Source organism: Lissotriton helveticus, chromosome 5_1 (genome assembly GCF_964261635.1).
Source record: "Lissotriton helveticus chromosome 5_1, aLisHel1.1, whole genome shotgun sequence".
NCBI classification, from domain to species: domain Eukaryota; kingdom Metazoa; phylum Chordata; class Amphibia; order Caudata; family Salamandridae; genus Lissotriton; species Lissotriton helveticus.
In genome coordinates, this window is record NC_136065.1 from 1,874,256,397 (window position 1) to 1,874,328,485 (window position 72,089).

Consider the following 72,089-nt stretch of genomic DNA (forward strand, 5'->3'; position numbering starts at 1 on the left):
CCGCCCCCCTTTCCTCTGTCATTCCAGAGACCAATACCCTTCCGAGGAGAACCGGAAGAGACCCCAGCCTACCCCGGAAGTCCAACCCTTCGGGAATTGAAATCAGGACGCCGCGAACCAGAAGACGGAAGAACTGCGGGAGGAGAGACGGAGTTGCAGTAGTTCCAGACTGACGGCGGAAGAGATCGTAAAGCGGAGACTGAAGGCGGAGAAGAAGAGTGGAGCGAAGAGTGGTGGTGTCCCACGGAGGTGGCTGGGGAGCGGCCGTAGCTCAGGAGAGCTACGGCGGAGTCGATGAGTACATGCACCCAGGGGAAGCACTGTAGCAAGGCACCAGAAGGGGGTGGGGAGCACGTTATATGTATATAAACCGGACACCCGTAGAGAACCTCACCGGACACTGTATTTATTGTAAAGCACTTCCCAGCCCCACTCCCATTCCTGTTGTTCCCATCCTGCACATGCCCTAATACCCGAGCACTGTTACCATGTCAGGAGAATCGTCTATCTCTTTCTTTTTTCAGACTTCCCTTCTCATTCTATCATCCCCCTTACCCGATCTCGGACCCTCACGTTCCACTTTCTTACATCCATCACCTTCCCGGGCTTTGGTGAACGGTACTCAGCTTGGACCGTCTGACATGACTAACGACTCCTTTCTTTGCCTCCCACACGCCCTCCACGGACTGCCCGGAGTCGTTGCACCAGAAAGGAGACGTGGCCACACCGAACCCCAGAAGGACCAAAGACGGACGAAGAAGACCCGAAGTGTGGACAGTTTTGTTGCTCTGCTCGAACTGTCTCTGTGAACCTCAATAAACATTGATAACAGTTCCAACCTGAATAGGCCTCCATGCCTGTTTTTCCGGCCTGCACTCCCCCCACGTTCACAGGCCGGTGTCAGAAGTGGGATCTGCCGGAAGCATGGAGGCCGCACTCAAACAGATGGCAGACACCCAGGAACAACTGGGACGAGTTATGGAACGGTTCCTTAAAACGGCGGAGGAGGATCGGGGACAATTACAAGACGTAATCAAGGGCCAAGGGGAATTGCATGAACAGGCTCTTTGTAAACTCTCGGACGCCATGGGACAACATAGACCTGTTCCCTCCCTCCCCTCAGTGGTATTGTAAAAATACGTACCCGGAGAGGACCCAGACAATTTTTTCACCAACTTCGAGCGAATGGCCCAAGCCGCCTCCTGGCCAACGGAACGTTGGGGGTCAGTATAAGTGTGGGCGTAAAATCCCTTCCGCTCGCGGATTTTGCGGATTTTCGGCAAATTCTTAATCCGCGAACTCTCGCGAATTTGCCGAAAATTCGCAATTTAGCGCAAAGCAGATTTTTTTGCTTGGTCGCACTTGCCAAATAGAATACTATACAATTTTGGGGCACGCAGCGTTCACTTACCGTCATTCAGCGTTTGAAGAGTTGTTTTTCTCCATGTTTGCGAGTGCTGCGCCATTTTGGATCTTGCTGCGGGATCCCGCGGGAGTTTGTCGACCGCGATTACGTCATCGCGGCTTGCCACCTTGCACAGCGAGAGTTTGGCAACGCGAGTACATCGTAAAGGCCCGTGATCACGCATCGAGGGAGAAAAAACTTGCGAACACGTAGATGCGGCGGGCAGCGACAATCTCGCAATTGCGAGATTGCAAAATTTGCAATTTCGCACAAGAAATCCACCAGCAGGCAGTATAAACCTTAAAAATTATGATTTTTATCAGAATAACTCCTCAGGTTGACATTTGCCTGCACTTTTTTTTTTGCAGGGAGTCCATTTTGGGGGGGGGGGAGAAAGGAAGTGCCCCACAGTCTCCAACTTCCTGTTCCTGTCCAGCAGGCTCCTCCCAGTGCTTTCTTCATGTGCTGGTCACTTTGATTTGGATCTTGATCTGGAAGGATTACTTTTTGTGGATACTGCTGGATATTTGGATTTGAGGCCTTTTTGACTTTCTTTGGATCACTTTTGGATTAGAAATTTCACAAGTAAGTTTGTTTGGGGCATTACAGTTGCTGCAACTATAATTTTGGAACTTTTTCAGAACATTAAATAAAATATATTGTGGGTAGCCACAGTATCCAGTAGGACCTGGGTTAGTTATGGGTGCATGATGCAACTGTTTTGTTGAATTTCAACATGATTTAGGGCATGGATGGCATTGGATTGTGGTGATTTTTGTGTGTTTTGAATTTCAACATCATTTAGGGCATGGATGGCATTGGATTGTGGTTATTTTTGTGTGTTTTTCGATTTTTTTGGGGTGTTGTTGGGGCCTTTTGCCCAGGGGTACTCACTCAGTGGTGCATGGGTCTAGTCTTTCTGTGTGGTCTCTTTAATGTAAACATCATGGAGGGCATGGATGGCATTGGATTGTGGTGATTTTTGTGTGTTTTTCGATTTTTGGGGTGTTGATGGGGCATGGCCATGTGGGTGGGGGCCATTTTGAGGCCTGGTCTAGGGCCAGGTGGTGGGGGTGAGGGGGCCATCTTGAATCCAGGCAGTGTGCTTTGTGTCATAGGCTTGCATCCAATGTGCCTTGCTTTCATCCATTATGCCCAGGGGTACCCAGTGGTGCATGGGCCTAGTCTTTCTGTGTGGTCTCTTTAATGTAAACATCATTTAGGGCATGGATGGCATTGGATTGTGGTGATTTTTGTGTGTTTTTCGATTTTTTGGGCTGTTGGTGCCTTTTGCCCAGGGGTACTCACTCAGTGGTGCATGGGCCTAGGCTTTCTGTGAGGTGTCTTGAATATAAACATCATGGAGGGCATGGATGGCATTGGATTGTGGTGATTTTTGTGCGTTTTTCGAATTTTGGGGGTGTTGATGGGGCATGGCCATGTGGGTGGGGGCCATTTTGAGGCCTGGTCCAGGGCCATGTGGTGGGGTGAAGGGGCCATTTTGAATCCAGGCAGTGTGCTTTGTGTCATAGGCTTGCATCCAATGTGCCTTGCTTTCATCCATTATGCCCAGGGGTACCCAGTGGTGCATGGGCCTAGTCTTTCTGTGTGGTCTCTTTAATGTAAACATCATTTAGGGCATGGATGGCATTGGATTGTGGGGATTTTTGTGTGTTTTTCGATTTTTTTGGCTGTTGTTGGTGCCTTTTGCCCAAGGGTACTCACTCAGTGGTGCATGGGCCTAGGCTTTCTGTGAGGTGTCTTGAATATAAACATCATGGAGGGCATGGATGGCATTGGATTGTGGTGATTTATGTGAATTTTTCGGTTTTTGGGGGTGTTGATGGGGCATGGCCATGTGGGTGGGGGCTATTTTGAGGCCTGGTCCAGGGCCATGTGGTGGGGGTGAAGGGGCCATTTTGAATCCAGGCAGTGTGCTTTGTGCCATAGGCCTGCATCCAATATGCCTTGCTTTAATCCATTATGCCCAGGGGTACCCAGTGGTGCATGGGCCTAGTCTTTCTGTGTGGTCTATTTAATGTAAACATCATTTAGGGCATGGATGGCATTGGATTGTGGTGATTCTTGTGTGTTTTTCGATTTTCTTGGCTGTTGTTGGGGCCTTTTGCCCAGGGGTACTCACTCAGTGGTGCATGGGCCTAGTCTTTCTGTGGGGTGTCTTGAATGTAAACATCATGGAGGGCATGGATGGCATTGGATTGTGGTGATTTTTGTGTGTTTTTCGATTTTGGGGGTGTTGATGGGGCATGGCCATGTGGGTGGGGGCCATTTTGAGGCCTGGTCCAGGGCCATGTGGTGGGGGTGAAGGGGCCATTTTGAATCCAGGCAGTGTGCTTTGTGCCATAGGCCTGCATCCAATGTGCCTTGCTTTCATCCATTATGCCCAGGGGTACCAAGTGGTGCATGGGCCTAGTCTTTCTGTATGGTCTCTTTAATGTAAACATCATTTAGGGCATGGATGGCATTGGATTGTGGTGATTTTTGTGTGATTTTTGGGGGTGTTGATGGGGCATGGCCTAGACTTTCTGTGGGGTGTCTTGAATGTAAACATCATGGAGGGCATCGATGGCATTGGATTGTGGTGATATTTGTGTCTTTTTCGATTTTTGGGGGTGTTGATGGGGCATGGCCATGTGGGTGGGGGCCATTTTGAGGCCTGGTCCAGGGCCATGTGGTGGGGGTGAAGGGGCCATTTTGAATCCAGGCAGTGTGCTTTGTGCCATAGGCCTGCATCCAATGTGCCTTGCTTTCATCCACTATGCCCAAGGGTACCCAGTGGTGCATGGGCCTAGTCTTTCTGTGTGGTCTCTTTAATGTAAACATCATTTAGGGCATGGATGACATTGGATTGTGGTGATTTGTGTGTGTTTTTCGATTTTTTTGGCTGTTGTTGGGGCCTTTTGCCCAGGGGTAATCACTCAGTGGTGCATGGGCCTAGGCTTTCTGTGGGGTGTCTTGAATGTAAACATCATGGAGGGCATGGATGGCATTGGATTGTGGTGATTTTTGTGTGTTTTTCGATATTTGGGGGTGTTGATGGGGCATGGCCATGTGGGTGGGGGCCATTTTGAGGCCTGGTCCAGGGCCATGTGGTGGGGGTGAAGGGGCCATTTTGAATCCAGGCAGTGTGCTTTGTGCCATAGGCCTGCATCCAATGTGCCTTGCTTTCATCCATTATGCCCATGTGTACCCAGTGGTGCATGGGCCTAGTCTTTCTGTGTGGTCTCTTTAATGTAAACATCATGGAGGGCATGGATGGCATTGGATTGTGGTGATGTTTGTGTGTTTTTGATTTTTTGGGCTGTTGTTGGGGCCTTTTGCCCAGGGGTACTCACTCAGTGGTGCATGGGCCTAAGCTTTCTGTGGGGTGTCTTGAATGTAAACATCATGGAGGGCATGGATGGCATTGGATTGTGGTGATTTTTGTGTGTTTTTCGATTTTTGGGGGTGTTGATGGGGCATGGCCATGTGGGTGGGGGCCATTTTGAGGCCTGGTCCAGGGCCATGTGGTGGGGGTGAAGGGGCCATTTTGAATCCAGGCAGTGTGCTTTGTGCTATAGGCCTGCATCCAATGTGCCTTGCTTTCATCCATTATGCCCAGGGGTACCAAGTGGTGCATGGGCCTAGTCTTTCTGTATGGTCTCTTTAATGTAAACATCATTTAGGGCATGGATGGCATTGGATTGTGGTGATTTTTGTGTGTTTTCCGATTTTGTTTGGCTGTTGTTGGGGCTTTTGCCCAGGGGTACTCACTCAGTGGTGCATGGGCCTAGGCTTTCTGTGGGGTGTCTTGAATGTAAACATCATGGAGGGCATGGATGGCATTGGATTGTGGTGATTTTTGTGTGTTTTTCGATTTTTGGGGGTGTTGATGGGGCATGGCCATGTGGGTGGGGGCCATTTTGAGGCCTGGTCCAGGGCCATGTGGTGGGGGTGAAGGGGCCATTTTGACCCCAGGCAGTGTGCTTTGTGCCATAGGCCTGCATCCAATGTGCCTTGCTTTCATCCATTATGCCCAGGGGTACCCAGTGGTGCATGGGCCTAGTCTTTCTGTGTGGTCTCTTTAATGTAAACATCATTTAGGGCATGGATGGCATTGGATTGTGGTGATTTTTGTGTGTTTTCCGATTTTTTTTGGCTGTTGTTGGGGCCTTTTGCCCAGGGGTACTCACTCAGTGGTGCATGGGCCTAGGCTTTCTGTGGGGTGTCTTGAATGTAAACATTATGGAGGGCATGGATAGCATTGGATAGTGGTGATTTTTGTGTGTTTTTCGATTTTTGGGGGTGTTGATTGGGCAGGGCCATGTGGGTGGGGGCCATTTTGAGGCCTGGTCCAGGGCCATGTGGTGGGGGTGAAGGGGCCATTTTGAATCCAGGCAGGGTGCTTTGTGCCATAGGCCTGCATCCAATGTGCCTTGCTTTCATCCACTATGCCCAGGGGTACCCAGTGGTGCATGGGCCTAGTCTTTCTGTGTGGTCTCTTTAATGTAAACATCATGGAGGGCATGGATGGCATTGGATTGTGGTGATGTTTGTGTGTTTTTGATTTTTTTGGCTGTTGTTGGGGCATTTTGCCCAGGGTACTCACTCAGTGGTGCATGGGCCTAGGCTTTCTGTGGGGTGTCTTGAATGTAAACATCATGGAGGGCATGGATGGCATTGGATTGTGATTTTTGTGTGTTTTTCGATTTTTGGGGGTGTTGATGGGGCATGGCCATGTGGGTGGGGGCCATTTTGAGGCCTGGTCCAGGGCCATGTGGTGGGGGTGAAGGGGCCATTTTGAATCCAGGCAGTGTGCTTTGTGCTATAGGCCTGCATCCAATGTGCCTTGCTTTCATCCATTATGCCCAGGGGTACCAAGTGGTGCATGGGCCTAGTCTTTCTGTATGGTCTCTTTAATGTAAACATCATTTAGGGCATGGATGGCATTGGATTGTGGTGATTTTTGTGTGTTTTTCGATTTTGTTTGGCTGTTGTTGGGGCCTTTTGCCCAGGGGTACTCACTCAGTGGTGCATGGGCCTAGGCTTTCTGTGGGGTGTCTTGAATGTAAACATCATGGAGGGCATGGATGGCATTGGATTGTGGTGATTTGTGTGTGTTTTTCGATTTTTGGGGGTGTTGATGGGGCATGGCCATGTGGGTGGGGGCCATTTCGAGGCCTGGTCCAGGGCCATGTGGTGGGGGTGAAGGGGCCATTTTGACCCCAGGCAGTGTGCTTTGTGCCATAGGCCTGCATCCAATGTGCCTTGCTTTCATCCATTATGCCCAGGGGTACCCAGTGGTGCATGGGCCTAGTCTTTCTGTGTGGTCTCTTTAATGTAAACATCATTTAGGGCATGGATGGCATTGGATTGTGGTGATTTTTGTGTGTTTTCCGATTTTTTGGGCTGTTGTTGGGGCCTTTTGCCCAGGGGTACTCACTCAGTGGTGCATGGGCCTAGGCTTTCTGTGGGGTGTCTTGAATGTAAACATTATGGAGGGCATGGATAGCATTGGATAGTGGTGATTTTTGTGTGTTTTTCGATTTTTGGGGGTGTTGATTGGGCAGGGCCATGTGGGTGGGGGCCATTTTGAGGCCTGGTCCAGGGCAATGTGGTGGGGGTGAAGGGGCCATTTTGAATCCAGGCAGGGTGCTTTGTGCCATAGGCCTGCATCCAATGTGCCTTGCTTTCATCCATTATGCCCAGGGGTACCCAGTGGTGCATGGGCCTAGTCTTTCTGTGGGGTCTCTTTAATGTAAACATCATGGAGGGCATGGATGGCATTGGATTGTGGTGATTTCTGTGTGTTTTTCGATTTTTATGGCTGTTGTTGGGGCCTTTTGCCCAGGGGTACTCAATCAGTGGTGCATGGGCCTAGGCTTTCTGTGGGGCGTCTTGAATGTAAACATCATGGAGGGCATGGATGGCATTGGATTGTGGTGATTTTTGTGTGTTTTTCGATTTTTGGGGGTGTTGATGGGGCATGGCCATGTGGGTGGGAGCCATTTTGAGGCCTGGTCCAGGCAGGGCCTGGCCATGTGGGTGGGGGTCTAGGGGCAATTGTGAAGCCCGGCAGTGTGCTTTGTTGAGTCATAGGCCTGCACCCAGTCTGCCATGCTGTCATCCATTATGCCCTGGGGTACTCTGTCAGTGGTGCATTTTATTGGCCTTTCCATTTTGGGGGGTGGGTATAATAAAAATGCTTACTTGCAAACTATTAATTGAAGCGCTACATATGCAACATTTATTTAACTGATGTTCCTCTGGCTTCGTTTGCTTTTAGGTGCAGAAAGACGAATCATCAGCCTCATCGTTCCTCATCAGTACCAGGAAGAAGTCCTGCTGCGGTGTGTGCAGCACAACGTCACGTGTGGCCACAGACAACTCTGCAACTTGTGCAACTGCGGCCTGCTGTTCCGACATCTGAAGAAGATGGCCCCAAAAAAAGTTGCCCGTAGCTCCTCTAGCAAGAAAGTTGCCAGTAAGGAGAAGAAGAAGCAAGTGGCGCCACTTACCAAGGAGACTGGTGTGACGACCGCCACATCTTTTGGGGGAAAAAAAAGTACGCCTGCAGCAGCAGCGGGGTCTGCTGGGGACCAAGCTGGCAGCAGCACCTCCGCTCCATTGGGCTCAGTGCCACCACCACCACGCCAACTTAGGTCCAAGCCCTTGAGTGCTGCAGAGGCAGCCAGTATAGTTGTTCAATCACCATCGACCAGTGATGTTGGCTCATCGCAAGAAAGTAGCAGCATCCCTCAATCAACACAGGTTGTTGTAACTCATCTGACGAGTGTTCAACAACCACAGCCGCAACAACAACCACATGTGCAAGTACAAGCCCAAGTACATGTGGAAGGAGAGGCGGCGCAAGGAGAGGAGCAAGCAGAGGTGCATGGAGCGGCACAAGTGCCCACAATAGTTCTTCCTCCCGAAGTAGGGGCACATCAGGAAATCGACATTCAAGCCGAGGTATCACATGAGGAAGCCACTCCTCCTGATGATTCATTGTCTTCCAGATCCCCAGCAAGGAAAAGATCAAGGATGGTGTCTACTTCTTCTTCAAGCCCCCTTCCTTCTGATGATATGTATGAAACTTGGGAACCACCACGGCCGTCTGAGAGTGAGGCACACCATGATCTGACAAAGGTAACTAAGCGTAAAAGGAAGGTCCCCGAAAGTCTCAGAGTTATGGAGTGTGATGATGACGCTGAACAAGAAGTGGCGTATACTCCTGCTGATGAAGACTCTCACGACGACGACGCAGTCATCATACACGTCACTCCAGCCTCAGCAGGCATGCAGCAAACAGACATTTTAACCCTAGCCCGAAATGCTGCTGAGCGTGATGATGATGATGGCGACGTGGGAATGGGACCACCACAAATGCAGTTAACTAGTACACTATCACCTACAGCTTCCATATTTTCTCGCCAGAAGGGACCTCCATCCACCTCGACCTCCATTTCCTCAATTAGTGGTGCTGTAAGTGCACAACGTACAAAATTTTGGCATCACACATCCTCCAGTTCATCTGGCATTAGCAGCATTCCCAGTATCGCCTCCTCCGCCCCCCACAGACATTTGTAGTCCGCAGTTTGGGACTTCTTTAGTGTTAGCCCAACAAGGGAAAACATAGCCATTTGTAAGGTTCGAGTTAGTCGTGGTAAGCTTGGTACCAACTATGATACCGGAGGTCAGAGAGGTCATCTTGAGAGACAGCACACTGTCAAATGGCTGGCGCACCTAAGGGAGAAAAAGGATGCCCGAATTGCAAGTCAACAAATTGTATCCGTTAATGTTTCATCTGCTGATGACGAGGAGGAAGAAGCGTCAAACATTTCTTCAGTTACTCCCAGTACCCCTGTCAGCAGCACACCCCATGCAAGATATATGAGCCACACTAAGAGTGTGGGAGAGAGTGAGACACCAATGCGAAAAATTTCATCATCACTGAGCGTAACTGGGTCGCAGAAGTCATCATCATCCCGTAAAATGGTCCAGCCCACCATTAGAAGCATGTTGTTTTCAGAAGCACCATATGAACGCAACCACCCAATGGCGCGTCTGTATAACACTAAGCTGGCTAAAATGCTAGCGCTGGACCTTCTCCCTTTTTCTTTTGTGGAAGGGGTGGGTTTTCTTGAAATGGTGGCAACGCTCTGCCCTAAATGAAAGGTTCCTAGCCGGTTCTATTTTGCCAGAGTTGCGGTTCCAGCACTACATGAAGATGTGCTGGAGGTGATTGGGGCAGCTTTGCAGAAGACTGCTGTTCACACTATACATCTGACAACAGACATGTGGACCAGTTGCGCAGCCACTGATTACATGTGCATCACTGCACACTGGGTCTCTTTTTCAGGGGTTAAAGCAAAGATAAACGCAGGTGTTGACTCGGACAATGTTTATAAAGCCGCTCGGAAACATGCAACAATAGCCATGTTTTCCATGGAGAAAAGTCATACAGGAGAAAACATTTTGCATGAGTTTAACACAAAGGTCTTTGAATGGCTGTCCCGAAGAAAACGCATGATTGGTTATGTTTCCATGGATAATGGCGCCAATGTAGTTAAGGCCATGGATATGGGTAACTATTTCAGAGTGCCGTGTCTGGCGCACTGTATAAACCTGGTTGTTAAAAAATTCTTGAGTGAAGAAAGTCCAGTCTCCGAGTTACTGACCACCTGCCGAAGAATTTGCACACATTTCAACCATTCTTTTAAGGCCCGGAAGCAGCTGTGGTGCCTGCAACATGAACGTAAATTGCCAGTGAAAGCACTCATCCAGGAGGTGGCAACACGTTGGAACTCAACCTTCTACATGCTTGAGCGAATGTATGAGCAGTATGCGGTAGTCGATCAGTATTTCTTTAAACTGGGTACACCTATGATAGACATGAGGATACAGGTGGAGCAATGGGACCTAGTTAAAAGCCTGACAGACATGCTTCGTCCTTTTGAGGTCTTCACACATGCAGTCAGCAGGGAGGACTGTAATTTGGGAAAAGCTATCCGATTGTTGAGCATGCTAGAGCACCGACTGAAGGCGGTGTGTTCTAAGTTTGAAAAAGATGGAAAGGAAGAAGCATGTGAGTTGGCGGAGAAGTTATTACACCGCCTACTTGGCGATGATCGTCTTGAAATGATCAACACAGAACAGCATTACATTTGTGCTACTATTCTGGATCCACGGTACAAAAAGGCAGTGGCAGGCAGAGTATTCTTTCCTTTTGATGACGCAGATGTTACAAAGTACAAACATTGGCTAGCTGTGACAGCCACTCGGTTTGAAAGAGAACGGCAGGAAATTGAAGGAAAAGGCAGTACATCAGCATCAGCAGGCCGTCCGCAGTTGAAAAAATCCACTTCTGCATTTGTGGCTGTGGCAGAAGTGAGTGATTTTCCCTCTCAGCCGTTAAGGACACCAGCAACCGTATCATCTGCACCAGACATAACAGTAATATTGTGTGAAGAAGAGAATTGGCTAACTCAGCTTGGGTTTGCTTCTGAAATGGTCCCTGAAAAAAGTAAGCAAAGTGGAGGAACCCTGGAGAACCTTGAGTCGATGGTGCAGGCCTATCTGAATGACTCAACAGAGGTCCATCTTTCCCATGACCCATTGGCGTATTGGCATGGGAAAACAGTTGTGTGGCCAGAGATCACCAACCTGGCTATAAATTACTTGTCTTGCCCACTCGCAAGCGTGTCTTCTGAACGTGTTTTCAGTGCTGCTGGTGGCATTGTAACTTCCAAAAGGACCTGCCTCTCGCCCAAAAATGTGGAGAGGTTAACAATGATCAAGATGAATCAGCACTTCAACCCACCAGATTACAAAATACGAGAATGCACGCAGGAAAAAGACGAGGAGGACACCAACTTAGATGAGGGAAGTTCTTCTCTGTTAAGTGACCTACTCCCGTCTGAATTCGCAGAGTCTTAGGACGAGCTCTTCTTCCCTGACATCGAGCCCTGAAAATGAGTCAATGAATCACTAACTTTCTTTTTCGTCCTTATTCACTTTTATTCCTGTGTGTCTGTCTTTCTTTGTTTTGCAAAATCTATATAAAAAAAACTTTAATCACCTAATCACAAAAACAAGCCCATCAGCAGAACTGTCTTCACTTATTTGCTTATTGATTTGAAGGTGCCGCAGTCTGCATTCCTCATGTTCACCAGTTCACAAGAACATGCTCCTCTATCCTCCTCCTCCTCCAGACTCCTATTTCCCTCAAAGCAGATGGCTGGATTTCGCCCAATGAAGAAAGACTCTGCACTTGTGGGGGTGTTCTACTTCTTTGCGGGTGAGTTGAAGGGTCTGGGGCATTGCTGGGAAGGTCTAATACCGGATAAAAGTGGTTTGGACAAAATCGGAGGGGAATGTTTTTTGCGTTTTTGCTGACTTGCTTGTCTTTTAGGTGCTGTTTGGGGGGGTTCCGGGTGTTTGTGGGTGGGTTTTGGGGTCTGGGAGCACTGCTGGGTATGGATAGTTTTGATTGCAAGAGGTTTGAAGCAAATCCATGGTGGCAAAGGGGAGTTAGGGCCTAGCTGCAGAGCGCACGTGGAGTGATTTTGGAAAATTGCCTGAAAATTTCTGTCCCCATTTTTGTAGTTTTGCTTTTTGGCTGTTTGGAGGTCTTCTACTTCTTTCCGCCTGGGTTGACGGGTCTGGGGCCATTGCTGGGAAGGTCTAATACCGGATAAAAGTGATTTGGACAAAATCGGAGCAGAAAAAGATTTTGCGCTTTTGATCACTTGCCTGTCTTTGGGGTGCTGTTTGGCGGGCTTTTAGGTTGTTGCGGGTGGGTTTTGGGGTCTGGGAGCACTGCTGGCACAGTCTAATGTTGATTGCATTTGTTTTTCAGGAAATCAATGGTGGAAAAGGGGAGTTAAGGCCTAGCTGCACAGCGTATTTGGACATAATTGAAGGTAGTAGGCCCATTTTTGCTTTTTGCCTGTTTGGGGGTGTTCTGCTTTTTTTGCGGGTGGCTGCAGGGGTCTGGGGCCATTGCTGGGAATGTCTATTACTGGATAAAAGTGGTTTGGGCAAAATCGGAGGGGACATTTTTTTGCGTTTTTGCTGACTTACTTGTCTTTGAGGTGCTGTTTGGGGGGTTCCGGGTGTTTGTGGGTGGGTTTTGGGGTCTGGGAGCACTGCTGGGTATGGATAGTTTTGATTGCAAGAGGTATGAAGCAAATCCATGGTGGCAAAGGGGAGTTAGGGCCTAGCTGCAGAGCGCACGTCGAGTGATTTTGGAAATTGCCTGAAAATTTCTGTCCCCATTTTTGTAGTTTTGCTTTTTGGCTGTTTGGAGGTCTTCTACTTCTTTCCGCCTGGGTTGACTAGTCTGGGGCCATTGCTGGGAAGGTCTAAGACCGGATAAAAGTGGTTTGAAGAAAATCGGAGCAGAAAAAGATTTTGCGCTTTTGATCACTTGCCTGTCTTTGGAGTGCTGTTTGGCGGGCTTTTAGGTTGTTGCGGGTGGGTTTTGGGGTCTGGGAGCACTGCTGGCACAGTCTAATGTTGATTGCATTTGTTTTTCAGGAAATCCATGGTGGAAAAGGGGAGTTAGGGCCTAGCTGCAGAGCGCATTTGGACTGAATTCCAGGTAGGGCCAAAGTTTTTTAAGTGTGGCTTTTCCCGGGTTTTTCATTTTGGCTTGTTGGGGGGGGTTAAACTTGTTTTCGCCCAGGTTGATAGTTCTGGGTCCATTGCTGGAAAGGTCTAATACCCGAAAGAAAGTGTTTTGGAGACAATCCCTGGGGAAAAAGTTTTTGCATTTTCTGAGATTTCGCTCACTCTACCGTTTTCGGGGGGCTGTTTGTGGGGGTTCCTGGTGTTTGTGGGGGGGTTTGCGAGTCTTGGAGCAATGCTGGGTATGGATAATTTTGCTTGCTTGCAAGTGGTTTGAATACAATCCATGGTGGGTAAGGGGGGATTTGGGCCTACTTTACTTTCAAAGTACGTTTTGTCACCATTTTCTACTAGGCCTCATTTTTGGAGATCTGATTGGGGTTCTTCTACATTTTTGTGACTGGGTTTAGTAAGGGTCTGGGAGCACTGCTGGGAAGGTCTAATTTTGTTCAAAAAACAGTTTACAGTACACCTAGCTTGAGGGGAAAGATCGGCTAAATTAATTCGCCCATACTTATTTATCCTTCAAAAGGAGACTCAGACAGAGTAGGCACTTTCAAAAATATTATACTATCTATTAGGAAACTCAAAGTGTGACTTTTTGCACTACACAGCGTACATACCTTATATTTATTTGTCAGTGGTGTTCTAATATCACTTCCTGTTTTTCCATCAATAATTACAGGCCGGGTTTCAGCCTGTGCAATGGGAAAAAAAGGATGAAGTCAGGCTTCACATTAGCGAGCCGCAATTCAGCATCCGCCAGGCAGGCAGTGGACAGGGTGTCTTCTGGTCACCAACATTGAAGGACGGAGCGTCAGATGGAACGGAGGAGTCCCGCTAATAAGAGGAATGGTTGGATGCATGCAACTTACCAAATCAACAGGACAACTACAACAACATACAGATACAGTATTCCGTTCTTTTCTAATTATCTTTTAAGTAATGTTATTGCTGTGAACTTCTATGAGTGTGACTCTGCATTTCTTTGATGTCTGCTTCTAAATTCATCCCTACAGCCATTCTAAAGGTTTTCCTTCTGCTATTTTTTAAACCTAATTTAATGTAAGAAGTGTTTCTCTGAGTGCAGAGATAGGCAAGTGGAAACGCATAATTATTACTGCAGTCCTGTACTGTCGCATTCTTTCATTCACGGTTGTCGAAAGTAGTACTTACTTTTCAGTAACCATGCATGCAGTAGTGCATGCACTTCCTTTATGTCACTTACAAGATTTATGGATGGCTTTGTACCCAAAGATTTGTTTATCTTCAATTATTGTTTGTCCATGCTGTGCTTTTTTTTTCTTCTCTCAACAAAACTTTCCCAAACAACCCCATTCCCATCCATTTTCCAAACCCTAACCCTCTTCCCCCGGGCTGTGTGGTTTTGATTGATGTGTGACTAAATAACAGCAATAATTCCACACACTTTCTGGGGAGGATAAGGTCATAGCAACAGGCTGGTGAAGGAATCCGAGGATATATTCTTACTCAGCTTGACACTGAGTCACTATTGGAAAATGAAAGCAGATTTTCATGTGCGCCATCAACTTGATTGGTCATCAAGAACATCCTCCTACTAGACGTGGCAAATTATTACGCTGCTGTGTCCTTCACCTTCAGTACTATTTCTTGTAGTAGTAGCCAATGTCAAAGAAATTCAACGCAAGGACTAGTCATACTTTCAATACTTTACCATTTGTTCGGCTACATTGTGGCACTGTTCTAGTGTACTGTCACCTGCTATATTCTCTATCGTACCGTTCTAATGCTACGGTAAGGACAAACAAGGTTTCATTTTCTTTTTTTTCAGATGCTGCAACTGCCACTGTGTAACACCACAAGTACCACCGCAATGATGACATTTCATCCGCCCAGGATTGCCAACCTTAATCGCCATTTCCCGTGCAGCCAGCCCTGTGCCTAGCCCTATTTCCAAACACAAATTACAGGTAAGATAAGCGTTTGGGGGGAGGTAGTATAATGGAGTATTAGGAGAGACGAGAGACTGACGGTCCTAGGACTATTGAATTCACTTACTCTGTGACAGGCACTTAGTTTTGAAAACATTTGGGCAATTACTAGTACTTACACAACTTGAATCAAGATGCCACTTAAGTTTCAGGAAAACAAACTTACTGTTAAACCCCCACCCACCAGCCTCAAAAGCAGTAAAAAAACACGTATGCTAAGATAAAGTTTAAAGTATATTTATATATCCCTAACATAAATAATCTCCCGCAAGACCCAACCCACCCCCCCTCCCAAACCCCAACGAATGTCCATGAAAACTAAGTCCAAAAAAGTAGAAAACCCAACTCCCAATTCCCACCCCCCAGAAGTCTTTAAAAAAGGGGCAAGGGACAGTCTCCTCCTACTGCTGGCTGCTGTTGACTTTTCGGGCCAGGTCGGCGTGCTCCTTGCGGAGGGTCTCGAGCAGGGTTTTGGTGTTGAGGAGTTCCTGCTCAAGGTAGGACACCCTCAGTGAAAGGCGGTGCACGCGTGCCTTGCACCTGCTGTGGGGGCAGCTGATTTCTTTGCTGCTCGGCGGTGGCGGGTGGCTGCGGTATCCCGGCTCCGTACCGCTGGAGACCTGCTGCGCTGACTGGCTGACCCAGGGAGCGCAGAGGAGGATGCAGGTGTCGCCGTGGATGTTGTCGACGAACTCTGCGTGTACTCCTTCTCCTGGGCCACCAGCCGCCGATATTCGGCGACAGTCGCCTCCAGCCTCCGTTGCCGGGCCCTTTTAGCCAGCTCCTTCCGTGTTGGTTTGAAGGAGCATCTATATGAAGAAGGAAAGACATAGTCTGTAACCAATGCTCTTTAAGATTAACACAAAATGATTCAGCAGAAAGTTGTGTCACAGTAGAACTAGCAACTTGCAAGCGCAGTACATAACTATTGTGGCCAGTATCTATCTAACCTCCTACTTCTTCATCCTTGCTCTAACATTAGTGGGAGTGTAAGGAATCAATTCTACGAGCACTATGGACTCACTCCATTAGAGTCGACTATGACAGTACACCAGTCTTATTCTTCTTCTTCTCTCTTGTTTAGCAAAATTGGTACGTTAACTTCTGCAAGCCGGCATAATGCCAGCGCAGTCAACTTGCACCCGAGAAAAACAGACGACCACCATGATGAGTGAGACAGACTTGCGTTACTGTACCGGTCCAGTACATGCGCGTGGTGATGCTCTTACTTTTCTATTACGGGTGGCACTGAGAATACTCTGTTACAAGGGCTACTGCTTAATTAATTTAACTTTCACCCTACAGTGCCAATGAATACTAGAAAAGGAAAATGAAGAAGATAAATAATCTGATTATCTATCACTGCACATGGTATGTATTTGCTTACATATGGGATGACTTTAGGTGCTTTGCTTTTTATTAAGTGAACAGTAATACATCCACACATGAATGACCGAGTTCTACTAAACTTATTAACAGAGGTAGTGAGTGGCCATCGTAATAGCCGGATATATGCTGTGCTTGCAATACAAACTACTGCTACTATTCATGGTAGTATTCAGACAAAATTACAACTTCTTTTCCTTGCCTTTCCTACACTGGGACGGACGTGCGGATGCGGTGTTGCATGCTCTTCAAAGTAACACTTAGTTCATCCAGTGACCGTCTACTCTCTCTAGATACACATATGCTATCTAAGAGTCAGATAGTACCATGATCCAGGCATCCATCCATTGAAACTATATGTCAATCATTCTTCTTCATGCCTCTCATCTGGAAAAACCTTACGTTTTCTCACGGGAAAACAACCTTTTTCATTTTATTTGGGAAACCGCAAGCCATACATCCGTGCTTGACTTGCATTTCAATTTCTACCAAAGCATATATTGCGCACACATACAGTTTCTGTTTCACCCACCAAGGCTGTTCTCCTTCCACCCATCCTTGCTTCATCCTTCACCCAGCCATGCATCATATTCCTTCCCAGCCACCTCGGGCACCAATCAAACACGTATCATTCTTCTTTGTCAGTCATCATTACTTTTAACGTGCTCGTCCTTCCACACTTACTTACACCCTTCTTTCGCTTTTCGTTCATCCCATCCATCAAGTTCATCTCAGATCTGATTTGGATTCTCGAAAAAAATTCACCGCTGAGTTGAAGTAAATTTAGAGGAGGCTACTACCTGGTTGATAAAAAAACTTTGTTCTAAACTTGAAAGTCTGTTTAACAGTATAGTAACTTAACTGTAGAACATATATACTACACCCGTGCAGAGAGAACACTCTGCAGTCTGCAATCTCAATAAGTAAGGAATATAAGAGCTTACCACTGCCCGCCACTACCGTGGCAACCCGCACAGCAGTTTCGTCTGGCACTTGCACTGCCTCCTCACCAGAACTGTCCTCCTCCACCTCCGCGCTGGGCCCAGCACCAGATGTTCCACCTACAAAGTACATTTAAGAATGTTAGATTTCATAGACATACACCACCCACTAGTATTTTGTCTAGGAATGAAGAAATGTGAATACAGAAACCAATCTAATAATTTGTGACTGTCTACTCTAAAGTAAAATGTCCCTTTTTCCAGGGAAGGGTGTTGTCTTGCTGCACTTTTTGGCACAACTGATGAATGCTTGCTTTTTAACACGCACCATTTTTCTCATAACAGACAGAAGCTTCACTTCTAAGAACAAATCATCATCACTAGGACGGAGTGACCAACGATTCAGCACCAAAAAGAAAAATTAAAGTTCAAACCAGGTGAGGGCTCGGCTCGCTCACAATAAATGTGTGAAATCACTAAGCACTTTCCCATTTTTAATCAACCGTTTATGTTTTATGACAAGCTTGATTTTAATAAATATTTTTACTTTTAATAAAGCTTTCAAACTTAAATAGACTCTGTGGTTTTTGGTCAAGAGTGAATGAGCAAAAGGTTTAGCAATTTCCAAGCATGAGTCCGTGCCTCTGACACTTCTGGACTCTAACTCCGTACTCTTGTCCTGCGTTGGATAATCATCATTGGGGATCAATCATCGAGGAATTCGGGAGCTAAATGACTCTGCCACACTATCTAGTCAGTAAGGAGATTGGGGGTTCTTCAAAGTCTGATATCACTGAGGTATGTGGAAAGTCTACCTGCGCCTATTATAATTGATAAACAATGCACTATTTAGTGTCCATAGTTCTGTTTGTGCAGATTTGTCCCTGCAACAGTAGTAGTATGGATTGTCCTCCTATCCAAACCAAAAGTAAAGTAGTATCTTATTCTTTCTTGGTGGTCATTCACCTTTTTATTGTTGGTAATTGTCAAAGCATAAACATTTAGAAGACTTGAAAAGACATTATGGACAATCCCAGAGGACTGCACTCAGTGCATAGAGCTATTGCTGACTAGAATGGGAGTTTCGTTTAACACCTTTTGCCAAATGTGCAATCTTAGTTAGCTACACTGACAGACTAATAAGAATAATCTAGTAATACCACAGGGAGTCATAGTAGAGGCAGGATAATAATTTAGATACAGTCTACAAGAAGATGAAAGACGATTTAGAAAAAATCGAATGAGGAACGCTAGGAAAAAATAGGTACTCTATATTAAAATTAAAACTTACCGGGGCCAGCAAAGGAGCCCTCGCCTGACTGATCCTGGCCTTGAACAGCAGCAGCAGCAGCCGATAACCCCTCCTCCTCTGTCCTCTTGCCCCTGGGGGGAGCTGATGTACAACATGAAAGAAAGAAAGACCCGAAAACATGGATGATTGTTGTCAACCAAATCAAACATTTCAAAAGAACAATAACAAAATATTTTGGCGAAATAGCAAATAGACAACTATTCCACGGGATATATTGACCTATCTCATGTGGTCTACTATGATATTAGTATTGCTTGATTTGCGGACCGTCGACTTGGAAAGTTATGTAACTCTCTAAACAAACTACTAAAAAGGTTCGCCTAGGACTGGCAGGCAGCAGTCCACAGCACGCGAAGTGACAGACAAACTCCATCGTGATTGCAGATCAGCGACAACACTAAAAAGTTTCCTACTACATTAACCAGTCATTAAAATACTCAAACTATCAATCCACCACCACTATTTCTTCTTATTGCCAGGTGTACAAAGGAAGGACTGGACTTGAGTCTGTAGGGGCAGATTTACAAGCCCCTTGCAGCTCTTTTGCTCCATTGTTGCGTGACTTTTGTGACGCAGTGGCAGAACAAAAGAGGCGCCATGGTGCGGCGTATATTAACAACGTGACGCATATGGGAGATGCATCACGTTGCAAAGCCCTGCGCCATCAGGGGGCGTTCCGGCGCAAGGGAGGGCGTTCCTGCGCAGGAACGCATCCTAAAAGTGGCTGAGGGAAATCTACAAGATTTCAATCAGTCACTTTGAGGACAATGATGCGTGACTCAAACCCTGCGCCTGCTTGAAGCAGACGTACGGCTTCACGCAGCATTGGGGAGATAGGGCACCCCAGAGCATTGCTGGAGCTGCGCCATCGTTGCGACGCAACTCCAGCAATGCGCCGCCTTTACGGCACAGATGCGTAACGCTTCGGTGGCGTTTTGGGCCCATGGTGCGCCGCATTGTAAATACGGCGGACCATATATGGTGGTGGCGTGGCGCACAATTACTGGCGCATCCCTGCTACTTTGCAGTGATGCGCCGGTAATTGAAAATCTGACCCTTAGTGTCTAGCATTACGCAGTTCTTTACACTACACTCATACATAATTTCTCAGGCCAATGAAATGAACACAAAATCGAAAACAAATAAGCATAGTAGCAACGCTACTCAGAAGGAGAGCAGTGCACCTGAAATGCACAGAAGATTTTGAAATATAATTTACCTACAATGTAATCGGCAGCATTATTGCTCTTGGTAAAAAAACTAAAATTTGCAATATAATAACACACAGAGCAGGAGAAAACAGAGTAGTGATGAAATAGCTAGAAATAGCTACTACTACTCACCAAGCCCGGGGATCTCGATGCCGAGCACGTCGAGCAAGTCGCGTTTCCGGTCTAGAAGATCCGTCCAGTGGTGGGTGGCCTGGTTGTAGGTGCGCCGGACCCGAGAGTGTTGAAACATGGCCCGGCACACCTTCTCCCACCGCTTCCGGCGCTCCCGGAGCCCGTAGCCGCTAGCGATCTTGCCGCCTGCCATGATGGTCCTGGGGAGGCGGCGCTGGACATAAAACACTAGTGCGGCCACCTCCTCCGCGCTAAAAATATCCCGGGCTATGACTTGCTCCCCCCTCAAACGCCCGCATGGGAGCCGGGCACGGGGTGCGGGACCCTTCCCCTTCTCAGGCTGCTTCCCGGCTCCCTTTACCATGGTCTGGGCAGAAAGGAAGGTAAATAATAAATAAGAAATAGAATAGGGAAGAAGAAAAGAAAAGAGTTTAAAAAAGTAGTTTAAAATTAACCAAAAGTAGCAGAAAACACAAAAATATAGAGCTAGAAAAATAGAGGGATAGATAATAAGTAAAATAGATTAAAAAAAACTTCAAGCAAAGGATGGCAGAGATTGACAGAGGATACAGAAAGCATGCCCAGAACCATAGCAATGAATGAAAAACAAGATGGCCGCGCCCGTTCACGACCGCGTGGGTAAGTTCGCGCGAGATTTCCCCCGCGATCACACGCGAACTTGTACTAGCGATCCGCACACTTTGCGAGATTACACATAGCGCCCGGAAACGGAAATACGTCACGCAAACAAGATGGCCGCGCCCATGTACGACCGCTAGGGTAACTTCGCAAACGTTGCGCTACAAGCGGCTTGCGAAAACGCAAAAAATCACGTGAACTAACACGCCGCAAAAAAAACAAATCGTATATTTGCACGAATTTGCGGCTTCCGAATTCGATCTCGCGTGAATTTGCGCCCCGCGAATCGCGCGAAATTGCAGAAAAACGATTTTTGCAAAACTGAAAGCAGTCAGAAGGTGCAAAAGTTCAATCTTATCATTGTAACCATTCCCTGTAGTGCTTCCTGAAGGGCCCCTTCAGAGTTCAGTTGCCTACTTGCAACTATTCTATGACCCTGCTCTGACCCTCACAGCAGGCTCAGAGAATAGCTACAAGTATGCCACAAAGGTCCTGTTAAAAAAAATTACACTGCAACACAAAGCAATTACAGATAAGGAAGCAGGTGCCAGCCTGGAAGTTCAAATTCAGTGACACATTAATCAACCCCTAATTCATTCATGTCAGTTGAGGCAGGGCAGGTGTGCTAACGAATTTTACAAAACTGAAAGCACTTGGCAGGTGCAAAAGTTCAGGCTCATCATTAATGAGGAAGCACTTACAGCTGAGGAAGCAGGTGCCAGCTCAAATTCAGTGACACATTCATCAGCCCCAAATTAATTCATGTCAGTTGAGGCAGGGCAGGTGTGCTTTTCCACCCATAATCTACAGTGATGAACCAGAGGGTGGCATGGGTGAGCCAGAGGGTGGCAGTGGTGAAACAGAGGGTGGCAGTGGTGAAACAGAGGGTGCTGTAATGAACCAGACGTAGAAACAACATGGTCGTGACCGTTGCTACCCGACAAGTAAGTTCGCGTTTGCGAACTGGTAAGAAAACCTTGCGAAATGGCAGAAACACTTGCGAACACAAAAAAAAAATCAGCGAGAGTTCGCGGATTTTGCCGATTGCGAATCCGTAAATACGCAATTTCGCGGATTGTCAATTCGCAAAATTCGCCCATGCTATTGACCGGTGAACTCCAGTCCGCCTATCAACAGGCGAATGTACAAGGTACCACCCCTTATGAGGACATCAAACGCTGTATCCTTGAGAGGTTAGGGATCGATGATGAAACCTACAGGATAAGGTTAAGACAAGCTAAAGAAGGACCCAAAGAGACCCCTAGTGCGCTATCCTTTCGCATCAGGGACTTGATAGATCATTGGCTCCGTCCGGCCACTTCCACCAAAGAGGAGATATTGTCTAAGATCTACCTAGAGCAGTTCTTAACCTCCCTACATCCAGCTACTCAGAGATGGGTTCGGCAGCATGCCCACCTCACGCTAGACTCGGCTGTTGACATCGCGAGTGCCTTCAGCCGAGCCCAAGAAGTCCAGAAGGGAAAAGAAGATCATCCCCTTAGGCCAGGTAACCCAAGTGGCCACCGACTCCATCGTGGCCCCTTTCCCAGGAAACCAGAGCCCTACCCTTTTTGCCGACACCTATCATCGTCAGACCCCCTACTCCTGGACCTCAGTGCTACAATTGTGGGGTTTATGGGCACATAGCCAGGATGTGTCCCCAAAAGGACGAGCCCATGGAGGTGGGAACTAAGTATGTGTCAATCCCAACACCCGTCCACCACCCTACCGGTGTGAAGTAACCATCAACGGACAACAGCCCTAGCTGACACAGGATGCAGACAAAGTGTACTCCGGCCCCAAAACTCAGGCATACAGGTCGGTACCCTCACCGGTACTGTCGCAATACAATGTGTCCATGGTGACACCAAACATTACCCCACCACGAAAGTACATATCCAGCACCCCTCGGATCCAGGGACCGATTTGACGGTAGGCCTGATCCCCAGGCTACCAGAGCAGGTCATTCTGGGAAGTGACTATCCTGGCCTCCCTAATCTTCTGAAAGACTCAACCAACACCCTGTCTCGCTGGTGGACTGAGGCCCCATTTTCCCAGGACACCAATCCCCCGGAGCAGTCCTCCAAAGAACGGAAGTCCCGTAATCAAAAGAGAAAAGAGAAACAGCAATACGTCACAGCCTGTCCAGTTAGGACGGAAGACCATCCCTGGGAAACAGACTGAGAATTCTGAGCGTGCCAGAGGGAAGATCCTGTACTACAAGAGGTTTGGGGAAAAGCCCTGGATCACGAAGACCCCTTACAAGTAGGTCCATACTTCTTTAAGAGAAACGGAATGCTATATAGAAAAAGCGGACCAAACCAACAGCCCCAACTACTGATTCCAGGACCTTTCCGCGATAAAGTACTGTTCTTGGCTCACAGTCACCTGTTAGGAGGGCACTTTAGTAACGAAAAAACGGAACAGACCATAATAGACAAATTCTATTGGCCTGGGGTGTACTAACAGGTACGGACCTATTGCCGCGAATGCCCGGTATGCCAACGTAATAGCAGGTATCATCCCCCAAAGGTACCTCTCCAGCCCTTGCCAGTTATAGACGTCCCCTTTAGCCGGGTGGGCATGGATATCATTGGCCCCCTGTTACCCTCTCGGAGCGGGTGTCATTACGCTTTAGTATTGGTCGATTATGCCACCCGCTTTCCAGAGGCAGCAGCACTAAGGCACCCTACCTCCCAAAACATAGCCAAAGCCATGATCTCCATATTTGCAAGAGTGGGGTTCCCTAGAGAGATCCTAACAGATCAAGGGACCCCCTTCGTTTCAGCCCTCATACGACAGGTTTCTTCCCAACTGGGGATCAAACAGATCCGTACGTCCGCCTACCACCTGCAAACGGACGGGTTGGTAGAGCGGTACAATGCTACATTAAAGACGACCCTGAAAAAGTTGCTGGCCCTGGAGTCCAAACGGTGGGAGGAGATGTTACCTCTAGCCCTCTTTGCTATTAGGTGCAAGGTTCAGAGCAGCACAGGCTATTCCCCTTTTGAGCTCTTGTATGGGCACCCGCCCCGAACCCTACTGGATTTGGCCAAAGAAGCCTGGGAGGCAGAACCAGACCGTACCCGCACCCTCCCGGAGTATGTTGATAACCTCAAGACCCATTTAGGTCAAATAAGGGATATCGTGAGGCAGAACCTCGAGACGGCCCAAGCCGCTCAAAAGGTACAATGCGACAAGGGCCCCAAACCCAGAAGCTTCTCCGTAGGTGATCTGGTACTCCTAATGATGCCCTCTTCTGACCAAAAGCTTCTGGGTCAATGGCAAGGTCCTTATGCCATCCTCCAGAAAGTGATTCCGGTTACATATAAACTAGAATTGGATCGTAACCGAGGGACAACCCAAATATACCACATCAATCACCTCAAAAAGTGGAAGGGCCCCCGTCCCGTATGCCTAGGGAAATGCCTTCCTCCTAAATATGTCCCCTGTTTTGATACAGAGTTGACTGAGTCACAAAGACATGATCTCCAGGAAGCTCTCCTACCCCTACAACATGTCTTTTCCGACCTGCCAGGACATTCTGGCATTGTAGAGCATGCTATCCATACTGAGCCCGGAAAGACAGTGCGGCTCTGGCCCTACCGGATACCGGAAGCCCGGAGACCAGTTATAAAAAAAGAAATAGAGCAGATGCTCAACCTGGGAGCCATAGAGCCATCCTCTAGCGAATGGAATTCACCAATTGTGTTGGTTCCAAAACCCGATGGCTCAATACGCTTCTGCATAGACTTTCGCGAGGTGAATAAAATTTCTAACTTTGACACGTATCCTCTTCCCCGGGTCGACGAGATGATAGAGCGGATAGGAAAGGCCAAATACATCACCATTCGACCTGTGTAAGGGATACTGGCAGATCCCGCTGAGAGAACAAGATAAGAAAAAGACTGCTTTCTCCACCCCCGAGGGTTTGTTCCAGTTTAAGGTGTTGCCCTTTGGACTCCATGGGGCACCAGCAACATTTCAAAGGGTCATGAACTTCGTCCTCCGACCCCACGCTCAATACGCTGGGGCCTACTTAGATGATATAATCATATACAGCGATACGTGGGAAGAACATCTTTCTCATTTTTACCAGGTTGTACAGTCCTTAGGCTCATTCTACTTCACCATCAATCCGGCTAAAAGCACCCTAGCCGCCCAAACGGTAAAATATCTGGGTTTTCTCCTGGGTGAAGGTGTTATTCGCCCTCAGAATAACAAAATTGTTGCTATACAAGCCCTTCCCTTCCCAAAATCCCGAAAAGACCTCCGTGCCTTCCTAGGTCTTTTGGGATACTATTGCAGATTCATTCCCAACTTCTCCCAAAGAGCAGCGCCCCGTACAGACCTCCTGAGAACGTCAGTGAAAACAGAAGAAATCTTGAAAACCCCCACAGCCCAGTTATGGCAAGCTTTTGAGGAACTCAAGGCCTCTCTCACCTCTAAACCCGTTCTGGCCAGCCCCGACTATAACCGACCCTATGTACTCCAGACTGACACCTCGGATCAGGGCTTAGGAGCTGTTCTCTCTCAGCTTGACACCAATGGTGATGAGAGGCCTATTCTATACCTTAGTCAGAAACTGTTTCCACGAGAAAAGAACTATGCAGTGATAGAGAAGGAGACCCTTGCCATTAAATGGGCTATAGAAAGCCTTCGCTACTATCTAGAGGGTCGTGATTTTACCCTCTTCACGGACCATGTCCCTCTGGAATGGATGTCTCGCAACAAAAGACATAATGATAGGGTCCTCCGTTGGTTCTTGGCCTTACAGCCTTATAGGTTTCGGACTATCCACAGAATAGGAATCGAACAAGGGAACGTGGATTTTCTGTCCCGCTATCCCTTCTCCCCATCCCGTACAAGAAAGACAGCTAGGGGAAAGGGATGTGATCTGACCCCCTTACTGGCCTCGCAACACCGGACTCGGAAACATCCACAATAACAGAAGCCCCGCCCCCCTTTCCTCTGTCATTCCAGAGACCAATACCCTTCCGAGGAGAACCGGAAGAGACCCCAGCCTACCCCGGAAGTCTAACCCTTCGGGAATTGAAATCAGGAAGCCGCGAACCAGAAGACGGAAGAACTGCGGGAGGAGAGACGGAGTTGCAGGAGTTCCAGACTGACAGCGGAAGAGATCGTAAAGCGGAGACTGAAGGCAGAGAAGAAGAGTGGAGCGAAGAGTGGTGGTGTCCCATGGAGGTGGCTGGGGAGCGGCCGTAGCTCAAGAGAGCTACGGCGGAGTCGGTGAGTACACGCACCCAGGGGAAGCACTGTAGCAAGGCACCAGACGGGGGTGGGGAACGTTATGTGTATATAAACCAGACACCCGTAGAGAACCTCACCGGACACTGTATTTATTGTAAAGCACTTCCCAGCCCCACTTCCTTTCCTGTTGTTCCCATCCTGCACACGCCCTAATACCAGAGCACGGTTACCACGTCAGGAGAATCGTCTAACTCTTTCTTTTCTCAGACTTCCCTTCCCATTCTATCGTCCCCCTTACCCGATCTCGGACCCTCACGTTCCACTTTCTTACATCCATCACCTTCCCGGGCTTTGGTGAACGGTACTCAGCTTGGACCGTCCGACAGGACTAACGACTCCTTTCTTTGCCTCCCACACGCCCTCCACGGACTGCCCAGAGTCGTTGCACCAGAAAGGAGACGTGGCCACACCGAACCCCAGAAGGACCAAAGATGGACGAAGAAGACCCGAAGTGTGGACTGTTTTGTTGCTCTGCTCGAACTGTCTCTGTGAACCTCAATAAACATTGATAACAGTTCCAACCTGATACGGCCTCCATGCCTGTTTTCCCGGCCTGCACTCCCCCATGTTCACAGGCTGTTTTATTGCTTCAAGCAAAAACAGCAGTGCAGTACCAAAAAGATTCCCACTCTAGTACTCCTACAAGTTAGATGCCAATAACATTCCATTTGCTCAGATTCCTGTAGTGGGGGATAGAGTAATTCCAAACATGGATCATAAGTTAGGTTTAATTCTAGCAGCTCATGAAGGGATAGGTTCTGCACATGCTGGAGTGACAGCAACTGTTTCTTTATTGAAACAACGCTATTGGTGGCCTAGTTTAACAAAGCAAACTAAAGACTACGTCTTGAAATGTTTGAAATGTGACATCTGCCAGCAGATGAAAGGTTCCACCATAACACGTCTAGTGCAGACACCGTTGTTGGCCATCTGACTAACCAATAGTGTGTGTCTACCTAGACCACTGTGGCCCCTTAAAAAGAGATGGGGCTAAAAAATATATCATGGTAGCATTGGACTCCTGCTCGAGATTCCTATGGATGTGGCCCCAGCACTCGGATGCTCCTTGAACTGTTATAAAAGATTTGCAAGTCTTCATAGGGACATACGAAATTGGCACATTACATCCTGACCAGGGCCCTGCATTTAGCTCTCGGGCTTACAAGGAGGCAATAGGAAGTTTGGGTTTAGCATTGCGGTACTCATCTCCGTACCATCCTGAGGGAAATTTGGTAGTGGAGAGAAAAAAACGAGACTTAAAGCTGTCTTAACAGTCAGAGAATTAGGCACAGGCAAAAGTTGGGTAAAACACCTTTATGGAGTCCAGCGGGCTCTTAATAATATGCCAAGAAGTTCTCTGGGGGGGGGGGGGTCACTCCATATGAGGTCCTATTTGGGACAAGAATGTGGGTACCTGATCTTGATTGTGAAGGCGCAGTGGAGGATGAAAATCCTTTTGACATCCATGATCGTTTGGCTGTTTTACAGGATCTAAATGAATCCAGGACACAACTAAGTAACGCCCACCTGAAGCAGACCGCCACTGGGGAAGTCAAATCAGTCACAGAAAGACCTGTCTGGATCAAAAAAGTCGGGGATCTGGTCAGAGAGAAAATAGCAGACAAGAAAGAATTTGGGCCATCCTACAGAAAGCCTGTTCAGGTCCTAGCAATTGAAGGAACAAGAACTGTGCTTCTACCGCTTCTTTGCCGGATAAAAAGGAGAATAGAATCAAACCACACTATGTGGCCGATACTAAGCAGTAGGCCTCGTGGACTCCAATGTAGCCGATGCCCTCCTCTCGCTACTATTCAAGAAGTTCAAACTGAAAGACTCATCAGGTTCGAAGAGTCACTTATACAGAATGAAGGACTATGCAACAATGCTATGGAACTCGTTCCCCTTGAACCTGAAATTCAATGTCAAAACGAAACTCAAAATAGCACTCAAGTTGCAATTAGACCAAATACAGACCTCTACGTCAACATGCCTCGACAAGAGCAAAATACGATTTCAACAAATCCTGATGCAATTCCAACAATTGATCGAACTGCCTCTGGCTACTTCATAAACTTTGATACGTTTTCTTTGGATCCAAGTGAACCTGAAAAGATGCAAGCCCACAAATCACGCAAGCAGCATGTTAAAGACTTTTTAAACTTTCTTAGAAAGACTTACGTGGTATCACCATGGGTAGAACTATTGGTTTCTTCTGGGATTCTTTTCTTTCTTTTCTAGTTAAGCTTAGTGATAGTTTTTAACATGCTTATTAGTGGACAATACTTTCGGCAAAGCTCTGCAGCCCAGAAGGTGAATATAATTTTGTAACCTCATCGATCATCTCATTGAGAAGAAAGAGACTTGTCGTCAGTGAACATTACAGCAGTTCCTGTACTGGATGGTATAGTTTGGGACAAGGTTGATTTTGGCATATTCGGCCTGACCCAACATTTAAAAATTCCACCTTTATTCAAAATATCATTGAGTGATATCATTAACTGAAGTACATTTTCCGGCGATTGGGATTTTGAAACTGTGAATAACATGTTGTCTGATTTAGCAAAAACTGCCGCATTTTCTAATAGTGAAACATTGGAGAGCTCAGCAGATTATGAATCTATGTACTGTTATCAACATTACGGTCATCATTTTTTGCATAAATCTGCTAATCCTAGAAATGCGTTCACATACCACCTGTGGCAACATTGTCCAACACCGCCAAAAGGCATTTCAAAAACATTTGCACAGAAGTTTCCATATTTTTAAGGGTTTAATATGTCTGACCCGGCCTCATTTTATTATAAGGTTGCACCAACATCAGCACAGAAAAATATGTTGACAAACACCAAACAGGTTTACTCTGCATCCTTTATTGCCCAGTTGTCTGAACAAGGTTACGACTTATGGAAAGACACCATACACTTCAAATCGGTCTGGGGTACTAGAGAATGGCAAGTGCAGGGAACTGAAGCTTTATTTAGAGCATGCCTTGTCCCTCAAAAATAATGTTTGTGAACGAGACAGTGCAACAGACATCTTGCCGTCGCCTAGCCAAAAGCAAGGACTTAAACACACCTCGGTTGCCAACACCATCAGTAGCCAAGGGTAATGAAACATTAAAAGAAGGGGTTACATTAGATGACATCAAACAATACATATGTCAGGACATTCTACTGCACGGGGCTTGTAATGGTTGTGTGGCAAATTTGTCCTGTCATCTGAGGGGTGCACCAGCTGCCGTGATTACTCCAGCATTTGGACTACTTTCGAATGGGAGTTACTTAATGCTGAACAGCTTCCGAGCATCGCTTTTCTGGTAACCGTGAGCTCCAGGGTTACTTGTTGTATGCAAGTATTGTTTCCCCCGACACATACAGTCAGGGAGGCGCCGTTATGGCCTTCACTGAATGTTTCTTTAATACTGTTTGATACTCTTGGCAGAATGAAAGCCATGCTTTTACAGAAGTCTGTGCCCTTAACCTCCGCTCGAGAGACTTTTGAACTCAAGATCGCAAGGTCTTTAGCTGAGATACAGGCACTTATTAATACAAACTGCCCTTTCCATTTTGTAGAAATGGTAAATCGTATCTTTAACATGTCTAATACGACTGGCATTGTCCACCTATTTAAGATCATAGGTTCTGGACTTCTAAGCACCTTTCAGACAGTACTTGGAGTTATACCAAACTTCATACACTCTGTATTCGGAAGCATCTTTGGAGGACCTCCGCTGATCCTGTTTCTAATAGCATGTATCCTGATTGTCTTTTATCTGCTACGCAATGGATGTCCCAGTCACCAAGGAGATGGAAAAAACGCTCCTGGACTGAATGGTACAATACCTAGGCATGCCTCGCCTGAGAGAACTGAGTGCATCTTGGTTCCTGTCATTTTGACCAGTCTGGATGGACTGCATCTTACCTGTCCTCCAAAGCCTGTTTTGCGGAGAGGAATGCGTGTTAGACCTTTGTTTGACACTGCCATCATGTGTGCAACCAGACGCGAATGCTCTACTGAACCCGATAACGGCCCATGTTCTGCAGTGTCCTCAGCGCATCCCAATGTTGTGGGTGGCATTCCTTGAGCCACCACAGGCTCTAACCACACCTGTTCGTATGAACACCGGCTCCTCCTCTGGCACAGGCTGCCATAGCACAGGCTGCGGGCAGCGCAGAAGATCATCTGTGCTTAATTGACATACTCTGCGAGGTGTTACAAGGGCTGTCTACTGTGGAAGCAAGCAAAAGAAATGTTGGGTCTACCAGCCAGGACACATAAACAATTGACTCATTTTTGGCTCGTCGTGTGCTGGAAGAAATTCACACTTTTTTAATAACAAGCTCAGTTTGGAACTCAGATACAAAATTGACATTTCTTTCCATTTATTAGGCATACATGGCTTTCTAAAGCTTATTCGGACTATAAACAAACTGACACTTTTTAGAGCTAGGGCCTGCAACATTTTTCTTTTTTCTTTTTGCGTTTTTAAATTCTTTTAGAATTTTTTAGATGTTTTTAACTGAAGAAATGTTTTACTTTAGTGAATATCAAAGTCTACTTAGAATGGTAGTACACTTATAGGTGACATATGTCATCTAGTCGGAAGAGGAGTGGGTGTTACATTCCATATAAGTACCCTATATAGGTGCAGGTAAACATTGCAACCTTTCATCTATAACTTTCCCTACATTTCATACATAACGGTTCATAGGGACTGACCTTTTACCTAGATACGGCACTGCATTCAGAACGCGGGTTTTTCCCTGGTTCGATACTCATATATTATGCATGAGGCTTCTTGGAAGCACAGCAGGACACACAGCAGTATGAACATCCCCTGTATAATATCTATGTTAAAGTTCAAGCCCGATGTCATTCTTTAGGTCAACACAGTAACACAGCATGGTAGGACCCCTGGGGAGACCTGTGGGTATATATACATCATATCTTGCTTAGACAGACAGAGGAGACCGTGACTTCCGGGTTGACACACTGACCAGAGACTCTGAGGTTCCTGCATGCAGACGCTCCAGCTAGCAGTGGTCTAACATCCCTCGCGGGGTATCCAACTCGAGACCAGGACGGGGTACCATATTCTCTCCTTACTCAGGTAATGGGGTTGACAAGATCCTAGAGGGATTCTTGGCATAGCGCATAAAGCATAACACCTACACCAATGCTAGGGACATTTAGGTACATCTAGTTAGTGAGACATCGTAGGAGTGTGCACTTTCTTATCATGTGTTTTATGTACTTGTATATATTCATGATTACTGCAAGGTGGTAGAACTGTACCATCCCTTTACTTTTGTATTACGGCTCATCATATATCTCTGCTACTGTCTAATGGTTGTTCCAGCAAATCTATTCTACACTAGAATAACAACTGTTCAATAAGCTCAATTGAAACACCCAGACTGTTTATTCTGTGTATCTCGGAGACAAACGAAGTAAGCACGAGTGAGTGAGCGAAAAGTAGGTTATTGCTTCCACGATCCTGAGGTATCAGGGTTGTCATGTTCTGAGGTTGCCAGAAACTATTCTTTCCCTGGTAAGAGGAGACTTTAGTGACACTGTGAGCTAGCTTATGCAAAACAGGCTAACATTTCCGGTGGAGGTGAACAGAACCAGTCTGTCATCTAACCCACAGTTTATGTTATCCGAACGCACAGATCCTGAATACAATATATAGGAACTACACGACAAGAGAGCACAATAATAAACATGTATGTGATATGATTTTATGACAATAGTCTACTTTCAGGTGTATCTTCAACTCTTTCCTAAATTGGAGACAAGTTAAAATAGATCTGATGGATAAGGGAGTGTTGTTACAGATCCTAGTTGCATAGATGGGAAAGGCCTGTTGCCTTTTTTCGTATACATTTTTTACACTTATTAGTCTCCAGCCTGATGATGTCCTAGCTGCGAGTGTGCTGAGAGCCTGCGGAAATTGTGAGCTAGTCAGCCAGATAGGCATAGGGGTAGTTTGGAGTCATTTTGTAAACTATGCAACTGGTTTTGATAATGGGATGACTGGTAAGTGGAGCCAGCAAACTTCCAGATAAATGGGGCTCTTGTGGTGATATGGGTGAGACGTACTGGTGCGTGTAGGATGCCGTGAAGCAGGACCAGTGAGGAATGTGTGGGAGGCTGTAGAGCAGGGTGTTGCTACTATTCAAATGCAGAGTACAAGGGGTTGAACAGCAGTTCTGAATTAGCTTTTTGGGAGGAATAGCTTCACTCTTTTCTTGAGTCAACAGCCAACAGTCTTTGTTTCTTGACAATTTGTTCACTGAAGGTGAGGGTGGTGTCCAAGATGAATCCAGGTGACTTAGCATTGGGTGAAATTTGGGGTTGATGCCATTAAAGTTCATGTGATTGAGTCAGGTTTGGACAAGAACTCGGTCTTGGTGGACCTGAGCTTCAGGTAGGCGTTGGACATCCAGATCTGGATGAGGTACAGGCAGTGTTTGTGGAGTTGTCTATCTGTAGCAGAAGAGAATTGCAAGCTGAGTTTTGTAACATCTGCATGTTGTGGAGTTTTGGTTCTGTTGGTGAGCAGAGCCCCAAGAGGCTACATGTAGAGACTGAAGATGACCGGTTACAGGATGGAACCCTGGGACACTCCACGAGTGAAAGGGATCTTCTAGGACCTAGAGATGCCTATGTAAATGAACTATTGTTGTTGGATAGGTAAAAGGAGAACCAGTGCAAGGAGTTGCCCGAAAATTCCATTCAAGATGTGAGGGTGTAGAGGAGTGTGAGGTGTTCAGTGGTGATGAAGGCAGCCGAGAGTACCAGCAGTATCAGGAGGCAGGGGTCTTCTCCATCTGTGGTCAGGAGGACATTATCGATGATGTGTAAAGTAGTTGTGTTTTCTTGCTGCACTATGATCTGAAACAAAATTGGTAGTGTTACATGAAATGATTTGAGTTGATGTGATCTTGGAGTTGAGCATAGACTACTTTATTAGTGATCTTGCCTACCACCACCACATCTACCACCACCACAACCACCACCACCACCACATCTACCACCACCACCACATCCACCACCACATCCACCACCACATCCACCACCACCACCACATCCACCACCACATCCACCACCACCACATCCACCACATCTACCACATCCACCACATCTACCACCACATCCACCACCATATCCACCACCAGCACCACCAACAACTCCACCACCATCACATCCACCACCACATCCACCACACCCACATCCACCACCACATCCACCACCACATCCACCACCACCACATCCACCACATCTATCACCACCACATCCACCACATCTACCACCACCACATCCACCACCACATCCACCACCACATCCACCACCACCACCACATCCACCACATCCACCACCACCACATCCACCACCACCACATCCACCACCATATCCACGACCACCACATCCACCACATCCACCACCACATCCACCACCGCAAGCACCAGATCTACCACCACCACATCGTCCACCACATCTACCACCACCACATCCTCCACCAGATCCACCACCACCACATCCAAAACCTTATCCACCACCACCACATCCACCACCTTATCCACCACTACCACATCCACCACCACCACATCCACGACCATATCCACCACCACCACCACATCCACCACCACATCCACCACCACATCCACCATCACTTCCACATCCACCACCACCACGTCCTCCACCACGTCCTCTACCACATCCACCACCACATCCACCCCCACCACATCCACCACCACACCCACCACCACCACATCCACCACCACATCCACAACCACCACCACCATATCCACCACCACCACATCCACCACCGCCACATCCACCACCACCACCACATTCACCACTTCCACCACATCCACCACCACCACATCCACCACCACCACATCCACCACCACCACCACATCCACCACCGCATCCACATCCACCACCACCACATCTACCATCACCACCACATTCACCACCACATCCACCACCACCACATCCACCACCACATTCACCACCACCACCACATCCACCACATCCACCACCACCACATCCACCACCACCACCACATCCTCCACCACTACTACATCCACCACCACATCCACCACCACCACATCCACCACCACATCCACCACCACCACATCCACCACCACCACCACATCCACCACCACATCTCGGGTGATTGATTGCTCGACAGTTTCTTACAGGGGTGATTTCAACTCTGTTGGGATTGCCAGGTTTGGGGTATGTTCGCAGGAAGGCACCCCGTCAACTGAGCAGATGGCACCATCTCCACCACCTCCACCACCACATCCACCACCACCGCCATATCCACCACCACGTCCACCACCACCACATCCACCACCACCACATCCACTACATCTACCAGCACATCCACCACCACCACATCCACCACTTCCACCACCACCTCATCCACCTCATCCACCACATCCACATCCACCACATATACCACCACCACATCCACTGCCACATCCACCACCACCACATCCACCACCACCACATCTACCACCAACACATCCACCACCACATCCACCACATTCACCACCACATCCACCACATCCACCACCACCACATCCACCACCACCACCACATCCACCACCACATCCACCATCACCACATCCACCACCACATCTACCACACCCACATCCACCACCAGCACATCCACCACACCCACATCCACCACCACCACATCCACTACATCCACCACCACCACATCCACCACATCTACCACCACCACATCCACCACCACCACGTCCACCACATCTACCACCACCACATCCACCACCACCTCATCCACCACATCCACCACTTCTACCACCACATCCACATCCACTACATCTGCCACCACCACATCCACCACATCTACCACCACATCAACCACCACATCCACCACCACCACCACCACATCCACCACCACCACCACATCCACCACACCCACATCCACCACCACATCCACCACCACCACATCCACCACCACATCCACCACCACCACATCCACCACATCTACCACATCCACCACATCTACCACCACCACATCCACCACCACATCTACCACCACATCCACCACCACATCCAACACCACCACCACTACATCCACCACCACCACAACCACCACCACATCCACCACACCCACATCCACCACCACATCCACCACCACCACATCCACCACATCTAACACCACCACATCTACCACTACCACGTCCACCACCACATCCACCACATCTACCACCACCACATCTACCATAACATCGACAACATCCACCGCCACCACATCAACCACCACCACCACATCCACAACATCCACCACCACCACATCCACCGCACCCACCACCACATCCACCACATCTACCACCACCACATCCTCCACCAGATCCAACACCACCTCATGCACCACCTTATCCACCACCACCACATCCACCACCACCACATCCACCACCACCACATCTACCACCATATCCAACACCACCACATCCACCACCACATCCACCACCACATCCACCATCACTACCACATCCACCACCACCACGTCCTCCACCATGTCCTCCACCACATCCACCACCACACCCACCACCACATCCACCACCACCACCACCATATCCACCACCACCACCACATTCACCACATCCACCACCACTTCCACCACATCCACCACCACCACTACCACATCCACCACCACATCCACATCCACCACCACCACATCTACCATCACCACAACATCCACATCCACCACCACCACCACATCCACCACCACATCCACCACCACATCCACCACCACATCCATCACCACCACATCCACCACCACCACATCCACCACACCCACATCCACCACCACATCCACTACCACATCCACCACCACCACATCCACCACATCTAACACCACCACATCTACCACTGCCACGTCCACCACCACATCCACCACATCTACCACCACCACATCCACCATAACATCGACAACATCCACCGCCACCACATCAACCACCACATCCACCACATCCACCACCACCACATCCACCACCACATCCACCACCACCACATCCACCGCACCCACCACCACATCCACCACATCTACCACCACCACATCCTCCACCAGATCCACCACCACCTCATGCACCACCTTATCCACCACCACCACATCCACCACCTTATCCAGCACCACCACATCCACCACCACCACATCTACCACCATATCCACCACCATCACATCCACCACCACATCCACCACCACACCCACCACCACATCCACCATCACTACCACATCCACCACCACCACGTCCTCCACCATGTCCTCCACCACATCCACCACCACATCCACCACCACACCCACCACACCCACCACCACCACATCCACCACCACCACCACCATATCCACCACCACCACATCCACCACCACCACCACATTCACCACATCCACCACCACTTCCACCACATCCACCACCACCACCACCACATCTACCATCACCACAACATCCACCAACACATCCACCACCACCACATCCACCACTACCACCATATCCACCACCACATCCACCACCACATCCACCACCACATCCACCACCACATCCATCACCACCACATCCACCACCACCACATCCACCACCACCATATCCACCACATCCACCACCATATCCACATCCACCACCACATCCACCACCACATCCACCACCACCACATCATCATCCACCACCACCACATCCACCACCACCACATCCACCACCACCACCACATCCACCACCACTACCACATCCGCCACCACATCCACCACCACCATATCCACCATGGATGTGGTGGTGGTGGTGGATGTGGTGGTGGATGAGGTGGTGGTGGATGTGGTGGTGGATGTGGTGTTGGATGTGGTGGTGGATGTGGTGTATGTGGTGGTGGTGGCTGTAGTGGTGCATGTGGTGGATGTGGTGGTGGTGGATGTGGGTGTGGTGGATGTGGTGGTGGATGTGGTGGTGGTGGATGTGGTGGTGAATGTGGTGGTGTATGTGGTGGTGGTAGATGTGGTGGTGGTGGATGTGGAGGATGTGGTGGATGTGGTGGTGGTAGATGTGGATGTGGATGTGGTGGATGAGGTGGTGGTGGAAGTGGTGGATGTGGTGGAGGATGTGGTGGATGTGGATGTGGTGGTGGATGTGGTGGTAGATATAGTGGATGTGGTGGTGGTGTATGTGGTGTATGTGGTGGTGGATGTGGTGGTGGTGGTGGACGTGGTGGTGGATTTGGTGGTGGTGGTGGATGTGGTGGTGGTGGTGGCGGTGGTGGAGGTGGTGTATGTGGTGGTGGTGGCTGTGGTGGTGCATGTAGTGGATGTAGGGGTGGATGTGGGTGTGGTGGATGTGGTGGTGGTGGATGTAGGTGTGGTGGATGTGGTGGTGATGGATGTAGTGGTGGTGGTGGTGGATGTGGTGGTGGATGTGGTGATGGATGTCATGGGTGTAGTGGATGTGGTGGTGGATGTTGTGGATGTGGTGGTGGATGTAGTGGTGAATGTGGTGGTGGTGGATGTGGTGGTGAATGTGGTGGTTGCAGAGAGATAATCACAGCCATCTGCGGGCAGTCTTGCAAACCTCCAGATTAAGATGCAGTTGCTGCCCAGCGCTACTGCTACGCAGGAAAGATGCAATATTTCCTCCGATGCTTTGGGCTGTCACGCAGGCTGCTATGGGGCCACGGTGAACAGGTTCAATATGTTTGTTTAAAGAGGCTTAATATTCTCGTTGGACAGATGGTGCCACCTGCTCGGTTGACAGGGTGCCTTCCTGCGAACATACCTGAAACCTGGCAATCCCACCAGAGTTGAAATCACCCCTGTGAGAACCTGTCGAGCAATCAATCACCCGAGACAAGCATAACTGAAACCCTCCAACCTGTAATTTTTTATCGCATGCTAATGTCATCCAGTGTAAAATGTGCTCACATCCTTATCTGTTTTTTTCACCCATTTGTTCATCTTTGCTTAAAGTAATGGAAAGCTGCACGAGGCAGCCATACACAGCTCAAACAATGGTTGCTAACAGCTACAATATGTCTGATACCTTTTTTCTCCTGGCCCTGTTCAGTAACTTCCTCGGCTGCAGTTTTGGATGTGGTGGATGTGGTGGTAGTGGATGTGGTGGTGGATGTGGTGGTGGATGTGGTGGATGTGGTAGTGGTGGTGGATGTGGTGGTGGTTGTGGTGGTGGGGGATGTGGTGGATGTGGTGGTGGTGGATGTGGTGGATGTGGTGGTGGTGGATGTGGTGGTGGTGGTGGATGTGGTGGTGGTGGTGGATGTGGTGGTGGTGGATGTGGTGGTGGAGGTGGATGTGGTGGTGGTGGATGTGGTGGTGGAGGTGGATGTGGTGAATGTGGTGGTGGAGGTGGAGGTGGTGGTGGTGGATGTGGTGATGGGTGTAGTGGTGATGGTGATGGTGGATGTGGTGGTGGTGGTGGTGGATCTGGTGGTGGATGTGGTGGTGGTGGATGTGGTGGTGGTGGATGTGGTGGTGGGGTGTGGTGGTGGTAGATGTGGTGGTGGTAGATGTGGTAGTGGATGTGGTGGATGTGGTGGTAGTGGTGGATGTGGTGGTGGTGGTGGATGTGGTGGTGGTGTTGGTGGATGTGGTGGTGGTGGATGTGGTGGTGGTGGATGTGGTGGTGGATGTAGTGGTGGATGTGGTGGGGGTAGATGTGGATGTGGTGAGGGTGCATGTGGTGGTTGAAGTGGTGGATGAGGTGGTGGATAATGTGGTGGATGTGGTGGTGGATGTGGTGGATGCGGTGGATTTTGTGGATGTGGTGGTGGTGGATGCGGTGGTGGTGAATGTGGTGGTGGATGTGGTGGTGGTGGGTGTGGTGGATGTGGTGGTGGATATGGTGGTGGTGAATGTGGTGGATGTGGTGGTGGATGTGGTGGATGTGATGGTGGAACTGGTGGATTTGGTGGATGAGGTGGTGGTGGATGTGGTGGCGGATGTGGTTGTGGTTGTGGTGGGGGTGGATGCGGTGGATGTGGTGGGGGTATATGTGGTGGATGTGGCGGTGGATGTGGTGGTGGATGTGGTGGTGGATGTGGTGGTGGTGGATAAGGTGGTGGATGTGGTGGTGGTAGATGGGGATGTGGTGGTGGTGAATGTGGTAGTTGAAGTGGTGGATGAGGTGGTGGTGGATGTGGTGGTGGATGTGGTGGTGGTGGTGGATGTGGTGGGTGGTGGATGTGGTGGGTGGTGGATGTGGTGGTGGATGTGGTGGTGGTGGATGTGGTGGATGTGGTGGTGGATGTGGTGGATGAGGTGGTGGATGTGGTGGATGCGGTGGTGGTGGAAGTGGTAGTTGTGGTGGATGTGGTGGTGGTGGATGTGGTGGTGGAAGTGGTGGATGTGGTGGTGGTGGATGTGGTGGTGGTGGTGGATGTGGTGGTGGTGGATGTGGTGGTGGTGGATGAGGTGGTGGAAGTGGTGGATGAGTTGGTGGTGGATGTGGTGGTGGTGGGTATGGTGGTGGTGGATATGGTGGTGGTGGATGTGGTGGTGGATGTGGTGGATGTGGTGGTGGTGGATGTGGTGGTGGACGTGGTGGTGGTAGATGTAGATATGGTGGTGGTGGATGTGGTGGTTGAATTGGTGGATGTGGTGGTTGTGGTGGATGTGGTAGTGGTAGATGTGGTGGATGTGGTAGTGGTGGATGTGGTGGTGGTGGTGGTGGATGTGGTGGTGGAGGTGGTGGATGAGGTGGATGAGGCGGTGGTGGATGTGGTAGTGGTGGTGGATGTGGTGGTGGATGTGGAGGTGGAAGTGGTGGTGGTAGATGTGGTGGTGGTGGATGTGGTGGTGGTGGATGTGGCGGTGGATGTGGTGGTGGTAGATGTGGATGTGGTGGATGAGGTGGTGGTGGAAGTGGTGGATGTGGTGGAGGATGTGGTGGATGTGGATGTGGTGGTGGATGTGGTGGTAGATGTAGTGGATGTGGTGGTGGTGTATGTGGTGTATGTGGTGGTGGATGTGGTGGTGGTGGTGGACGTGGTGGTGGATTTGGTGGTGGTGGTGGATGTGGTGGTGGCGGAGGTGGTGTATGTGGTGGTGGTGGCTGTGGTGGTGCATGTAGTGGATGTGGGTGTGGTGGATGTGGTGGTGGTGGATGTGGGTGTGGTGGATGTGGTGGTGATGGATGTAGTGGATGTGGTGGTGGATGTCATGGGTGTAGTGGATGTGGTGGTGGATGTTGTGGATGTGGTGGTGGATGTAGTGGTGAATGTGGTGGTGGTGGATGTGGTGGTGAATGTGGTGGTTGCAGAAAGATAATCACAGCCATCTGCGGGCAGTCTTGCAAAACCTCCAGATTAAGATGCAGTTGCTGCCCAGCGCCACTGCTTCGCAGGAAAGATGCAATATTTCCTCCGATGCTTTGGGCTGTCACGCAGGCTGCTATGGGGCCACGGTGAACAGGTTCAATATGTGTGTTTAAAGAGGCTTAATATTCTCGTTGGACAGATGGTGCCACCTGCTCGGTTGACGGGGTGCCTTCCTGCGAACATACCTGAAACCTGGCAATCCCACCAGAGTTGAAATCACCCCTGTGAGAACCTGTCGAGCAATCAATCACCCGAGACAAGCATAACTGAAACCCTCCAACCTGTAATTTTTTATTGTATGCTAATGTCATCCAGTGTAAAATGTGCTCACATCCTTATCTGTTTTTTTCACCCATTTGTTCATCTTTGCTTAAAGTAATGGAAAGCTGCACGAGGCAGCCATACACAGCTCAAACAATGGTTGCTAACAGCTACAATATGTCCGATACCTTTTTTCTCCTGGCCCTGTTCAGTGACTTCCTCGGCTGCAGTTTTGGATGTGGTGGTGGATGTGGTGGTGGATGTGGTGGTGGATGTGGTGGATGTGGCAGTGGTGGTGGATGTGGTGGTGGTTGTGGTGGTGGGGGATGTGGTGGATGTGGTGGTGGTGGATGTGGTGGATGTGGTGGTGGTGGTGGTGGATGTGGTGGTGGTGGATGTGGTGGTGGATGTGGTGGTGGTGGATGTGGTGGTGGAGGTGGATGTGGTGGTGGTGGATGTGGTGGATGTGGTGGTGGAGGTGGATGTGGTGGTGGAGGTGGATGTGGTGGTGGTGGATGTGGTGAATGTGGTGGTGGAGGTGGATGTGGTGGTGGGTGTAGTGGTGATGGTGATGGTGGATGTGGTGGTGGTGGTGGTGGATCTGGTGGTGGATGTGGTGGTGGTGGATGTGGTGGTGGTGGATGTGGTGGTGGGGGGTGTGGTGGTGGTAGATGTGGTGGTGGTAGATGTGGTAGTGGATGTGGTGGATGTGGTGGTGGATGTGGTGGTAGTGGTGGATGTGGTGGTGGTGGTGGATGTGGTGGTGTTGTTGGTGGATGTGGTGGTGGTGGATAGGGTGGTGGTGGATGTGGTGGTGGATGTAGTGGTGGATGTGGTGGGGGTAGATGTGGATGTGGTGGGGGTGCATGTGGTGGTTGAAGTGGTGGATGAGGTGGTGGATAATGTGGTGGATGTGGTGGTGGATGTGGTGGATGCGGTGGATTTTGTGGATGTGGTGGTGGTGGATGCGGTGGTGGTGGATGTGGTGGTGGGTGTGGTGGATGTGGTGGTGGATATGGTGGTGGTGAATGTGGTGGATGTGGTGGTGGATGTGGTGGATGTGATGGTGGAACTGGTGGATTTGGTGGATGAGGTGGTGGTGGATGTGGTGGCGGTTGTGGTTGTGGTGGGGGTGGATGCGGTGGATGTGGTGGGGGTATATGTGGTGGATGTGGCGGTGGATGTGGTGGTGGATGTGGTGGTGGATGTGGTGGTGGTGGATGTGGTGGTGGTGGATAAGGTGTTGGATGTGGTGGTGGTAGATGGGGATGTGGTGGTGGTGAATGTGGTAGTTGAAGTGGTGGATGAGGTGGTGGTGGATGTGGTGGTGGATGTGGGGGTGGTGGTGGATGTGGTGGGTGGTGGATGTGGTGGTGGATGTGGTGGTGGATGTGGTGGTGGTGGATGTGGTGGTGGTGGATGTGGTGGTGGATGTGGTGGATGAGGTGGTGGATGTGGTGGATGCGGTGGTGGTGGAAGTGGTAGTTGTGGTGGATGTGGTGGTGGATGTGGTGGTGGTGGATGTGGTGGTGGAAGTGGTGAATGTGGTGGATGAGGTGGTGGTGGATGTGGTGGTGGTGGTAGATGTGGTGGTGGTGGATGTGGTGGTGGTGGATGTGGTGGTGGAAGTGGTGGATGAGTTGGTGGTGGATGTGGTGGTGGTGGGTATGGTGGTGGTGGATGTGGTAGTGGTAGATGTGGTGGTGGATGTGGTGGATGTGGTGGTGGTGGATGTGGTGGTGGACGTGGTGGTGGTAGATGTAGATATGGTGGTGGTGGATGTGGTGGTTGAATTGGTGGATGTGGTGGTTGTGGTGGATGTGGTAGTGGTAGATGTGGTGGATGTGGTAGTGGTGGATGTGGTGGTGGTGGATGAGGTGGTGGATGAGGTGGATGAGGTGGTGGTGGATGTGGTAGTGGTGGTGGATGTGGAGGTGGAAGTGGTGGATGAGGTGGTGGTGGATGTGGTGGTGGTGGATATGGCTGTGGTGGATGTGATGGTGGATGTGGTGGTGGTGGATGTGGTGGTGGATGTGGTGGTGGTAGATGTGGATGTGGTGGTGGTGGATGTGGTGGTTGAATTGGTGGATGTGGTGGTTGTGGTGGATGTGGTGGTGGTAGATGTGGTGGTGGATGTGGTGGTGGATGTGGTGGTTTGGTGGGGGATGTGGTGGTGGATGTGGTGGGTGGGGGATGTGGTGGTGGATGTGGTGGAGGCAGTGGATTTGGTGGTGGATGTGGTGGTGGTGGATGTAGTGGATGTTGTGGTGGATGTGGTGGTGGATGTTGTGGATGAGGTGGTGGATGAGGTGGTGGTGGATGTGGTAGTGGTGGTGGATGTGGTGGTGGATGTGGTGGTGGTGGATGTAGTGGTGGACGTGGTGGATGAGGTGGTGGTGGATGTGGTGGTGGGTGTGGTGGTGGTAGATGTGGTGGTGGTGGTTGTGGTGGTGGTAGATGTGGTGGTGGAAGTGGTGGATGAGTTGGTGGTGGATGTGGTGGATGTGGTAGTGGTAGATGTGGTGGTGGTGGATGTGGTGGTGGATGTGGTGGATGTGGTGGTGGTGGATGTGGTTGTGGATGTGGTGGTGGTAGATGTGGGTGTGGTGGTGGTGGATGTGGTGGTTGAATTGGTGGATGTGGTGGTTGTGGTGGATGTGGTTGGTGTGGTGGTGGTAGATGTGGTGGATGTGGTGGTGGTGGATGTGGTGGTGGATGAGGTTGTGGATGAGGTGGATGAGGTGGTGGTGGTGGAAGTGGTGGATGAGGTTGTGGTGGATGTGGTGGTGGATGAGGTTGTGGTGGATGTGGTGGTGGATGTGGTGGTTGTGGTGGATGTGGTGGTGGTGATTGTGGTGGTGGTGGTGGATGTGGTGGTTGAAGTGGTGGATGTGGTCCATGTGGTGGTGGTGGATGTGGTGGTGGATGTGGTGGTGGTGGATGTGGTGGATGTGGTGGATGTGGTGGTGGTAAATGTGGATGTGGTGGTTGAATTGGTGGACGTGGTGGTTGTGGTGGATGTGGTGGTGGTAGATGTGGTGGATGTGGTGGTGGTAGATGCGGTGGTGGATGTGGTAGTTTGGTGGGGATGTGGTGGTGGATGTGGTGGGTGGTGGATGTGGTGGTGGATGTGGTGGATGTGGTGGTGGATGTGGTGGTGGTGGATCTGGTAGATGTTGTGGATGTTGTGGATTTGGTGGTGGATGTGGTGGTGGTGGTGGATGTGGTGGTGAATGTAGTGGTTGCAGAAAGATAATCACAGCCATCTGCGAGCAGTCTTGCAAAACCTCCAGATTAACATGCAGTCGCTGCCCAGCGCCACTGCTTCGCAGGAAAGATGCAATATTTCCTCCAAGGCTTCAGGCTGTCACGCAGGCTGATATGGGGCCACGGTGAACAGGTTCAATATGTTTTTTTAAAGAGGCTTAATGTTCTCGTTGGACAGATGGTGCCACCTGCTCGGTTGATGGGGTGCCTTCCTTCGAACATACCCCAAACCTGGCAATCCCACCAGAGCCGAAATCACCCCTGTGAGAAACTGTCGAGCAATCAATCACCCGAGACAAGCATAACTGAAACCCTCAACCTGTCATTTTCATCGTAAGCTAATGCGAGCGAGCAAAGGGCTGCCCACCAAGGGGTCGAGACAATAAAACCACAAACGCATGCAGAGCTTCTGTGATCATTCTAGACTTGTGCGATCTTCACACGTTCATAGTTAAGTAAAAGAATCCCCTAGTTAGGTCTCTATAGTCAGTCATCCAATGTAAAATGTGCTCACATCCTTATCTGTTTTTTTTCACCCATTTGTTCATCTTTGCTTAAAGTATTGGAAAGCTCCACGAGGCAGCCATGCATGGCGCAAACCACGGTTGCTAACAGCTACAATATGTCGGATACCTTTTTTCTCCTGGCCTTGTTCAGTGACTTCCTCAGCTGCAGTTTCCATGGCTGGCTTCATCCCATCCACCGAAAAATGCACAGCCTTTTGTCTCTAAGCCCCGTCTTTTTCAGATTGACTTCCCCGACTACCTGCTGGGATAAAAGGTTCCTTATCTTCTTTATGGTGCCATCTGGACCCATAAAGAACATAAGATAGCTTTTACGCCAGCAGTAAGTCGGGGAAGTCAATCTGAAAAAGACGGGGCTTAAAGAGAAGGAAGAACGTCACTAAGACCTCTTCTCCAATGGCTGGCCACCGTTTAGGAGGCCAGTCAATGGAGAAGAGGGGCAGGGCTTAACCCTCGCTAGTGAAGTTCTCCTTAAAACATAAAATCTCGTGAGTTCGACTGCGCATGTGCGCAGTAGCCACGCGAGACATAAAAAAGAAAGGTGCCGTTCTGGGAATTTGGGAACCACGGGTGGGCATGATGTGCAGTGCAGTCAGGGGAGAAGGTTATCATCTCTCAAGGAAGACTGTAACCCAGATAGCAAAGTGTCCCAGCTCGCTGAAATAGGGTATTTACACAGGCCCCTCATATCTACTCAATGCAGGGCAGTGCTCTGACCCTGAACCTCGAATTCCGTGGAGTGGTCCCATGCAGGGAGTTGAGGAGGGGTGGATGACATCCATCTAAGAGTAATCAAAAGTTGCTGTCTTAGTAAAGATCTCCAAGACTAAGAAGTCTAACTGGATGCTAAGGGCCCACTTCTGCCAGGGAAATGACCGATCCGCCTAGAGGTCTACAAAGCAGTGGAAGTGCCGGAGCTTATGGTGCCACCGAGTGAGTATGGAAAATGTTTCTCTGGAAGCAGTGGAACGAAACTAGCATAAGACGAGAATGGGGAAATATTGTTTTGGAAAATGAGTGAAAAAGGTGCAGTATTCTTGTTAGCTGCCACACGGGCAAGGCTGGACTGGGAACACAAATCGTCCCTGGCAATTGAGTGGGAACAGCCACGGAGGGGGCAGGGGTAGGTCAGTGGGGTACAAGTGGAAAACACTGCATCAAGACCGGATCGCTGTACCAAAACCAGCCCCCACTCTTCCGGCCCACCGGGAAAATGCCTGGTGCCCAATATAGCCCGTAAACACAGGGGAGGCAGTCCCAGTGCCAAACAGCTGTGGCCTGATAACCACCTGGCCACCCACTGTAGTTGAGACGCCAGATAGTAATGCTTAAAATTTGGGACTTCTAAGCTCCCCATGTCAGGTGAGAGGTAGAGCTTCGTGAGTGCAATCCTACGTCACATAGCTTGCCAAATGAAATCGCCTGTCAGTTGTTCAAGCACCAAAAGAAGTGCTTGGTGAAATAGAGAGGGAGATTAGCAAATGACTACAGTAGGGTAGCAGCATCACTATTTTCATGAGGGCTATGTGACCCACCACTGATAGAGGTAGGGATCACCAGAATACCATATGTGAACCCTGTGAGGTCACTGCTTGCATAAGATTGTCATCTAGGTGCTCCATAGGAGTATGATATATTCTGATCCACAAGTAGTGGAACTTGTCAGGGTGCCTGAGTCAAAGAGTAACATTTCTTCGAAGGGTAGGATAAGGCATAGCAGCGGCCAAGAAAGGAAGAGGCAAGATTTAGTCCAATGAACTTTGAGGCACAATACATATGCAAACTCAGATAGTGTTTGCGTTATGTCAGGTGGAACAGCATGTATGTTCCTAAGGTAAAGGAGCATATCATCTGCGTAAAGGGAGACTGAATCAGTTCCATCTCCTAGTGGAATGCCCCATTGTTGATCTTATGCAAGGAGAATACAAGCCAATGGTTCCATTGCTAAAGAAGACAGTAGTGGGGACAGCAAACTTCCCTGATGGGTGCCCCTGTGAATTAAATGGGGTCAAAGTCGGTTTTGACCCTTGTGGAAGGTTGGCCGTAAATGAGTTTGTTAGAACTGGCTATTTCTGGTAGGCTAAGGCTGATGCCAAAGCCAGGCAGAAACCACCATTCCAGTCAGGGCAAGGAAGTCACACGCCAAGATAACCCCTGCTCACCCTCTAGGTAGCTTGGCACGAGCAGTCTAGGCTAAACTCGGAGGCGATGTGTAAAGCATTTGCGTCAGCGCACAACAGCAACAACATACTAAGCACACCACAAAAGAGACTCCACACAAGGGTATATTAAAATAACTTTTGTATTGTCAAAACATATCAGATAGAAATCACACATGTACATTGTGCCAACTGGCACGGCAATATTCACAAGGGATTATTTACACAGGACAGGGCCACATGGGCCACTGTCATAATCAGCACTTTTAGAAATAGAAATAGTACTTATAGAACTTAGAATAAAAGTATATAAAATCACTGTAACACAAAGTAACAGTTATAGATCACATCCAGTAACTACTGGGGACAGGTAAGTACCACCTACGTAACCCTAACCCCTTAGGAGACTGTCACGCAGGGGACCAGGACCTCACTAGGACCACCTGTACTAAAAAGAACAACCATCTAAGTATCACACAGCATTTAGGGGTCTAAGAAAGAACACATTACCCATGATGTATGAACCACATTCAGAGGAGTAGTAAAGGAAAACCACCTAAGTATCACACAGCGTTTAGGGGTCTAAGAAAGAACACATTACCCATGATGCATAAATATACATTCAGAGGAGCAGTAAAGAGAAACACATAATGTATAAACCTACACATTCAGGGGTGTTAAGAATAAAGCACATGATGCAATAAAAATACATTCAGAGGTACCATAACAATACAGTAGCGCAAAAGTCACATGATGTCTAAAAACATTCAGAGGTGCAGGAATAAAACATGATGCAAGGAAATACATTCAGAGGTGCAATAACCATACAATTGCGCAAAAACTCACATAAGCCACCACCTGTGGCAGTCCCTAGGCCAACTGGCCTTGTTGGGGCTAGTACGCCCTGAGTCTCAATGTCAGGGGCCTAAACGATGCAGGGGCCCACTACTTGCTGGGCCCCTGAGAACACTCACAAGGGCCTAAACGCTGCAGCTGGCACTAAGTGCTGCGCAGCTGTGACTGGCCGGGCACCTCTGTGCCATCTCTATCCCTCTCAGGGACTCCTTCTCCATCTTGCGCCTAAACGGTGCAGCTGCCCACTAATTGCTGGGCAGCTGGAGAATCATCAAAACTGCGCCACTGTTGGAGCCTCACCGGCTCTTATGCCAACATGCCCATCGTTGGAGCCCACAGGCTCTTCAGCTAACATGGCCCCCAGGAAGCACACTGGCTCCTTAACCAATCGTGCCCCTCATCCATCAGGCATTGGCACCCCTGGCCGTGGGGACCCCCACGGGGGCCCTTGAACAAAAATGTGCCCCAACGTTAGAGTCCCTCCTGGACTCAAGAGAACAGAATGGCCCCTGGGAGCCTTCTAGGCTCTAGGAGCAAACAGGGGAGGGTCAACAACTGCTGTGGGGGCCCGGGGGCGGCACCGATCATGTGCCCCGACATCACCCCCTCTGTACGACAAAGCCGGGGCCCCTCTGAGTCAGAGCAGCCCCCCTTCTATGCGGGGCTGCTCGAGAGCGGGACACCGACAGGGTGCCTCGCACAACTTCCCCCCCAGCCGGCCTTTACTCACCGGCTCTGGGGAGATCTGCAGCTCTCTCTCTCTCTCTCAGCCCGGGGCTCGGCGAGGTTCGCCGCCTCTCCTCCTCATCCGGGCAGCTTCACTGGCGGCGGGGGCGGTCGAGCTTCTCTCTCTCTGCAGGGCTCCCTCGGCCCACGGGAGCCCTGCCAACCGGCCGCCTCGTCTCCTCGGGGCTCCCTCAGCCGAGAGGAGCCCCGCGAACGGCCGCCATCTCCCGCCCTTCTCCTTCTTCTTCCCCGAGCTTGCGGGGGCGGGACTTCCGGCCGGCCGCGACAGGATTGGCCGGCCGGCCAACCGCTTCCGGGTCGCTGCGGGCAGCGCAGCGGCCCTTCTCCTTAGGCAGGCGGGGGCTGATTCCTTTTACGGTCACAATTAAACAGCGCTCTCAAGCGCTGGGGGGAAACAAAGCGCGCCAAAGCGCCCAGCACACAGCTAGAGCGCTCCCCGGCGCCGAAGGAGATCCAAAGCGCTCCATGCGCTAAAGGGCAAAAACACGCGCCCAAAAGTACAAACAAAGCGCTATCAGCGCTCAGAATCCAAATACAGAGCTAGAACCTAAATAAAGCGCTCTTTAGCGCTGGAGCACCATCCACAGCGCTCCCAGCGCTAGAACAGCAGGCAGAGCGCTCCCAGGCGCTCTGGGGGAAGCACAGCGCCTCCAGGCGCTAGAAATACCACTCCAGCGCTCTTCCCAGGAAAATGCAGCTCCTCCATGCTGCAACGGTCCCAGAGCTTCCCAGGGGGGGCAAAGCCAAGTCCCCCCATCAGCCCAGGCAGGGCAGAGGGGTCCCCCAGGAGTCCAGGGATCCAGGCATCCAGGGGCTGGGCAGCGCCCACCCCTGGTAGATTCAAGTCAGCCTCAAGAGCAAGAACAAGAACATCAACCGTTTGGAAGGGAGCACAGCCCCTTCTTATACACAGAAAAGGCTTTGAAGTCTTTTGAAGTCTTTGTGTAAGCGAGCCCTAAGCCCTGGGTGTATCTGGTTTCCCTCTCCTGTCAGCCTCAGGTCAGAGGTGACAGTGGGCCATCAGGAGGGAGAGCCAGCATGGTGGGCCGACAGGCACAGCCTGGCACCACCAGCCGCTCTTTCCTCACATCCCGGACAGCAGATGGGGGCCTTTCATCTACGGCTGACTCAGACCCCCTCCTCCGGGGCCCTGCAGACCCCGTCCTACTCAAACAGACAGTCCATCCACCAGCAGGCCCAGGCACTCCTGGGCCTGGCTCATCAGCCAATCACGTGCCAGCAGACTCACTACACAATTATGCCAACTTCTAAAAGTGGCGCTTCTAGACTAGACACAGCCATGCCGCATATACCATTCTGCAGCATTCATTCTCACGAGTTCACACATATCAAACTCGACCCTGCACTCCCCACGCATCAGGAATCTACCATGGGCATACATATTCCCCATTCATTCCTATGGGAGGGCAGGTCACTCACCACACATACACAGAGAGCACACGCACTTTACACTGTACCACAGTGAAAAAGTGCGCAAACAGGCTAGGAAAAAAAGCAAAAAGTCACGGGGTGAACCTGCCCAAAGGACCGGGTCCAACAGAGTTTAATTAAGCCAAATTAAGCAGGTTCCCAAACTGCATTTCAGTAGTACTTTGAACTAATAGGTTCACTCCACTGAGTCAAAGGCTTATTCTAAATCCAGCACCAGACAACAGGCCCAGTGCCAGGCTGTAGGAGCATACTCCAGTATATGAGAGAACCGGCGCAAATTGAAAGAAATGCTCCTCGCTGGTAGAAACCCATTTTGGTCTGGGTAGACCAAAAGAGGAACCAGAGGAGCCCGACGGTCTGCCAGAATCTTAGCTAGTCTTTTCTAATCCGCATTGAACTTTGTAAATGGTCTGTAAGACTCCAGCACAGACGGACATACGGCAGGTTTAGGTATAGAGATAAGAAAAGTTTCGCGAAGCAAGGGTGGAAGACAAGCAACTGTCAGAGACTCCTTGCAGAGTGTCTTCAAACCCAGGGTAAGAAGGGATGGATATGTTTTATAAAACTCAGGCAGTAGCCCATCAGAGCCCGGAGTCTTGCCAGAAGAAAGTGCGCATATAGCTTCTGTAATCTCAAAAAGTGAGATATCACTATAAAGTTTATCCTCTGGTCTAGTAGCACTTGAGGGAGTGGCACATTAGCTATGAAGGACTCCATAGCCACACTGACGCAAGAGATGCTGACGTGCATAGGGAAGTATAGTGCTGTGTAAAGGCAGCATGTATTTCCCTCAGCGCATCAATGAGAGCCCCAGACTCCACTTGCATGGCAAATATGTGGCATTGTGAGTGATCTTGTGAGTGATCTTGTGAGCATTGCTTGCCATCCAGGCAAGCAATGCTCCCGATTTGTCCACTTTAGAGGGGGTCTTCACAGAATGAGTGGCATAATTGAGCCTGCAAAGTCTTTCCAGTAATACAGCATGTTCAGGATGCTCTTTATCTAGACACTCCTTGTCCTCTGCAGACGATTGTGCCTGTGTCTCACAGCAGAGCAGTGCCCTCTCCACGTGGGAGATTTTATTATCAAGCTGGCAGTGCATATTCATGGTCCTGCCCAAACAATACCTTCTGGTCACTACTTTAAAGGTGTCTCACTCAACCAAATTGGAGGACGCGGTGTCACTATTAGTGTGAAAGTAGTCGGATATGCTGTTGCTGAGGGAAGTACGGAAGGGGGGATCCTCCAGCACAGCTAGTGGTAAGCGTCACATGGATGGCAAAGGTTCTGGAATGGCCTGTGCTCGGCTTTTACCTTAGAGATGGGGCAAACTCATGGCCACAGAGAGAAAATAGTCTGTCCCCCAAACTGATGCTGTTTGTTCCCATTTAGTACTCTTTATTTCTTTGTCTGCTTTGTTTGCTCTTATCCCTTCTCCCCTGAACCTCTCCCCTTGCTGCTACACCGCCTAGCCCCCGGCCCTTTTGTGCCCTTTGACTAAGCACTCCTTCTCTCCTTGTTGGGGAAAGATACAATAGTTATAATCTGGCGTCTCAGTGAACCCGCTGAGAGAGTCCACAGCGCCAAGGGAGCCACTCACGGTAGAGGTATGGTATGGCACCCCTTGTCAAAGCACTTCCTCTCCCATTTTTGGGGAAGGATTTAGTATGTAGACCTTGAAGTCTCAGAGACTCCTCTGAGAAAATCCACTGCATATAGGAAACCTCTCACAACAGAGATGGGGAAATGATATCACTTCCCCTGGGGCCACAGTTTACCGGACTTTGGACGCAGCTTTGACTGATCTACCGGTTTGTGTCCCCATCACCCTCCCCCTCCTCTTTCCATGCTGTGTCTCTCACCCTCCCCTCCTCTTTCCCTCCTTCATTCTCTGTCTACTTCCCCTGCTCCTACCCCCTCCCCTACATCTCCCCCCTTGCCTGCATTTTCCCTTACATATATGTCCTTCTTGTTTGTCTCAACCTTACATGTAACTATGTTGCCATGCTGTAATAAGTGTGTAACATTTGTAACAATGTAACCTGCAACTATGGTCTGATACTCATGTAAAGCGCTCTGATATTCCGGGTCTAGCCAGCACTATATAAAACCTTTAAAATAAATAAAAATATAGTAGGTGTTGGGGATTATGATCTGAGTGAGTTCGTCTGAGCAAATTAATGTAAACGACACTGGGAACTAAATCCGATGTGCTAACCAGACTATCAATTCAAACACGAAGGTCATTAGGATGTGAATAGAACGATTAAACTCGTGTGGATGCATTGCGCAAACATCAGATGTCTATGAGACTCCAGTGGTTTTTCCAGCCAGATAGCATGCATGCCTTCAATGTGGCGACAGTGCGAGGGAGTGGGGGAAAGGAGTGATCTAGGACAACGTTCAGGACACTATTTAAGTCTCCACCAGTCAACCAGGGAAGTCCACTCCAGCGTGACAGAATCCCAGACAAAACTTCCAGGAAGGCTGCCTGCTCGGAGTTGGGAGTGTAGATTGTTAAAAGCAACATATGACGTCCCCCGAACCTACCCTTGCTAAAGACGCATCGCCCCTCCAGGTCAGTTATTATGGTTTCAGCAGTAAACAAAACCCCCGCTCTTATCCAGACTAAAATGTTAGTTAGTAGAGAATACCTGACCTTTCCAGCATTTTTGCAAGCGTGCTGCCTCTGCCTTAGTTAGCTGGGATACTTGTAGAAATGCAATGTGTGTCCCTCTACAGCACAGATAGAAGTATACCACATACCTATGGGAAGGAGTGTGCATGCCCTGAATGTTGCAGGTAAGTATATTAATGGTGGCCATTGCAATGGCTATCTAAGGAGTGGAATCTGACTCAGTACAGAAAGGTGGTGCAGAGCTCAACTAACAGTCCATGTTTAGTGTAGGTATGGGCAGCAATAAGGAACCAGTGAAAGTTAACACAGTAGAACTTATAATACTATCGAGAGTGGAGGAACAACAAGTATCTGCCCAAACCCGTTAACAGATGGCGGTAGGAAAGGTGGTGGAGGGTAGGTGGCAGCATATAGAGGGAAGCCCCCAATGCTATGTGGTTTAGAAGGACTTACAGTGTGAAACTACAAGTTGGTGGTAAATAATGAAACCCTTTGAAAAAGCATTTTGTTTGCTTTTCCAACAGTGCCATGTTGCAGACATACACAATTGAGGGGTGCAACAGGGTGTCAAAGTGACACCCTGCCACCCTTCAATGTTTCCCCCAATTACCGAATTGGTATTTACAGATTCTGTAATTGACATTCATTCCTATGGACCTCCAGGCCCATAGGAATGAATGGCAATTACCGAATCGGTAAATACCGATTCGGTAATTACCAAAACTTACCGATTCGGTAATTTTTTAGGAAAAATTACCTACATCCCAATTGCCTGTTCTTAAATACCGAATCGGTATGATTCGGTATTTAAGAATCGGTAATCCGGGATTACCTACATCTGGCCCATTGTCATTTACAATGGTAATGTCTCAAACTCTTGTAAATGCGAGACCTATTCCCTTTCAAAGAAGGGGCCGCGTTGCTTGGAAAATGAAAGCACGCATGGCGCGCTGAATGTTGCAGTAAAACAAGTTGTGCCTGCAGTAGGAAAAACTCTATGAAAATCAATAAAAAAATAGTCCTTACAGACTATATAAGACATACCGTGTAACAACAGAAGTAAAAAGGCCAGTAGCCATGTGAGGTTACAAATGAATACAAAGCGGTACTAAGGATGACTAACAAGCCTGCATTTACAAAGGACAATGACACAAGCCAATTAAAAATATGGGCAGAGAGTGAGTGGGGCTTCAAGTTCATACTTGAATACAGCATACCTCGCAGAGCAGCTGTGATTCAAACTTTTGAAACTTTGCGCAATCTCTGCATATTACAGCCCAACCAGCCCTTTGGTCTGGCGCTGCTAAAGTCATCAAAAAATTAAATTTTAAAGAGGGTCAAGGGAATGTATTTAACGACCTGTCATCTCACTTCCCTACATTATAATCTTATCATACTAAACAAAAATGACCGGTCCTCTGTGTGTGTTGCTGTACTAGTAACCAAGAAAATAACAGGACTCATGCAAAAAGTGAATGAGTTTCGACTGGCTGAGATAGTCCCATCAGCCCACCCTTCTGGCGGAATCTCATCATGTGGGATTTGTTAATCCATCCAAAAAGCCGCCCAAGCCATCAGATGATGGTGCGGATATGGATGTGAAACAGAAACTCTAGCCAGAATGTTACTCAGAGGGTAATGCTAAAGGTGTGTGGTGCAGTGCTCCAGTGAAGTGAAAATTAAAATTAACGACTTAGACAAAAAATATGTTTAATGAGCATTGTCCAAGTGTCAAATTTAAAACCACGCCAGGTAGTATAAACGTATAACTACCCTCTGGCGCTGTGCAGGACGGTCAACATGTTTCAGCCAAATGGAAACTCTATCCGGCTTTCGTCAGGACCTTGATGATAATAAGCTACTGCAAACGTGAAATGTGCAAAAATTATATATAACCACAAATGAAATACTTATATTTACCAGGAACTTGGAGCCCCAATGTGCACTGGAAGAAGTCAATTACTCTTTATCCTGTTGAAAAAAACATCCAAAAAACAAACACATATTTACATGTATATCCACATATTTACAAAGAAACTGTACAGTCAACATACTAGCATAAGTATATTATACTCTGCTGGTCCATGAGCATATTAGCTCAATCACAGAAAGAAAGACCTCTCTGTAATACTCACCCAGCATTTGCGTGGGAGACGACCTCACCTCACCCGGCAACCGCTCGGGAATATGAGGCCCTGCTCTAGTGTGTAAACAGAAACCATGAGGCATTAATACCAATGTTATATATGCCCCAGCTACTAGCTATTACATCTAAACTCTAGCAATCTAAATGTGAGCGCAAGCAATATCAACCATGGTCACATCTTCACAAGTATTGGCAAAAAAAGGGGGGGGGCACCCATCAAAATGTTATGCATAAACAAAGAGAGTAGGAATTTATTCAAGAGAAATAGAAAATTGTATTCACTAGACTCATATAACCATGATAAAATGATTTATTAAAAGAAAAAGTACATAGGTCCTACAGGGTCAAAAGCTTGGCCTTGCTTGTTGTTAAACATTTCGTTCTAGGAGGTAGCAATTGCCCCAAAGAAAGAAGAAAGAAGACAGAAGACTTTACCTGTCCGTCAGTACCCCTCTCTGTCATCCGAGAGGAAGTGGAGGTACCAACTGGACTAGCCCCTTCCGTTTTTATAGTGGGGCTGATTGGATGATTACCTCGTTTGTACCTGCCAAACTAATAACTTGATTGGAGATTACGAGAGAGGTATCTCAATGCGCATGTGTATGGCCAAATTCGGTTAGTGTCCATTAAATCACACTTGCGCATAATCTCGAGTAAACACGGGCTCTATGAATAAAGCAGCCGCTATCGTGTAGCGCATGTGCGTTACAGCTAGAATGTCTCGCGTCAGCGAGACGCTCGCTAATCGCGCAGCCGCACTAGCCGGACAAAACACCGATAGACTGAAGACTCCCGGTTTCATTACAACCGGCGAATGACAAATTATGTTAAAAAGATGACCAGTTTCTTATCACGTTTTGTCTTCAAATTGATGCAGTGATGATACGCGCAGGCGCGTTAGTGCAAGAGCCGTCTCGCGTCATAAAATCAGCGAGACGCTGAGTCTACTGCGCTTGCGCAATGGCCCAACACACATGCCCGGTGCTGCCACTATGTCATCAGTGCTGTATGTGGCAAAAAAATTGGGTGTAAAAAATTGACTAGTTTTTTATACAGATTTGCAGATTTGTATTCAGTTCACATGTGGATTAATTTGGTGATGAAGGTCTCAATAATAGGACAGATAGCATGGATGTCACAAAAAGAATGCCACAAAAAGAATGCACGTGTCACTCATCAAAGCCAGACAAGGTGGTATTGTGACTTCCAGGTGATTTAATTGGTGATAATGATATATCTGTGACAAAAACTCATGAAACAAGAGGCAATAAACAAGAAACAGGAGGCAAAAAACAAGAGGCAAAAAACAAGAAACATGAGGCGAAAAACAGGGAGCCTACTGTCTCACTTCCTCTATGTGTAGAGGTAGAGTATGCTGTACTCAAGCAGGAGGTGCTGATGTATTACAGAGTACTGGAGAGACACCCATGGAATAGAGTCGTTCAAACCTCTGCTATCACTGCGGAGCTTGAAAATCCATTTTTGCTCCTTTATGAATAAAAATTTGGAGTTGTCACTGATATGTGGTGGAATATACGGGTGTTCTAGAATCACCCACTTCAAATCTTCTGCCTTATGTTTCATTGACAGAAAATGATTCGTCAGACAGGTAAACTGTTTGTGACACCGGATGGTGCTTTTATGTTTGCTGATACGAACCTTTATCTTGCGTGTAGTGTGGCCAATATACCTTAATGAACAAGGACAGGTAATCATGTATATAACGACCTCGGTGTTACAATTAGTATGTTTTCTAAGTAGCCACGGATTTCCTGTACCTATGTCCACTTGGTCAGCTTTATACGTCTGGGGGCATGCACTGCAGGAACCACAGGGAAAGTGACCACGTACTGGTGGAAGATTCCACAGTGTATTTTGACACTGTGGAATCTTCCACCAGTACGTGGTCACTTTCCCTGTGGATCCTGCAGTGCATGCCCTCAGACGTATAAAGCTGACCAAGTGGAAATAGGTACAGGAAATCCGTGGCTACTTAGAAAACATACTAATTGTAACACCGAGGGGGTTATATACGTGATTACCTGTCCTTGTTCATTAAGGTATGTTGGCCACACCACACGCAAGATGAAGGTTCGTATAAGCGAACATAAAAGCACCATCCGGTGTCACAAACAGTCTACCTGTCTGACGAATCATTTTCTGTCAATGAAACATAAGGCAGAAGATTTGAAGTGGGTGATTCTAGAACACCCGTATATTCCACCACATATCAGTGACTACTCCAAATTGTTAGGATCTATGCTTCATGGAACTGTAAGCATGTTGCTAGGAGCTTAGAATCGTATAGTCTGAATGAGAGACAGTACAGAGGGAGCTGTGCAAGGAGCTGGAGGTCTCTTTACTTCTGACCATTAAAGACTAACTTTAATCATCATTTCTGCATTGGAGTCATCTTTACATTGGCGACGAGGACCTTGAACTCTGGCAGGGGACAGAGACTATGATGTGACCTCCACCCCTGGATGATACCACTGGATTCTGCTGTGGTATACATTTTACTCCTCCATTTGGACTTCCTATTTTCGTTCCTAACGTGGCCATCAAGCTGGTATGTACTTTTCCTTCTTGCTGTTCTGAGTTTGCTGAGGAAATTCTGAACATATTGGAACTGAAATTGAAATTCTCCTGTGAGTGGATAGTTCGACACTTGATACTCGAAATCTATTGCCTAAGTTTGCGGTTGCTTCGTGGTGCAGTTTTGGAGTGCTGGTGACTGTATTTCGCTCAGCGCGGTTCAAGTGCTTCAAGTGCAATATTGTGCAATATTCAACAAATCTCTGCTGCCTTACTTACACAGCCGCGTCTCAAGTGCATCATTTAAAAGTCTCCACTGCCTCGCTTGCGCGTGCTGACTAGCCGTTGCCATCGCCGAGTCTTCACTCTTCGAGTCTTCGCCTCTGGAGCCTTCGTCATCAGCTGGGACGTCGCGTCGCTGATTTTCGTCACTCAACTTCGTGGGGTCGAGAACGTCAGCGTCATTAGCGTGACCCCTACGTGGCGGCCATCTTTGTAATCCTCAAGTTTGTAGTTTGAAGCTCCCTCGGCTCTTATTCTCCACGACTCGTATTCATTTCACGTGGACTCACCTTTGGGGCAACGAAAATAATAAACGTCTTTTCGGAAACGTGAACAGACTGCTCATCTCTGACAACATACTGCAAGGAGATTTTTGTACCGAAGGAGTGTAAGACTGCAAGAAACATTTTACTTCTTCCTCATTTACTTCTTTGACTGCCTTTCCTGTTGATTTATTTGATTTTATTTGGTTGTCCATCGTTATGGGTGATCAAACTTTCTCGACGCCTCCTTCCTTTTTACCCTCTCCTGGTGAACCTTCTATACCTTGGAAAGAATGGAAGAAATTATTTTTAACTTATGTCTTAGCTTCTGGGGCAGACAAATATGGTCCTGTTCGTAAGCAAGCAATTTTACTTCACAATTTGGGAGTAGAGGGTAGAAGGTTGTATGAAGATTTGCCTGAAATATCTTTGGGTGTGGGAGATGGTCAAGCTAGTAATGTATACGAAATGAGTATGTTGATGTTGGAAAAGAGGTTTATTACTAAGATCAATACTGTTTTAGAAAGGCATAAGTTTTTCTGTCGTGCTCAGAAACATGATGAAGACATTGCAACTTATGTAGCAGCTTTAAGGGGTTTGTCCTTGAATTGTCAATTTAAAGACCTGACAGATTCCCTAATTCGTGATCAGATCCTCAGATGCACCAACAATAAAAGAGTGAGGGAGAAACTACTTATAAGAGATTGTACGTTAGAAGAGGCAATTCAGATTGTTAAGGGTCAGGAGAAAACTGACTTATGGATTAAAGAAATGGATAAATGCACTAGTTCTATTGTATCAAAAGATAGTACAGTGAAAGAACCAGAAGCTAATGCAAAGTGTTCTCAGACACAAGCTTCTGTTGATGAAACCAAAATTCTTAAAAATATTGGGAAGTTCGATTCTAAAACTACGAATAAGCCACCAGGTTACCGTCCTACTAATTTTGGCCAACAAAATAACTTGCGTCCAGTGAAATGTTATAGATGTGGTTCTCCTGGACACATTGCGTCCAGTCCACGTTGTGCAGCTAGAAATGCCATATGCAGAGGATGCGGAAAAAGGGGACATATACTTAAGGCTTGTAACGCCAAGACACAATATATTAATGAGATTGACGATTGTTGTGAAAATGTTGAAAAACTAATGTTGTGTGTAGATGGATTCATTTTGAACAAAAATTGTCCTTGCACAGAGAAACCTATATGTCTTATTGATGTAGCTACAGAGAGTACTGATAAGCTTGAGAAGCCACATTGCTTAATTAATTTTGATTGTAGAGATCCTAAACATCCTCAAACTAGATATGTTAACATGTTAGTGGACTCTGGAAGTTTATATACTTTATTGTCCAAGGATGCATATGTTGAAATTTGGGAGAATGATTGTGATGTTGACTCTTGGAGTGCACCAGACATAAAAGCAGTGGGATATGGTGGGAAGACCATAGATATCCTAGGTCTCAAGTGGATGGTAATAACTTTTCAAAATAACAGGGTTTTTGGACGAGTATATCTTACTAAACAAGGGTCTAACTTGCTTGGTTGGCGTCACCAAAAAGACTTAGGAATTGTTTTAAATCCCAATGCAATTGAACCAGTTTCTTCTTTTTCTGTTCTAAGTGTTGACACTTTTGAAACTGATATCATGAAAAAGTTTCCTAATGTTTTTTCGGATAAGTTAGGAAAGCTGAAGGGATTTTCTCACAAAATCATCCTTAAGAAGAAAGCAATACCAGTGGTTCACAAAGGAAGGAATTTACCACACTTAATGAGGGAACCTCTTAAACAAGAATTAGATAAGTTATTAGATCTGAAAATTATAGAACCTATTGAGGCATCTGAGTGGCTCGCCCCCATTGTGGTCGCGCCCAAGGATGGTGGAGCCAAAATTCGGCTCTGTGTGGACTTGCGCGATTTAAATAAGAATATATGGGTTGATAGGCAACCCTTACCAAACATTTCTGAAATGTTAAGTGCCATAGGTGGAGGTGTGTGTTTTAGTGTAATTGACATGTCTGCAGCCTACCACCAGATAGATTTGGATGAGGAGTCAAGACACCTCACTTCCTTTGTAACACCGCTGGGGGCGTTTCGTTATTGCAGGATGCCATTTGGTTTGGCGTCTGCCTCAGCGGTGTTCCAAAGAGTGATGCAGCAAGTTCTAGTTGGAATCGACAATGTTTTGTGTTTTCAGGACGATGTATTAGTAGTTGGAAAAGATTGTCATCATCATGATAAGATATTAACAGAAGTTTTGGAACGCATGGAAACCAATGGCTTGACGATAAAAAAAGAAAAATGCCAGTTGAAGCATGATAATGTAACATATCTCGGTCATGAGATATCTGGTCTAGGCATTAAACCTAAAAAAAGTATAATTTCTGCAATCAATGATGCTCCTACACCAACAACTAAAGATCAGCTAAGATCTTTTCTGGGATTAGCTGAATATTGTTCAAAGTTCATTAAAGGGTTTTCGGATGTAGTTGAGCCTTTAAGGCAATTAATGAAGAATGGTGTGGTTTTCGAGTGGAATGAAGCTTGTGAGAATGCTTTCAAGTGTGTGAAAATGGGAATTCTTCACGCGCCTATTTTGGGTCACTTTGACGTTAAAGCCAAAACATTGGTTACCACTGATGTGAGTGCTGTGGGAATTGGAGCTGTTCTCTCTCAAATATCTGATGGTGTGGAAAGAATTATAGGCTTTGCCTCTAGGAGACTTCAGGGTGCTGAAGTTTCTTATTCAGTTATTGAGAGGGAGGCTCTCGCTTGTACGTGGGGAATTAAACATTTCAGGTATTTCCTTTGGGGTTTACCTTTTAGAGTACAGACAGATCATAAGCCCCTTGTGCATTTGTTCAAAGGAGGAAGAGGCTTGGAGGGAAATGTCACTCCAAGAATATCAAAATGGATTTTATCTGTGCTTGAATACAACTTTCAAATGGAATATATGAGGGGAGAGAGAAACGTCATTGCAGACTATCTGTCTAGAATGCCTGTAGATTTGGTTTTTGGTGAGTCAGAAATCAATGATCCAGTGATTAGTTGTGATGAAATTCTAGCATTTGATAAGGGACAATGGGAGAGTGCCATGGCAAATGATCAACTAATTCCTTTGGTTATGGAAAATGTTTCTGGAGGATGGTCGAGGGAATCTTCTAATGATATTCGTTTGAAAGGTTTTTTTAATGTAGAAGCTGAATTGAGTGTTTCTGAAGGTAAGCTGTGGAGGAGGAACAGGTTGGTGCCACCGTGTAATCTTCGGTCCAAAATTATGAATATAGCGCATGAAGGTCATTTGGGAAGGAACATGACTAAGAGAAGGATCCGTGAATCATATTGGTGGCCGGGTATGGATGGTGAAATAGATGATTTGGTCAGGAATTGCCATGCATGTGCTGGAAGTGATAAGACGAAAGTAATTAGGCAACCTCCTCTTTCCTGTGTTGATTTTCCAGCACGTCCCTGGGAGAAACTGGCGATTGATTTCCTGGGTCCGATTTCTAAATTGGGTGCTCAGAATAGATTTATAATGGTCCTTGTGGATTATCATTCAAAATGGTTCGTAATGGAGTCTACGGAGAACATTGATACTAGAAGGGTGATAAGTTTTATGGAAAGAACGTTTTTAAATGAGGGCATACCGAAAACTTTCATTTCAGATAATGGTGTGCAAATAGTATCAAGAGAGATGAAGGAGTTTTTGGATGGTATGGGAGTTTGTCATGAGAAAGTTGCGTTGTTTAGGCCACAGGCAAATGGTCTTGTTGAAAGGATTATTAGATTGTTGATGGAGAATATTCAGTTATCTTTGGCGAATGTTCTGTCGTGGTCTGAGGAGCTTAAGAAAATGGTCTGGTCATATAGAGTGACCCCGCATTCAGTCACTGGTATATCTCCATTTGTTTCTCTGAAAGGGCGTGAACCAGGTTTGAAGGAGGTTCCGGGTTGGCTGAAGAACAAGGAATGTGTTTGGGTTGACCGTTCAAGTGTGAAGGATGGTGTCGTCAAAAGACAGTGTGATTCTGCACATTCGTACAATTTGAGAATGAGGGTGAGAGATTCGGACAAAAATGTTGGTGATTGGGTTGTGACGAAAAAAAGTGGTATTGTCATAAAAGGGGAAAGTAAATATTCACGACCTAAACAAGTGAAATCTGTAAAAAAAAATGTTCTCATCTTAAATGATGGTTCTGCTTGGAGTTGTGGTAATATTGCAAAATGTAATTCCCCTTAATTGTCACTTTCTATTTTTTTTGTATTTGCTTTATCCTGTAGCTTTTATTTTTATGTTGTATAATATTGTAATGGGGAAGATGTGTTAGGATCTATGCTTCATGGAACTGTAAGCATGTTGCTAGGAGCTTAGAATGTTATAGTCTGAATGAGAGACAGTACAGAGGGAACTGTAGAAGGAGCTGGAGGTCTCTTTACTTCTGACCATTAAAGACTAACTTTAATCATCATTTCTGCATTGGAGTCATCTTTACACAAATTTTTATTCATAAAGGAGCAAAAATGGATTTTCAAGCTCCGCAGTGATAGCAGAGGTTTGAACGACTCTATTCCATGGGTGTCTCTCTAGTACTCTGTAATACATCCGCACCTCCTGCTTGAGTACAGCATACTCTACCTCTACACATAGAGGAAGTGAGACAGTAGGCTCCCTGTTTTTCGCCTCATGTTTCTTGTTTTTTGCCTCTTGTTTTTTGCCTCCTGTTTCTTGTTTATTGCCTCTTGTTTCATGAGTTTTTGTCACAGATATATCATTATCACCAATTAAATCACCTTGAAGTCACGATACCACCTTGTCTGTCTTTGATGAGGGACACGTGCATTCTTTTTGTGGCATTCTTTTTGTGACATCCATGCTATCTGTCCTATTACTGAGACCTTCATCACCAAATTAATCCACACGTGAACTGAATACAAATCTGCAAATCTGTATAAAAAACTAGTAAATTTTGTACACCCAATTCTTTTGCCACATACAGCACTGATGACATAGTGGCAGCACCGGGCATGTGTGTTGGGCCATTGCGCAAGCGCAGTAGACTCAGCGTCTCGCTGATTTTATGACGCGAGACGGCTCTTGCACTAACGCGCCTGCGCGTATCATCACTGCATCAATTTGAAGACAAAATGTGATAAGACACTGGTCATCTTTTTAACATAATTTGTCATTCGCCGGTTGTAATGAAACCGGGAGTCTTCAGTCTATCGGTGTTTTGTCCGGCTAGTGCGGCTGCGCATTTAGCGAGCGTCTCGCTGACGCGAGACGTTCTAGCTGTAACGCGCATGCGCTACACGATAGCGGCTGCTTTATTCATAGAGCCCGTGTTTACTCGAGATTATGCACAAGTTTGATTTAATGGACACTAACCGAATTTGGCCATACACATGCTCATTGAGATACCTCTCTCGTAATCTCCAATCCGGAGGCACAAACGAGGTAATCATCCAATCAGCCCCACTATAAAAACGGAAGGGGCAAGTCCACTTGGTACCTCCACTTCCTCTCAGATGACAGAGAGGGGTACCGACGGACAGGTAAGGTCTTCTGTCTTCTTTCTTCTTTCTTTGGGGCAATTGCTACCTCCTAGAACGAAATGTTTAACAACAAGCAAGGCCAAGCTTTTGACCTTGTAGGACCTATGTTCTTTTTCTTTTAATAAATCATTTTATCATGGTTATATGAGTCTTGTGAATACAATTTTCTATTTCTCTTGAATAAATTCCTACTCTCTTTGTTTATGCATAACATTTTGATGGGTGCCCCCCCTTTTTTGCCAATACTTGTGAAGTTGTGACCATGGTTGATGTTGCTTGCGCTCACATTTAGATTGCTAGAGTTTAGATGTAATAGCTAGTAGCTGGGGCATATATAACATTGGTATTAATGCCTCATGGTTTCTGTTCACAAACTAGAGCGGGGCCTCATATTCCCGAGCGGTTGCCAGGTGAGGTGAGGTCGTCTCCCACGCAAATGCTGGGTGAGTATTACAGAGAGGTCTTTCTTTCTGTGATTGAGCTAATATGCTCATGAACCAGCAGAGTATAATATACTTCTGCTAGTATGTTGACTGTACAGTTTCTTTGTAAATATGTGGATATACATGTAAATAAGTGTTTGTTTTTTGGATGTTTTTTTCAACAGGATAAAGAGTAATTGACTTCTTCCAGTGCACATTTTGGCTCCAAGTTCCTGGTAGATATAAGTATTTCATTTGTGGTTATATATAATTTTTGCACATTTCACGTTTGCAGTAGTTTATTATCATCAAGGTCCTGACGAAAGCCGGATAGAGTTTCCATTTGGCTGAAACATGTTGACCGTCCTGCACAGCGCCAGAGGGTAGTTATACGTTTATACTACCTGGCGTGGTTTTAAATTTGACACTTGGACAATGCTCATTAAACATATTTTTTGTCTAAGTCGTTAATTTTAATTTTCACTTCACTGGAGCACTGCACCACACACCTTTAGCATTACCCTCTGAGTAACATTCTGGCTAGAGTTTCTGTTTCACATCCATATCCGCACCATCATCTGATGGCTTGGGCGGCTTTTTGGATGGATTAACAAATCCCACATGATGAGATTCCGCCAGAAGGGTGGGCTGATGGGACTATCTCAGCCAGTTGAAACTCATTCACTTTTTGCATGAGTCCTGTTATTTTCTTAGTTACTAGTACACCAACACACACAGAGGACCGGTCATTTCTGTTTAGTATGATGAGCTGCTAAAGTCATACCTTGGCACAGCCTGGCCCTGATTCAAACACAGACCCATTATAGTCTTAACACAGGCACAGACTCACTCAATGTAAAGCCTAACACTGGAAACTGTCAGAGGCCCACCCCGCCATCAACCTCCTCCGACTCTAAAGTAACATGTCCTGGCACTGCCAGATCCCTGTACTAAGCGAACTCTGACCCAGCCTCAGTTCTGGTACCACTCTATACTTCTAATGTGTGACCCTGAGCAGTACGAAACTTCACAGTCCTGGAGTACCCTGGCACAGACTCAAACCTTGTAATTGAAGGTGCTGGCACAGCAGGGTTCTAGCAGCTTCAGTCCGACACAACTGAACTGTGCACAAAGCAAATATTGGCAACAGTTAGTCTGTCACAGCTGCAATCCTGAGACATTAAAATCAGTAATACGCGTCGCAGGCACAAATGAAGCCGAGAGCACATTAGTTTCTGACCCTGCAACAGCCTTGTACTTGATTTTGTTTCACTCTAGCAAAGCGGACACTGGTGCAACCTAAGCGCACTTTCTTGTATTACCAGAGACTTGGTATAGCCTAAGCAGTTCCCTGACAGCAGAGGGGCTGCCCTGGCACTTTCCTTCAGCAAGGGCACAGCAGCAGGCATACCAGGTACCATGATATGTGGATGCTTTCGCAGCATTTCAAACTCACTGCCTGTGTTTGGACGAGTCGCCAGTTCTGTGACAGTCGGTAACGAGTCCCCGGACAGCTCGGGACATCCAAATCTCCCAGTAAAGTCTCTCTTTGAGATTTTCAGATCCGGCCAATGAGGAGACGGCTGCAGTTGGATGACTGGCCAATCAGCATTTGGGCTGGCTTTGGCGAGGCCGCGCCTACTCCTCAGCTTTAGTCGGTGCACTCTCAGGCTCTTTCCCGACCATATCCCCGCACTCCCTGCCCTCCCCCTCACCTCCTACCTGGGGACGCGGCTGGTGGGAGTACACGACACGGGGCTAGCTGGCGGGCTCAGAGTGATGCGTGATCCTGCCGCCACTGGGGCCACGGCCTTTGTTACCGCTCTAAGTGCCCGTCTCACTTTAAGTGAGGAGGGAAGAAATAATCAAACAGGTTCAAACAGCGCTTTGAATTAAAGTTAAAAAACAACAACAAAAAATGAGTGCAGTGTCACTAAAGGGGGCGCCGCATTTTCAAATAAAGTAAAAAAAATGAATAAATAACCAGAGCGCAGTGCCCCTGAACCGGGAGCAGCACTCAGCATGCATATACAACAACAAACTGTTGCCATTGCGCAAAGGCAGCTGCTTGTGTAGATTTGCATTGCGCTTTCACTTTACAATAGCTGCCGCCCCACACAGTACTCGCTGTATTGTTAAAGTGAAAGCGCGATGGAAAAATAAACACGCTGCCGCCATTGCCAAAATAGTGCTTACGGACTAATGAAGGAGACAGTGTAACGCCGCAAGTAAAAGATCCAGTCCTGATGGGCAGTCACAAAAGGAGACAGGGCGGTAACAAGGAGGGACTAAGAAGCCTCATATTGAATCAGAAGCCAGCGTTTACCAAAGACAATGACACAAGCCAATGAAAAATATGGGCGGGGCTTCCTCTGCACTTCCTCAACATACCCTACTACAGCACGCCTCGCAGAGCGAGCAGTGCATGCACTGCAACGCTAGGCTCGACCTAAAAAAGAGCGACAAACCATCTGTCATACCAGGAATAAAAGAAGCCTGCGTTTGACAGCAAGAAATGAGCTGTCAAATGCGTAGGAAAAAAGTTCCCCAACAAACCCTGGGTGATTTAAAAAGACTTGCAGTCATGGCAGTCGGGCCTTCATGGCCCTTCCATGAAACACAGTTAATAATCCAAATGCAATATGACTCCCAGAACACCCATCCTTTCGGGTTGATCCTGTCTGGCTGAATTTGAAAAACGGACAGTGTTGCATGGAAGGGCCATCAAGATCCACCTGCCATAACTGGAAGTCTTTTTAAAACAGCCAGAGTTTGTTGAGAACGTTTTTCCTATGCAAGCCATGATCACAGAACTGCAATGAAGGGCAAAGCGGCAAAAACTGGAAGTGATTTCAGTTGTAATGCAGGAGTGCCACAACGATGGGTACTGCAAGGATTCACAAGACTCGGCCACAAATGGAATTTAATCCTTTAAAAGGCGATGGGGGAGTATGAAGTCATTTACAGGAATGGGGGGTGATAACAACTTAACTTTAGGTGACGTTGAAGGACATGGTTTCAAAAGTGTGAGAGCAAAGCATTATGGGCATTGTAGTTCTTTAAATGGTGAACTAAGATTTTGTGACTAGAAGTTTGGATCCAAGGAGGGTGAATATTAACTGACTAATCAGGGCATCACATTTTTAAGTATTCACTGTTCTTATTTCAAAATCGTTATGAAATGCCCATTTGAATGATGACTTCTAACATAAGTCTATCTCAATGGCAGAGGTGTTTCGTTGCACCATATGTCCTTCCTCTCTGTTTATGTATGCGAGCTTCCCAGTGGAATCTTCACAGTATGACAGTACCATGGGGAGGAGCTTGGACACCAGCTTCTAGAGATAGCAATTTTAGGTCAGTTAGAACTAGCTTTATGCCCGGCTAGCTCAGTTGGTAGAGCATGAGACTCTTAATCTCAGGGTCGTAGGTCCAAGCCCCACGTTAGGCGCCTATCAAACTAATAGAGGCAAAGGAAACAGCATTGGGTATTATTAAGGAAAGAGTGGCAATTGCCTTTAACAAATTCCGTTCTGAACAATATGAATACAGCGAACAGGTGGATAGAGTATTAGCTTATAAAATCACTGATAAAAAGACTAAGGGTAGGATTATTGAAATCAAAGGTGCGGATAATGCTCTACATACTGAAGCCCAGGCGATTTTGGAATAATTTGCGTCTTTCTATGAAGATCTCTATGCCCCTTCAGACCCAATAGTATTAGAGGAGGTGTCTAGATATCTAGATAGCGCTCGACTTCCATTGCTAACAGTTCAGGATGCTGCCCCATTGGAGTTAGAGATATCGGCTGAGTATATGTGGATGGCTCTATCATCTCTTTCTTCGAGTAAAGCTGAGGGTGAAGGTCAGATTCCTGTCGAATTTTATAACATTTTTAAAAACATCATAACTCCACTCTTTATTAGGGTTATTCATGAAATAGGGGAATTAGGTATGGTACTTTTCAAGATTTGCAGGAATCTTTTTTGATACCACGAAAACATTTTTTTAAGTACTTTCAAATTAGGGAATATTTTGTGAGATCACAAGGGCCTAAATTGCTGGAGTCTCAGCAACTTTTGGCTTTTTTACATGAACCTTCTCAGAAAAGGCCAATATGCGCTGTGTATCGGTTATTTAGCCAGGATAGGTTGGATCCTCTTGCACCTCTACCTGGAAAATGGAGTGCAATCCTTGCCGAGGAAATAACCGCTACAACTCTAGAGGATGCATTATCAACAGTAATATATGCTGTATGGTCTAATAATTTAAGATTTCAACAATTTAAAACTATTTGTATGTTGCACTATACACCTGATAAGATAGTTAGATGGGGACAAACAACGATTCAATAGTCTAGTAATAGGACAAACTGTCCTAAATGTGGGGAATATGGTGCTGATATTCATCACGTGCCCTCTGTTAGTAACCTGTTGGCGTGAAGTCATGCTTGTCTTAAAAAATCATCTTAGATTGGATATGGTCCTTTCTATCAAAGAGATATTGCTGGGCTACAGGGACGATCTTAACCGAGCGAGGTGTGCATTAATAGCCATAGCAATAGTTACTGCTAGATTGGCTATAGCCCGTGCATGGATCTCTCCAAGGCTGTGTAATGGAATGGAATGGTGAAATATTCTTATCGAGGTCTTTGAACGAGAAAAGGCTTTGGCCAGGGTTTAAAGGCACTGTGGAAATGTATTGCTATTTGGCATCGTATGAATCAGGATTGATTTTCTAAGTTTATGGTATTCTATTCTTTCTGTTCAATATTTCCTAATCTCTTCATTTATTATGTCTTCTTTCTTTCTCTCCCCCTTGAAACTAAAATGTACACAGAAATGTATGTAAGAGGTTATCTTTTGTATTGTTTGCATTTTCTGTGTTTGTCTGTTTTGCAAAATAAAAATAAGAAAATAAAAATAAAAAAAGAGATTGCTTTATGTGGTCAAATGTCATGGTGACAGAAATCAGTTAGGAAGTCAAGTGAGTAAGGCATTCCCATATTCTTTATTTTTTATTTTTTTTTAAATATATTTTTATTGAACCAGGACAGTACATTGGATACACATCATTTAAAAAAAAAAAAAAAGGAATTAGACATCAGCAGTGAACCAGAAAAAAAAGGATCTGTGGGTGTAATTCCACCAACCTACAAACTTACATAAGCAGGGGGAGGTGATAGCAATAAACAGAGCATAAAAAGACATTAAACCACAAAAAGAAAAAACATTACTAACTATCTCTTAATGGAGGATTTATGCCTTCCCGCCAGCGTAATATAGGATTCCAAATAGCCTCACCCAATTTCCTAGCTTTCAATCCCCTGGTAGCATAAATCGATGTCTCATAATTACAAACCGCTAGAAAGCGAGCTAACCACATTTGGAAAGTGGGGGGGACAGAGTCTTTCCAACAGGCTGATATGATTATTCTTAATATAGCCGTGCCAATAAAGACAAGTCTTCTTTCGCTTCTGGTAAACGTTAAGGACCCATCAAGACCCATTAAATATAAACAATCGGATTCAGTTAATCTATGGCCGAATATTACCAACCAATAATCTGCGATCATACTTTTTACTAAATCTAGCTTACAACAGCTACTAAACATATGAATATTATCTGCAGGACCCATTGCACATCTAGGACAGAAATCATTTTCTCTTTTCCCCCAGGTATATAGTTTAGCAGGGGTATAATACAAGCTAAACACAGTTTTATAAAGCTGGGCTTTAAGATTGCTAGACATGAGCAGGCGATTGGATTGTTCAATACATTTATACAGATCAACATCAGGAAGCAGGCATTCCCATATTCTAAACATGAAGTTACTGTCCGTACAATGGTCTTGAAAACAGCTCTTAGAGGAAACGCAATTATTGAATAAGTACAAGTGGCAGTCCAGGTCCAGAGTAACCAGTTGGGAGGGACTCTCATAACTAGAGATGTTTTTGTCTTATTTTGATAATGGGACTTTTGCACCCTACTATGTGTTCAATTAATTCTCCTAGGCATTTGTAAATTAACAATTCAAAGGTATTTCTTTATCTGTCATGCACATAAGTAAAAGGTCTCACTTGCAGGAGATGGGCCTTGGTGAAGAATTACACTCCGTAAGTGTTCTGCTCTGGATCAAGTGTCATAAGCCTTTCTCGAGGAAAAAAATGTATTCTGGTTACAATCCCGTAGTAGATCCTGGACAGACAAACTCAGAAAGTCTGACTACCAACATATATGGCTCAAGCCAGAGCCCTGTCGGTGGGTGTTCCGCAGGGCTCACCCCTAAGGCGCACTCTATTCAATATATATCTGACACCCCTTGCTGCTCTCGTAGAGTCTCTCAGCTCTAAAGTCATCTTGTACGCAGATGACATGCAGCTGCTGTTTACATGCGAGAAAGGCATGGACCTAGATGGAATGCTTCTGGCTGTCTCACCATGGTGTTTCAGGGGCTGGAGTTGCACCATTTGAGATGCAACCTGGACAAAACAGAGACTGTGACCTTGGGAGCTGTCCCCCAAAACGTTGTGGAAGCCTGCTGGCCAAACAACCTGCTGCACCCTGGCCTCCCGCAAAACTGTGTCAAGAATCTCAGAATTAAAATAGATAGTGCCCTCTCCTTCCTTCCGCAGATTCAAGCGCTTGCTGGGTCTTGCTTCAGCGTGCTCCGCATGCTAAAATAATTTCTTTCGCCTCTATCTGAGGCTTCCTGCAGAAAGTTAGTGCAGTGTTAGTGCAGGCCCTGATTACATCTAGATTAGACTATGGGAATGTGCTATACTTAGGCCTCCCTGACTATCTCTTTAACAGACTACAGGTGGTTCAGAATTCCGCAGCACAATTGCTGTTCAGACTTCCTCCCAGGTCCCACATGACCCCTCTCCTTACAGGCCTGCATTGGCTCCCGGTGAAAAAGAGGGTGGCTTTTAAATCCATGGTCCTCATGTTTAAGGCTTTGCATGGGACAGGGGCAGCATATCTCAAAAAGAGAATCCGTACTTACACCCTTGCCCACACCTTTCGTTCTGCCTTGGCGTGCCTGGCAAAAGTGCCCCGCATTCTCCTCAGAATAGGTGGGAGATTCGTTTCCTATCTAGATTATCTCTTTTGGAACAGACTCCCATGAGACCTTCGGCTTATAGACAGCGATGATTTGTTCAAGAAGAAGCTCAAAACCTGCCTCTTTAGCAACTTTACTACTCCTAAACTGAGAAAAATCCTAACTTTAAGACTTTTGGTATTCACAGAAGGCATTTAGGAGTCCTAAAGTTAGGAGTCCTAACTTTACTACTCCTAAACAGAGAAAAATCCTAATTTTAAGACTTTCAGTATTCACAGAAGGCATTTAGGAGTGCTAAAGTTAGGAGTCCTATTTTTACTACTCCTAAACTGAGAAAAATCCTAACTTTAAGACTTTCATTATTCACAGAAGGCATTTAGGAGTCCTAAAGTTAGGACTCCTAACTTCTGAGAATACCGAAATGAGTAAGTGCCTTCTGTGAATACCAAAATGAGTAAGTGCCTTCTGTGAATATGAAAATGGTAGTAAGTTTAGCATTTTCTCTTAATTTATTTTAGTGATTCGGGCCTGTTGTTTTGACACAATTATGAGGTTCTCCTGTAGGATCACAGGGAAAAACAATGGTGGCCATTTTTAAATTTTCCTCGGGGAGGGGAGGGGTGCGGCCCAGGGGCCAATCAACATTCTTTTTTTTTAACTATATGGAAGGGGCTGCCTCACACCCGAGACGCTTTCGGCACCAGTGACCTCATGTCCCAGAGCTGGGTCATTATATGAGGGGGAGGGGCACATGGACTTCCCTCCCCTAGCCAATTATGGCCCCAGGTCCCCATCCCCCCGGGGCCCGAGCACTATTTGAAGGGGAGGGGGTGTGGACCACCTCCCCATGCCTCTATTAGGCGCTGAGTCCCCAATACCCTAGGGCTATTTGCCTGATTAGGGAAGGGGGTGTGCAGCCTCCCTCCCCATGCTGTAGATCGGCGTTGAGACGGCATCCGCCAGGGCCAGATCTAAGCATCGTCCCAGGGATCCCATCCCTGGGACACTGCAGTTTCCTGCCCGGGAGAATGCAGGCATAACCCAGTGAAATCAGCTGCTCTCACCCAGGCGGGAGCAAAAGAATGGTGCCAGCTCCTGCCAGCACCCAGTATGGCAGGGGCGGCGAGGGCACTTAGGCTCCCCGTGCTGCACCCAACGAAGCAGGCATTATGGGTGCCCAGGGTGGGTACCAGGGTACCCATCAATAAAGAAAGTGGCTCTCACCACAGAAGCCTGTATGGGTCACGGGGGCCTTAATGCTACCCCATGGCCCACAACATTAAAACAATTAAAAAAAGATGTGGGTGCCCTTGGTGGGCACCATGGCACCCAAAGATGTATATATAATGAAAATCAAAACCAGTGTAACAGTGAGCCTCAGCAGCAACCGCAACTCCCTCCTTGTCCTTAACAATCCTTAGGGCATATTCTATACTGCGTGCACAAACACTGCGCCTGCTGTTTCAAGAGATGTATCCAGAAGGTCAGAAAAGTCCAACATGGACTTGGACCGCCAAGTCAATGTCCAATAGATATCATTCCAAGCAGTCATATGTAATCCAAAAGTAATCTTTATTGTTGTCAATGATGTCACCGGACAACCAATGCGTTTCATTCACTACACGTTTTCAGGGCATGTCATTTTATCCATCAAAATTTTAGTAGCG